The sequence below is a fragment of the Chenopodium quinoa genome, unplaced genomic scaffold, assembly GCF_001683475.1.
Source record: "Chenopodium quinoa cultivar QQ74 unplaced genomic scaffold, ASM168347v1, whole genome shotgun sequence".
NCBI classification, from domain to species: Eukaryota; Viridiplantae; Streptophyta; class Magnoliopsida; order Caryophyllales; family Amaranthaceae; genus Chenopodium; species Chenopodium quinoa.
The window spans coordinates 1,940,052-2,012,140 of NW_018742441.1; the positions used below are offsets into that span (position 1 = coordinate 1,940,052).

The 72,089-nt window shown below is 32.5% G+C and overlaps 2 long non-coding RNA genes across 2 annotated transcripts; one reads left to right on the plus strand and one right to left on the minus strand.

Moving 5' to 3' along the window:
* Positions 1–22,211: 22,211 nt before the first annotated feature.
* On the minus strand, positions 22,212–26,359 carry LOC110716676. Its single transcript, XR_002510555.1, has 2 exons — positions 25,877–26,359; positions 22,212–22,614 (listed from the first exon to the last, which is right to left on the minus strand). It is a non-coding gene; the product is annotated as an uncharacterized LOC110716676 (long non-coding RNA).
* A 29,625-nt stretch (positions 26,360–55,984) lies between these two features.
* Positions 55,985–59,791, plus strand: LOC110716682. Its single transcript, XR_002510556.1, has 2 exons — positions 55,985–56,423; positions 56,770–59,791. It is a non-coding gene; the product is annotated as an uncharacterized LOC110716682 (long non-coding RNA).
* Positions 59,792–72,089: the final 12,298 nt, after the last annotated feature.

Genomic DNA, 72,089 nt, shown 5'->3' on the forward strand with positions numbered 1-72,089 from the left:
GTCACTGTTAATGAAAGAAAAAGAGTCGATGCAAGAATATTTGTCTAGAGTATCAAATATTGTTAACAAAATGAGATCATTTGGTGAAAATATTAGTGACCAAACTGTTGTGTTTAAGGTGTTAAGGAGTTAAAACCCTTTTTTCAATCGTGTTGTTGCGGCAATTGAAGAGTCTAAAGACATGTCCAATTATAGTTTTGATGAATTGATAGGCTCCCTTTTAGCTAATGAAGATAGAATTTCTAAGTCTCGTGAGAATGAAGGATATGAAAAAGCCTTTGCAGTCGAAGGAAAAATGTCAAATGGAGGGTATTATGAGAGTAGTCGTGGTTGTGGTAGTCATGGTCGTGGTGGTAGTTTTCGTGGTCGTGGGTGGTTATGGTTATGGTCGTGGTCGTGAAGAAAATGGTAGGGGTGATCAATTTGAAGGTCAAAGTTCATACATGAGTAGTGTCCAATGTTACTATAGCAAGAGGTATATATGCTCACAAGGAAGATAGGTGTTGGGATAAGCAAAGGGATGAGAAAAAGAAAGAGCATACTAATTGTTGACCCTTATTTGCCTTGATGATGACTCAAGCAAACTTACACATTTTAACAAGTGTCTTTAAGTATTGTAAGTCTTAGATTTCGAGGAGGAAACTGAACTATGTGATGATGTACCTGAGGAGGAACGAGCATACTGGAAGACAAAGAAGACTAAAGACTAAGCGAGAAGATAATAAAATCAAGAAAGCAAGACATTAGTTCCCCGAGGGAACTAAAGTGTGGAAACTTTTGAGTCGAAGAATCCTCAGAGAAAGCAAGGAGTTTAAAAGTTAATAGGTTATCTTTTTAGCTTCTTGTACATATAAATTATATTGACATTAGTAGGAGTCAAGTGGAATAGTTATCTTATTTTAATTAATTATAGTTTCCTATATTTCTATTAGATATTATTTACTTAAATAATTATCTTTAAGAAAATATTAAATATCTTTCTAAAATATCTTTTAACTGATTTGGTTTTTAATTTTTGAGAAAAAGATTTTTTTTGGAAAAAATTTTAACGTGGGTTTTAATCAGTCAAATTGGTTGAGAAAATTAAGGAAGCAGTTTTAGAGTTTGAAAAAATCGTGGGTTAGTTGCGTTCACTTGCAGCACAAGTATTTCACTTCTACGTGCTCCTCAAGTTGAGGCACGTGGAGTTAGTGGAACTAACTAACTGCTTAGTGGATGCATTTCTAACTCTATAAATAACGCTTTCCTCAGTTTGTAGAAACATACTTGAGCATTCTAGCATGTTTATTCTTACTTATTCCACTTGAGTCTAAAAGTGTCATTGTGATTTATATTAGAGTTTAATTCATTGAGTTGTAATTTGGGGTAAGAGTTTGAGTGAACTCTAGAGTGTTTATTGCTTTGAGTGAAGCAAGGAGATAGAGAGAGTTTTGAGCGTTCAACTGATTGAGGGATCGGTTGAAGGGGAACTCAAGTTTGTTGAGGAACTTGAGTTAGAGTCTTAGATTGTAATAGTTTGTTTGCCCTATTATAATTAAGAGTTCACTTTTAAAATCCCTTGTGGTCATGGTTTTTCTTCTTGATTAGGGCCAAGAAGTTTTCCACGTAAAATCTCTCTGTGCACTTTAAGTTTTCGCTTAGTTTCTTTACAAATTCCGCAAAAATTACCCTAGTTTCCCCACAATACAATTCACCCCCCCTCTTGTATTGTTCGTTCAAGTCAACAATTGGTATCAGAGCCGGTTCCTCGAAGAAATCAGGAAACCCTAACGAGTTAAGTTCTTGGAACCAAGATGAACAATCACGAGAAGCTGGAAGAAGGTTACTCTACATATTGGAAGAACAGGATGGAGATTTTTATCAAAGCTGAGAACTACCAGGTTTGGAGGGTTATTGAGGTTGGTGATTTCGAAGTCACCAAAACTAATGCAGAAAATGAGGTAGTTCCTAAACCCATGTCTGAATTTGATAAGGAGGACTTTGATAAAATGGAAATTAATGCACTTGCTATTAAACTGCTTCACTATGGTCTTGGACCCCATGAACACAATCGTGTTATGGGTTGCAAGAACGCTAAAGAAATTTGGGATTTCCTTCAAATTACTCATGAAGGAATTAATGAAGTTAAGCGTTCCAAAATCGATTTGCTTATGTCTAAATATGAACGCTTTGAGATGCAGTCAAGAGAAACTATCTAGGAAATGTTAACTAGATTTACTAACATTATTAACGAGTTAGTTTCTCTTGGAAAGAAGATCCCTATTGATGAGCAGGTTAGGAAAGTTGTGAGAAGCCTTCCTCAAGATGAGAGATGGAGAGCTAAGGTGACGGCCTTACAGGAAACTAAAGACTTCACAAAGTTCAACATTGAGCAACTTGTTGGTTCCCTCATGACTCATGAGTTACACTTGGGAACTAGCAACAGTGAAGGGAACAGAGGAAAAGGTTTGGCTCTCAAAGCAGGAGAACAAGAGGATTCAGAGGTAGATGAAGAAGAAGCTGCCATGTTGGTGAGAAGGTTCAAGAAGATGTTCAACCGAAACAATCGAACAAGGAACTTCACCAAAAAGACCTCTACTTCTAAAGCTGACTCTGGATGTCACAAATGTGGATCTCAAGATCACTTTATTTGAGAGTGTCCACTTTGGGATATTGATAAAGGAAGAGGAAAGGCCAAGGAACAAAGCAAGGGCAACAAGACTCCATTCAACAAAACCGACATCAGGAAAGCAATGATAACTGCTTGGGGAGACTCTGAGAGTGAAGATGAAGAGGAACAACCAGAAGATGAAATTGCAAACTTATGTTTGATGGCAAAAACTGATGACAAAGCCAAAAATGATAAGCTTGCAACAGAGGTATTCCTTGATCCCACTTATTTAAAGTCTCTCTCTAAAGCTGTTCTTATAGATATATGCTTAGAAACTGAGAATGAATGGAAATATGCATGTACTCGCTTAGGTGAATGTGAAAGGGCTCTAAAAATTTGCAAAGAACACAGTACATGGATTGAAAATCAACGTACTGATGTTCAAGGAAGATTTTTCGATCTCTTTGACAAAAATCTTCTGTTGAAAGACATTATTGAAAAATTAAAATATGAAAATATTATGTTGAATGTTGAATTAACAGAATTTAAGCTGATTAATGAAAATCTCAAATCTGCTGGTTCCTCCTCCAATCCAACGCCAAAATTTAATAAAGATTTTGAAAAACTCAAGAGAGATCTTGAGGAATTAAGATTTGAAAAGGCTAAGTTGGAGAAGGAACTAAGAATCCGTAAGGAAAGAGATACAAATCAACTTGGAATACCTAAGTGGATTGAGAATGCTAAAGGAAAAAGAATTGAAGGTTTAGGTTTCTCTCACATCAAACATAAAGATAAGAAAAAGAAGTACGTTGATCTGCCTAGTAGTAAGGTTTGCTCCTTCTGTGGTAAAACAAGACATTTAGACATAAATTGCAAAAAGAAGGAAGAAGTTGTTAAAAAGAATGTGAGGTAAATATGGGTGAAAAAATCTGATATTTCATCACCAAAGGAACCTAAGGAAACCTGGGTTCTTAAAACTAACCAATAGTTCTTTTACAGGTCTCGGTGAGGGGGAACAACACATGTTACCTCGACAGTGGTTGTTCTAAGCATATGACAGGAGACAAATCAAAGTTTCTCTCACTAGAGGCCTATCCAGGAGGAATTGTGACCTTTGGAGACAACAAGAAAGGTGAAGTAATTGCTAAAGAAAAAGTAGGAAGGTCTAGTTCTCATTCAATAGAAAATGTACTTTTGGTCGAGGGTTTGATGCACAATCTGCTGAGCATATCACAATTTTGTGATAAAGGAAACTCTGTAAGTTTTACTTCTGATTCATGCAACATCATTAATGACAGAACAGGAAGGATTATTCTTGAAGGAACTAGAAAAGGGAACACATATATTGTGGATCTCAATTCTGTTCCAAGGAACAACCTTACATGCCTGAGTGCCATTAATGATGATCCTTTATTATGACATAAACGTTTTGGACATGCAAGATTCTCACTTATGGATAAACTTAGGGCGAGGAACTTGGTTATAGGGCTTCCCTCATTCAAGTTCCTCATACAACATATCTGTGATGCATGTGTGAGAGGCAAGCAAGTCAGGTCTTCTTTTAAAAGCGAAAACATGGTCAGCAACACAAAGCCATTGGAACTTATTCACATGGATTTGTGTGGCCCCATGCGTGTTCAAAGTAAAAGTGGAAATAAATATGTTCTAGTTATTATTGATGATTTTTCTAGATTTACCTGGGTGATTTTTCTGTCTAGCAAAGATGAAACCTTTGATGAATTTGTGTCCTTTGTCAAGAGAGTACAGAAGACAAGTGGAAATCAAATTATCCACATTCGATCAGATCATGGAACTGAGTTCAAAAATACAAGATTTGACGACTTCTGCAAAGAAAATGGCATGGATCATAACTTTTCAGCCCCAAGAACTCCTCAACAAAATGGGGTTGTTGAAAGGAAGAACAGGACTCTAGAAGATATGGCAAGAACTATGTTGATTGCAAGTGCTATTCCAAGGAACTTCTAAGCTGAAGCTATCAATACTGCATGCTATATTATTAATTGAGTTATGATGATACCAATCATCAATAAAACTCCTTATGAACTGTTTAAGGGCAGAAAACCCAATATTTCTCACTTTCGAGCTTTTGGATGCAGGTGCTTTGTCCATAATAATGGAAAAAGGAACATTGGTAAATTTGATGAAAGAAGTGATGAAGCTGTGTTCCTTGGTTATGCATCAAATAGCAAGGCTGATAGAGTTTACAATAAAAATACTATGTGTGTCGAAAAAAACATTCATGTGATATTTGATGAATCTAACATGTTTATGAATGTGCAGAATAGTGAAGATTATGATTTTGAAATAGGTCTCATAAGGAACCAAGATACGGATGAAGAGGAACTGAGACAAGGCAAAGAAACTGCAACAAACATTATACAGGAGCATAGAGAAGTTATTGTACCTGACAATGAGAACGAGGAGGTTAATGAGGAACTAGATAGTGAAAATGAAGAAACTATAGAAGCAAATGAGGCTTCTGAAACAACAAATCCTCATATAGGAATTCCAGCAAGAGAATTTCAACCGAAGCCATTCAAATATCAAGGGTCTCATCCCACAGATCTCATAATAAGTGATATTGGCAGAGGTACTCAAACAAGATCGCAAATGAGGAACTTCTGTGCCTTCCAAGCCTTCCTATCCATAATTGAGCCAAGGCTTTGAAGGATGTTGATTGGATTACTGCCATGCAAGATGAACTTAATGAATTCGAAAGAAACAAGGTATGGCACCTTGAGCCGAAGCCAAACAAGAAAGTAATCGGACTCAAGTGGGTATTTAGGAACAAGCTGGATGAATATGGAACAGTTGTAAGAAACAAGGCCAGGCTAGTTGTCAAGGGGTACAATTAACAAGAAGGAATCGATTACGAGGAAACTTTCGCTCCAGTTGCAAGGTTAGAAGCCATACGAACTTTAATTGCTTTTGCCTCTTTTATGGGTTTCAAACTTTATGGAATGGATGTTAAATGTGCTTTTTTAAATGGTTTCTTAGAGGAGGAAGTTTATGTAGAGCAACCTCTCGGTTTTGAAAACCCCCTATTTCCAAATCATGTTTTAAAGCTTGATAAGGCTCTGTATGGGCTAAAACAAAGCTCCAAGAGCCTGGTATGAAAGGCTCTCTAAGGTCCTTCTTAAAAATGATTTTCAACGAGGAAAAATTGACAAAACTTTATTTTTAATAGTTGTTCAAATATATGTGGATGATATAATTTTTGGAGCAACTAACGAAAGTCTATGCAAGTACTTCGCTAATCTCATGAGTGGAGAGTTCGAAATGAGCATGATGGGGGAACTTAACTTCTTTCTCGGATTGCAAATAAAACAATGTGAGAAAGGAATCATGATTCACCAACAGAAATACATCAAGGAATTACTGAAGAAGTATAATCTTGATCAGGTAAAAACGAACCACACTCCTATGGGAACAGGTACTAGACTGGATGAAGATTCACAAGGAACTAGTGTGGATCAAACTAGATATAGAGATGCTGACTATGCACGGGATTTGGTGAACAAAAAAAGTACTTCAGGAATGGTCCAGTTTCTTGGACCATGTCTAGTTTCTTGGGGCTCTAAGAAACAAAATACAGTAGACAAGCAGTGCTACTGCATGTTGTTCTCAAGTACTTTGGATCAAACAAAAATTGAGAGACTATGGTATGAAGTATAATTGCATTCCTATTTATTGTGATAATACAAGTGCCATTTGTATTTCAAAGGATCCAGTTCATCACTCTAGAGTTAAGCATATTCATATTAGACATCATTTTTTAAAAGACAATGTTGAAAAAGGCATGATTAAATTGGATTTTTGTGAAACCGAAAATCAAATTGCTGATATTATGACTAAGCCTTTGAGTAGGGAAAAGCACGAAAAATTGCGGATGGAGCTCGGAATGATACAACTCAGTTGAACGCTCAAAATTTGACTCCCAAGGTAATAAGTCATATATGCTTGTATAGTACTATGTTTCGTGCACAAATATTGTATGTGTTAAACATATGTCCACGTAAAAAAAAAAAAAAAACCGGCTATATTCTGTTTGAGCATGAAATATACGTGCATATATTTTTAGCATGAAGTACATTATTTGGATTCAGATACAAGCTATGTTTCTTTGTTCCGTGTTCCTCCAAAAATTGTCAAAAGGATAATTATCTTGATCTTTATCAATAGATATAAATTAACTCTAATCAGTTAATTGATATATTTTTTTATTTTATCCTTACGGAGGATTTATATCCTACACTCAAAATTAGCTACTAGTAACAACTCTTAATATGATCTTCAAAATTCTATCATACTATTATGTTGTTAAATACCCTTTGACCTTTCAATTAATAAATTAAAGTAGTATTGAAAGGAAAGCAAAAGTTAAGCTTCTAAACTCCAAAATTTTCTACTGCCAAAAGTATTAACCCCCCCCCCCCCCCACCCACCGACACTTATACCAATGGAACAAAACAAAATCAATATCTCACCAACTCCAACCTTATTCACAAATATTGAAGCTTTTTCTAATACCCAAATTTCACCCATGGAAATATCTCCTACAATTCACCAATGGAGATAGAGCCACCTCAATTAACCACCTCAAAACAGCCTGCAGAACACCGAAAGGAGGCAGCGGCGAAAAGGGGTTCGAAGAAAAGAAAAATCGAAGAGGCGGAATCAGCGGTAGTGGAGGAGGCGAAGTGGTCGGAGCTAGGAGATATATGTACGGGGATGGCGTTAATGGCTAGAAACGCAATTTTGCTCAAATCGACTCGTTTCATACCCGGGTTTTGTGTAATGTTGAGTGGTGTAATGCATGTAAGTATTCTGAAATTTTAGAAATTTTAGAAGCACAAAAGTGGGTTAAATTATTTGGTGAATGCTATGATAATATCTTAGTTCATGGTGCATTGAAAGAATTTTGTGATAATTGGTCATTTAACAAAGGAGTTGCAAGTAGTAAAGTGAAGAATATTGAAATTTCTTTTGTTGCAGAGTATTTGAGTTCTATATTTGGTACTCCAAATAAGGGGTATGACTACTACTTTACAGGAACCCAATATGATGGAAACTTTGAAGGAGTTTCTGTCAAAGACATGGTAAAATCAATTGGTGGAAATCCCCTTAAATGTCGAACAAACCACAAAACTTTTACCCCTGTTCAAAAAATCCTATTTGTGTTTGTATGGCAAGCTATCATCCCTTGTACCCAACATCGATATCTTGCAAACCATCGAGATGTCGTACTCTTATACCTCCTAGAAAACCGAATACCCATTAATTTCCCATCTCTTATGCTTAAACATCTAAACCATACTATATCACAAAACCTTAAAGTGGGATATGCCAATCTCCTTACTACCCTATTTGAAAGTTTCGGCATCACATTTGAAGGATATGAAACTCTCAAATATAAGCCTAAACACTACCTTCAACCCTCAACCCTTAAAGCTATGAACATCTGTATTGTTGGTGGAAAATCAAGGTTTATGACAGAAAATCAAAAGAAGAAAGTAGGAGTGGATAGTGAGATGGAAGATAGTAAGGTAGAAGCAAAATCTGAGGGGGAACAAAAGAGTAAAGAAAATGAAAAAATTGCAGGAGAGTTAAAAATAGAAGAGGAAAAACATATTAATAAGAGAAAGAGTGTAAGAATTGCTATGAAAAGTATGAAAAAGGTGATTACATCTCCTGTATTTCTTGACTTAACTGAGGAAGCAGGAACTAAGGGGGAAATAAAGGAGAACAATGAATCAGTCCCCAGTTCAGTTTCTCCTAAGGGCTTTGCTTCTTTCAGTTCCTCATGTACCACCAATGATTTAAAGGAACTGAAGGAAGCTGTAAAGTCCTTAAGTATAAGTCAGCTTATGATTATGCAACGATTAGAAATGGTGGAAGCTCAATTAGAAAATCTCACTAATTTCTCTACAAATTTGGTTAGTGAATTGAAGAAAAATCATCTCGAAGTTACTGACAAACAGAAGGAACTGATGGACCGCCTTGAGGATCTAGTGGTGGAAGATATCCCCGAAGAAGACACCTCTAAACAACACCTTTCTCCTTCACAAAATGCCTAGTTTACCTTTCTTTTTAATGGAGTTTGACTTTTGTTTTGCTTTTAAACTATTTTAATTTTCTTGTTTAAACACTTAGCCTTTCTTGTTGGTCTATAAACATTAAAACAGGGTATTTTAATTTTTTTCTTTGACAATTGGGGAACACATTGCTTGTGTCTGGATGATATTTAGTGTATGATTGTGTTTGGTATTTTGCATTATATATGATTGCTTGGATGGAGATAGTTGGTAAAATCTAAACAGGACTTCAAACCATTATCCAATGGTGCTGTGTACCGAAACATAGTTTCTATATTTTGTCATATTTTTGATGAAAGCCAAAAGGGGGAAAAGGAAGAGCAACTCACTGAGGTGTAGAAGTCGAGGTCCAAGCATTGGTATGGTATGCTATTATTATCTTGTATTATCATCTTGTCTTTTGTTTTGTCAGTTTAGTAAATTATTGTGAGTAGCATGATAATTTTGTTAGTATGAATAAATTATTATTAACAGCATGATAATAGTTTTTTAGGGATCCTTTCTATATTTTACTTCTCTAATATTATGTGAGTTTGCTTGGTTTGTCATTCATCAAAAAGGGGGAATATTGTTGACCCTTATGTGCTTTGATGATGACTCAGGCAAACTTACACGTTTTAACAAGTGTCTTTAAGTATTGTAAGTCTTAGGTTTCGAGGAGGAAACTGAAGTATGTGATGATGTACCTGAGGAGGAACGAGCATACTGGAAGACAAAGAAGACTAAAAACTAAGCGAGAAGATAAAATCAAGAAAGCAAGACATTAGTTCCCCAAGGGAACTAAAACGTGGAAACTTTTGAGTCGAAGAATCCTTAGAGAAAGCAAGGAGTTTAAAAGTTAATAGGTTATCTTTTTAGCTTCTTGTACGTATAAATTATATTGACATTAGTAGGAGTCAAGTGGAATAGTTATCTTATTTTAATTAATTATATTTTTCTATATTTCTGTTAGATATTATTTACTTAAATAATTATCTTTTAGAAAATATTAAATATCTTTCTAAAATATCTTTTAACTAATTTTGTTTTTATTTTTGAGAAAAAGATTTGTTTTGGAAAAATTTTTAACGTGGGTTTTAATCAGTCAAATTGGTTGACAAAATTAAGGAAGCAGTTTTAGAGTTTGAAAAACTCGTGGGTTAGTTGCGTTCACTTGCAGCACAAGTATTTCACTTCTACGTGCTCCTCAAGTTGAGGAATGTGGAGTTAGTGGAACTAACTAACTATTTAGTGGATGCATTTCTAACTCTATAAATAACGCTTTCCTCAGTTGGTAAAAACACACTTGAGCATTCTAGCATATTTATTCTTACTTATTCCACTTGAGTCTAAAAGTGTCATTGTGATTTATATTAGAGTTTAATTCATTGAGTTGTAATTTGGGGTAAGAGTTTGAGTGAAGCAAGGAGATAGAGAGAGTTTTGAGCATTCAACTGATTGAGGGATCGGTTGAAGGGGAACTCAAGTTTGTTGAGGAACTTGAGTTAGAGTCTTAGATTGTAATAGGTTGTTTGCCCTATTATAATTAAGAGTTGAGTTTTAAAATCCCTTATGGTCGTGGTTTTTCTTCTTGATTAGGGTCAAGAAGTTTTCCACGTAAAATCTCTTTGTGCACTTTATGTTTTCGCTTAGTTTCTTTACAAATTCCGCAAAAATTACCTTAGTTTCCCCACAATACAATTCACCCCCTCTTGTACTGTTCGTTCAAGTCAACACTAATTTTGCTCAAAATGTTCCAAACAGTAGCCTCTAATGTTCCAAACAATAGCTCTATCCATATCCCAAGCTAGGAGAATGACCTCCCCCTTGAGCATTGATCTCAAGAGGTACTATTCCCACCACAACATGGGAAACATCTCCCCCCCCCCCCCCCCCAAGAACTCGAAAAGAATTTTGCAAAACTACTCCATCACCCCCAGCAGAGGCTCTAGTAATAGGGCTTCTTCTTCTCCCATTCTCAGTTGGAGTATGCACATGATCAGAATTATCCAGAGTACTCTCTCCAAGACCAAATCCATAGCAGTCTCCTTAGGAACAGGATTATCACTTAAATCAACTCCAATAACCTCAGCAACCTTACCAGCATTCTGTATCTCCTTCTTCCTCCAGACTTTCTTAACTCTCTTATTAGGACACAAGTCAGTCCTATATCCCACTCCACCACAATCATTACAAAAGATTGGTTTCCATTCCCAGATGATATCTTGATGAAATAAGTCACCTCTTTCATCATAGAACTCAATATGGTCAGGAAATTGTTGCTTAATATCCACCTCAATCAAATACCTCACATAAGAAACTCTTTCCCTAGTCTGCGTGGCATTATCAGAAAGAATAGGTTTCCCAATTAGACCCACAATCTTCTCAAGGCACCCTTTCCCCCAATACTTCAATGGCAACCCTTGAAGTTGCACCCACACCGAGAATTTAGTAAGATCACTTACATTCAATTCCATGCCATCCTCCCATTGTTTTAGGCATACAGGTTTCTTATCCATTAACAAGGTCAAATTAGCTAAGGCTTTATCCCTAGTTTCAATGTTCAGGAATCTAATAAAAAATACCCCCCTCTTTAAAGGGATCACCTTATCAATGTTCGATTTCCCCCAAATTCTCCACAAAATCCTTCAAACACCTTAATATGAGGACTAACGTTAAGGTAAAAGCCACTACCCCCAATTTTTAATAATCCAATTCATCCACAATATCATCCATAGACAATTTTAACAAAGGTTTATCAAATTGATCATGCATGGATTTCTTAACAATATCATCAATCAAATTTTAATTGTTATCAACTGGAATAAAAGCGTCAACAGGAACTGAATTAGGAGGAACCTGAACTCCCGAAGCTTTGTTTTTCGACCCCTTAGACTCAGATTCAATATACTTCAAATTTGACATCCATTCCAAAAGTTTGGACTTCTCTCGCGATTTATTTATCAATTCTTCCATAGATTGTTCAGGAGAAAGAATACATCGATCCAATTCATCTTCCATATCAAAAAACCAGAGGAATTTGACCTACATCACCTCGAGCCTTCGTCTTCTGAGTTCCAACTTACAATCCCAGTGAATCTGTAGCCCTAAAATTCATTCTAACAATGACATCCTCCTTCTAAGCGCTCTTTTTACCCTTCTTCTTCCTTGCCATGACAGAGAAAGTCGAGAGGGAGAAAGAGTTCTAGAGAGAGAAATTCAGGTTTTCAATCTTGCGGTGTGTGATTATTTGTTAACCTTATATTAATTAAGGTTATATTTATTTGTGGGGTGTGTTCAACAAGGTTCTTGAGGTTCTTTTTGTGCGGTTTTTCTAAGCAATGATCGAAATACGTTAAGGTGACTAGATACCTTAGAAAGTAATTGGTTTGAATAACATGTTTTATATGATTTTTATTGGTGATTGAATTAAATTGATTTGAATTATGATTTATGAAATAAAGTATGATTTTAATGTGTGTGTTAATAAATTTATCTTGATATTATGATTGTTATGGAGTTGGGGTTTGTGAAATAAAAAAAGTATGTTTACAAGATTGGTTTTAATAAATTAATTAAGATTGATTTTATATCATGTCTTGGTTAATTAAATTATTAATCATGTTTTAAAGCACTAGGTGAAAAAACGAAATTGGCACTGGTCCAAGACCCCTCAATGCCACCGGTTTTGAAACGGTGCCAATGTGGGGGTGCCAATTACTTCGATGAAAAGCCACCGGTTCAAATCGGTGGCAAAAATGGTTATTGGCTGCCAAAAATGACCCTAAAATTTTTTTTCAATGCTTTTGAATATTAAATTTTTTTTTTTGATATTTTTTCACTTATTGGTATTTGGTATTACATAAAATTATTTGGGTATCTGGTATTAAAGTATGTTAATCTGGTAATTTTATTGTAGAGATTAATATACATTGAACACAAAATGTAAATCGAATATCAATCAATATTGATCAATTACAACATATAAATAAAAAAATAAATTACAATATAAAAAAATAAATTTACAACGTCACAATAAAAAATAACCCCATACAACATCTAAATAAATATATACTTGCATCAATAAACCTGCACCAATTACAATAAAAAAAATCGATTAAAAGAAATCACAGTAAACACCCAGAAAAAAAAAACTGTTAAACACCAAGAAAATAAAAAAATCGAATAAAAATTGTTTTAAAAAAATAAAATAGACCACGCTCCGCATTAAAATAGCCCAGAAAATAAAAAAAAAAAGCGAATTAAAATCCAGAAAATAAAAAAAAAATCGTGTAAATAAAGAAAAAACCCAGAAAATAAAAAAAAAACGAATAAAAATTGATTAAAATAAAAAAAATCGAATAAAACAAAAACCCAGAAAATAAAAAACAAAAACGAAATAAAATCGATTAAATAAAAAAAAAATTCGATTAAAATAAAAAAAAAAACTCAGAAAATATATAAAAAAACGAATTAAAATCAATTAAAAAAATCGATTGAAACAAAAACCCAGAAAAATAAAAAACAAAAACGAAATAAAATCGATTAACATAAAAAAACATCGATTAAAATTAAAAAACTCTGAAATTAAAAAAACGAATTAAATTGGATTAACATAAAAAAAATCGATTAAGAAACCGATTAAAACAAAAACCCAGAAAAAAAAAAAACCGGTTAAAATCGATTAAACCTTGAATTTGTGGTGGTCTTCGATTAAAATGGTGTTGCATGTGGTGGTCTTCGATTAAAATGGTCTTCGTGGTGGTCTTCAAATGAAAGAAAGGAGGAGGACACGAGGGAGAAGGAGGTGAGGGAAAAGGAGATCGAGAAAGAGAAAGAGAAGGAGGAGATTCAGAAAGAGAAGGAGGAGAGCGGGGAGCAGGAGAAGGAAGGAGGAGGAGAGGAGAGAGAATCGGCTAGAAGAAGAAATAGGGAGAGAAAAAGGGCCGCTTTTTTTTAATAATTAAAAGGGTCGTTTCACAAAGGCACCGGTTCAAACTGGTGGCCTCTATGTTTTTGCTACCAGTTTGAAGTGAACCGGTGCCATATATCCTGGTTCAGCTTCCCACCAATTTTTTGGCCATTTTTGCCACCAGTTTGGACTGAACCAGTGGCAATTGGGGGGGTGCCTTTTTGATATTTTGTACTAGTGATGGCTTGATTTTGAAAGCATGTGGAATTAAATAAAGAAGAGTTTTGATTATATTGGATTTATTTATTTAAAAAGGATTTGTTGATTTATTGAATAATTATTATTAAAGCTCTTTAAGCATGTTAGTAATCCCATTATGCAGATTTGGTTGATAAGACTTTGGACTTTGTATGACCGATTCTTTCCTTAAAAATAGCCTTGTAATGTATGAAGACTAGCTTGGGGGTGTGCACACTTGGGTTAGGAATTGTATTATAAAAGGAAATTGGTTCTATTATTATATTATTGGAATGGTTTGAAACATTAGAATTGGTTTTGAATCATGGGTTAGAATTATTGGTTTTATAATTGGGGTTGATTACGAAAGCATGTTTGCTAATAAATTGAGTTTACATTATCTTGAACTTATTGTACTTAGCATATTTTGCTAATTCATATTTTCTATTTGTTTTGGTTCACCTTGTTTACTGTAATGGTAAGTTGTATTGACTAATTTCATGTGAAGTCAATATGTGAATGAGAATTTGGAGTCCCGGGAATGTCTTCATCTAGATTAGGAAATTTCAGTTCTTGTTTTAATTATGAGTACTCGTGACAATGGTTACTATTTATGGTTAATAAAAGAGTATTGAAGATTCCGCTGTAAAGTATTGGTTTTATTTAGTAAGTTTGGTAGCCTTGCGTAATCACGCGACGATAATACACCTAAGCCTATCTCTGCGGTATAATTATACTTATCTTTCAGGTATTTCCGTAGAGGGAGATTTGGGGGTGTTACATACACACACCACTCCCATAAAAAGGTAATTTTGGGTGGGAGGTTTGAGACTAGTAAACTTATGCCTAAAGAGATATGTTTAGCTTAATGTGTTTGATGATTATGTTTTTTTAATTTTTCAATCATGAAAATATATAATGAAATATGAAGCACAAGAGGATGAATTTAGACATCAAAGGATAATTAAATCACAATAAACATCCAATTCAATGGGGGTTATAAGAGAATCCAAGAGATGAAGGAAGATCCAAAAGTTGAATGTATGTAGACATAAAAAGTCTACTCCACAACCCACTTGTGGGTAACTGTTGTTAGCCACAACCTACTTGTAGAGTAGGGTGATTTTTCCTTATAAAAAAGACATAAAATTCTACTCCAAAACCCACTTGCGGGCAAACATTGTAGGCCACAACTAGCAAACTAATTAACCTCCAAAAAACTTGATTTTTACTCACTTTAATCGAACAATCCCCCACTAAAGGGAGGAAAAACAAAGCCAAAAGAATAAGAAGAAACATATGGGCATAAGAGGAGATATAGTACATAACACTGAGATATTACATTAGTAATTTGAATTATAGTGCTTAGTGAAATGAGGCAATGAGCTACAAGCATAAGGGTGGAAAAGCCTTCAAACCCTTGATCAAAGAGTGGACTAACCTTGAAACTCTAAGATTTACTTTAAAACCTCCACAAAACATACATCACTCCATAATTTACATAATCTTTTCGAAAGGATGTACTATTTATAGTCAAGTACATTCACCTTAGGTCTAGTGGAGGCTCTAGAAAACCGTTCAAGGTTTAATTTTCATAGAAGATGTCTAGTCTTCACAACCACATAGGTGAGTCCAAAAACTGCATCTCAATAGCATAAGGACTCATTAAGAGTTAATACTCAACCTCACAAACATACAACAGTGGATACTACACGTCCATTAAGAATTAAACATCTCAACATCATACTTGCATTACAAATTAAACTCTATCACCATAGGAACTTGGACAAGTGTAATGCTTCATATGGCCTTAATTCCAATTCCCCTCGATGATTCTTCAACTTGTTTTCTTGCTAACCCTTTCGTCAAAGGATCCGCCAAGTTCATTTCGGACCTCACAAAGTCCAATGCAATCACTCCATTCTTGAGTAATTGTCTCACTACTTTGTGTCTCATACAAATATGTCTCTTCTTGCATTGTAGTTGCTATTGTTGGTAAATCTGATTGCAGCTTGAGAATCACAATGTAAAGACACTAGAGATGAAGTCTTCCCCCAGAATGGTATGTCGGCTAGGAGGTTCCTAAGCCACTTCGCTTCATGACCTGCCAACTCAAGAGCAATAATCAATTCAGATTTCATGTAGAGCGAGCTAGACATGGTGGTTTTGAGGACTTCCATGAAATAGCACCTCCACCTAAAATAACATACCCACTAGTAGAAGAAACTTCATCATTTTCGGTTACCCAATTAGCATCATAGTAGCCTTCTAAAACAATAGGAAAGCGATTAAAATGCTAACATACCTCCATGGTACCCTTAAGATACCTAAGTAACCGACGAAGAGCAATCCAATAACTTTGACTTGGATTGTGAGTATATCTACTAAGTCTACTCACTGATAGGCAATATCGGGTCGTGTACAATCCATCAAAAACAACACATTACCAAATACCTTTGCATAAAAATCTTGAGATACACTAGGATCCTTATTCTTCTTTAGCTTCATGTTGGGATCATACGGAGTCTTTCTAGGCACAACATCAAAAGAGCCAAATTTCTTTAGAATCTTTTCCACAAAGTGATATTGACTCATGAAGAATCCGTTCTTGGTTTTCCTTAAACGAATTCTAAGAATAACATCGGCTTCTCCCAAGTCTTTCACCTCAAAATTAGTAGAAAGTAATGCCTAGCATCATTCACAACATCAAGATTAGTACCAACAATAAGCATGTAATTATCATATAAACAAATTATGACACAAGATGAACCAATCTCATTAGAGTACAAACAAAGAATCCAAATAATTAGTCACATAGCCACAACTCTTAAGAGTACTATCAAACTTTTCAAACCATTGCTTAGGAGCTTGCTTAATACCATAAAGAGACTTTCTAAATTTACACACTTTGTGTTCTTGTTCCTTCACCACAAAACCTTCTGGTTGAGTCATAATTCTTAAATTAAAATTCTTTATGTATGTTAAGTAGGTGGTTGATGATTACCAGGTGAAAAAATCATCATCCACTTCATCCGTCACCCGCTTTTTATCCATTTATTTCGGATTTTTGTCCATTTATTTAAATTGAATGGATCGGGTAGTTGATATCCATCTAATATTACCATCCTCAGCCAGCACTAGCTAAGGTCGCCGCCAAAATTTAACATTTAGTGTAATAAAAATGAGCATTTTCTTGAACATGTTTTACAATAATCAAATGTTCATTTTCATGCAGTATAATGTTCATTCTTGTAAAATAAATGTTCATTTTCATGCCGTATGATGTTTATTTTTATAAAAATGAAATTTTATTTTATTTTTTAATTAATACAAAATTTTTGTGTTTGTTCAGCTGTATAAAATGTTCGTTTTTGTAATAAAGGATGTTCAATGAACATTGGCAATAATAATGTTAGACATTAGCATTTTGTTCATTATTATAAAAACATATTGTAGATTTATTTAATTGGTATTAAATCATATAGCTCAACTGCATGATATCCATTAGATAATTGAACAAATCAAGGCATTTTACTTGAAGCTTACAAAAATTAGGTTCATTTTTATTTACAACTGAAATGTTCAGTTATAAAATATTAAATGTACAATTTTTTTTCTAGTTCTGTATTTTACACTTATATTATAAATGTTCATTTGTATATAATGTAATGTTTAGACGTAAATGTTCATTTTTATTCCAGTAGATATTCATTTGGCAGGCGCGACATCAGCCAACGTTGGCTGAATGACCGCAACCTCAACCAAAAATTTGCGCTACCCTCCCTACTATTATCTAAAAAAATAACAAGATTAAGGTTGAATATTTTTTGAAATGTGTCCTTGGCCCCTTAGCTAGGCCCACGCCTAGGGCGTGGCATTAGCCGTTGCCCAGGCACAAGAATAAATGACCCAATATTATTATGTTTAGATTAGGGATGTTAGTGGGGCGGGTCAAGTCGGAGACCCGCCAAATCCCCGCCCTAGTGGGGCGGGGATGGGCCTCGGTTTGGAGGGTGGTGGGTCGGGGATTGGGATAAAAACCATACCCGCCATGGTGATGGGGCAGGGGTGGATTTTAAGTTGTACCCGCCCCGCTCGCCCCACTCACCTGTCCCATCCCCACCTCATACCTACTTCTATATATATTTTAAAGCAAAATTATATTATTTTACACTATTTTATAAAATAATTACGTGAAATAAAATATTAATTTAATTATAATACTTTGTATTACACTTATATTATAAACAAAAATGTATGTAATATTAAGATTTTTTTTTTTATTATTATAGGCCGTATTAATTATGTAGGATTGTGTATTTGAAAGGAGATTAAATTAGGTGGGTCTTGGGTGGGGATTAGGTTGGTTTTTGGTGGGGGTTAGGTGGATATGGATGTCCAAGTGGGGGTGAAGTGGAGATGGTTTTTGAGTTGTACCCGTCGGGGATGAATATTGGACCTGCCGTGGGGATGGGGATGGGAATGGGGATGGGGATGAAAATGTTAGGTGGGGATGGGGACGGGAAGATCAATATCCACTCTGCCCCATTGACATCCCTAGTTTAGATGTTTGCATTTGATGTGTTGGCTTTCTTTTGTTTGGTGCAGACTTTTGTTGACAATTTTTATTAGGTAGTGTGTGACCCAACGTTGCTCCGGGTATTATTTATTTTTTTTCTCTTCAATAACTTGAAAGACTTCTTGACTTCTTATTTGTTAAAAAAAAAAGTATATAGTATCGTAAGAACAATAAATTAATTTCGGAGTATATATTTATGTTGATATATAGATAGAACATGAATAATTTTTAATTAAGATTGGAATAATTTTTGTCTATATTTAAGGAGGTTTAAGGTTCAAATCTCTTTGCATGCGCCATGCATTTTGGTTAATCAATACTATTTACAAGGGTTCGTTTGACATCACTGTGTTTTTTTTTTCAAAATCATATGATATATATATATATATATATATATATATATATATATGTCATATAATGAATAAAAAATTAGTCAAACTTATTAAGATCATGATAGTTTTGAAAACTGACAACATAAAAGTGGAAAGACCTTTTTCTTGTTTTTTACTTTTGGTTTTTTGTTTTCAAAAAACTAAAAACTACAAAACAAAAAATGATGCCAAACAAGCTCCAAAGTAATCACCAGCATCATCCCAGAAGTACACGTGTCGCGTCCACAATAGAAAATTTCTCGCAAAAATCTTTTTATTTTATTTTTATTTTTTCCTTACAAAAATAATAAGAGAATTGTAAACAAAAAAAAATATAGCCTAAATAATAGAACAATAACAACGCTAAAATAAATAAATAAATAATTCGAGGGAAAATAAAATATTAAATGTATACATAATCTATAAACAAATACAAACTTATTGTAATATATAAATATTTTTTTTTCATGTGAACATCCGAGCATTGCTCGAGCAAAAAACTAGTTATTATGACATAAAACAATGATTGTGAATGATGATGTGATGTGATTCTAGTGCGAGAATGGGTACACGCAACGTGATACATTAACATTTTTAGGAAAGCTTTTTAATACTTCCTTCGTTTTTATAATATTGCACCACTTACCTTTTATGGAAATATCACAAATATTGCACCAGTTCTATTTTATGAAAAGAAATATTTGTGTTCACATTACAAATACCAAATATACCCTTACTTTTTCATACTTGATTTTTTTAGTTTATGTAAATCATCACATGAGCAATCTTGTATTTTTACCTTTCTCTCTCATCCTTTTTTCCACTACCAAAAATCATGTGCTAAACTCCTACGGTGCAATAAAAAAAACCGAGGAAGTATACAAAATCATAGATTCACTAGTAGGAAATTAAAAATTATATTTGTAATTAACAAAAATGGATTATTTGTAACCAACAACGAGGGTTATGACTGCTAAGGTTGCAAATACTCCAATAGTTCAATCATTTGTAACGGGCATTGTCTATAACGAACATTTTAATTTTCTTTTACAAATAGGTATGCATTTGTCACTAACAATTAACTTGCGTGTTACAAATAAGCCACGAACATTATCACTTGTTAGTTACAAATACTAATTTTTGATATTAAAAAAAAAAAGAAAAAAAAAGAAACACTAGCAAATGCTAGGTTTAGATGTCTCATTGTAACTTGATGATACTCTTATTATTAAAACTATAATTAGATCAATCTCGGGTTTTGGTCGAGTTCAGTTCAGGTGAATAACTAATGGGTTATGTTCGGGTGGAGTTAGCTCAGGTTGGGCCATGTTTGGGTTCTGGTTTGGGTCATGAATTCTAAGGGTCTCGAGTTGGTTTTAGGTCAGGTCATATCCGATTCAGATCACCAAATTCTCAGGTTCAAATGGGTCAAGTCATAATTGAATTCGGGTAAAATTTTCTAGTCGGGTCAGCTTTTGATAGCTCTACTATTAGGTATTCTCTCCGTGTTTTAATAAGTGTTACACTTAGGCCCTGTTCAATTCACCTTAAAAAAATAATATTAAGTAAAAATAATTTCAAGTCAGTAAAAATAAATTCAGTTCTGTAAAATTTATTTCAGTTCAGTAAAAATAATTTCAATTCAGTAAAAATAAGTTCAGTTCAGTAAAATTCAGTTTTCTTAAAGAAGAATTATAATACAAAATCAGTAAAAATAATTTCATTTCAGAAAAAATAATTTCAGTTCATTAAAATTAATTTAAGTTCAGTAAATATAATTTAACTACAACAAATATAATTTTTGTTTAAGTAAAAATAATTTCAGTTCAGCAAAAATAATTTCAGTTTAGCAAAAATAATTTCAGTTCAGTAAATTAAGTTAAGTTTAGTAAAAATCATTTAAGTTCAGGTAATATATTTTGTTTCAATAAAAATAATTTCAGTTCAGCAAAAATAAGGTGAAGTGAACGGGGCCTTACTAAATGCAACTGTGTTTTAATAAGTGTCACTCTTCTTTTTTTGAAAATAAACTACATTTTTAAATTATATCTCTCTTTACTCTTGTTCTCCACCCATACCCGTTAATACTTTTTATTATTATTATTATTATTATTATTATTATTATTATTATTATTATTATTATTTATTCCCTCTTACATTCATTAATTAATTTTCAAAAAAGTATTAGCTCACTATCTTTCTTTTACAATGTTTTAATACTCAAATTGCCCTACTTATCTTTTCTTTGAGGAAAAATTGTTAAAAATAATCTCAACTTTCGTCGATTCGCTCAAAATAATCCCAACTTTGGATTATTTTTAAATAATCCAAATTTTGGGGGTTATTCGCTCAAAATAGACTCATGTGACCGGTAATCTGTTAAAGAGATTTTTTTTTTTTTTGGTTTAAGGTACACATGCCATCTCATGATTAGCCAACACAAAAATAAAAAAAAATTAATAAAAACTTTCAAAAAAAAAAAAAAAAACCAAAAACCAAAAATTAGTAAACAACCCCATCCACCACCAACCAACTTTCCGGCAGCCACCTCCTCCCACCACCCAGGTACTTCGATCCCTCGCCCCTAACCGCTGCCTCGACCATAACCCCCCGTTTCGACTCTGGTGCTACCACTCCCCCAACCCATAAACCACCGGGACCCCACTCCACTGCACAAACCCTCTAATCGGCCCTCTCTGACCCTCAGATGCCTAATTGTTAGGGTTTCGAGGGTAGGTGATGGCCGTTTGGAAGGTTTTGTGATGGGATTGGGCGTTTTTAAGGGTTCGGGTTGTGATAAGGGTAGTTTTGGGGGTCGAATTTGGGCGATTTAGGGGGTACAGGAGGGCAGATCCGACGCCAGCATAGTGGAGGAAGGGGTTGGCCGCCGGGGCGGGGGGTTTTTGGGCGGCGACGGAGGAGGGGAATTCCGGGAAGGTCATGGCTGGTGGTGGGGATGGTGGTTTTGGGTGGGGCTAGATTTTTGTTAAATTATTTAAGTTTTTTTTGAAGTTTTTTTATTTTATTTTTCAACCATTCATGTGGTGACACGTGTCACCGTAACTTGTTATAACAGGTTAGTGACTGGTAGGGCCCATTTTAAGCGAATGACCCCCAAAGTTTGGATTATTTAAAAATAATCCAAAGTTGAGATTATTTTGAACGAACCGTTGAAAGTTGGGATTATTTTTATCAATTTTTCCTTTATTTTATTTAAGTCATTAAATTTTCTACAATTATGTACCGATCAAAGTGTAACACTTATTAAAATACAGAGGAATTAGTAAATGGTTTAAATAGGCAAACTTCAAGTCTTCAGTTTTGTTCTATGCTTGTTTTACTTTGAGCTACCTAGCATCCTAGATACTGAGGATTAAAGTACTACTATTGTGTTTTCATTTGCATAATTTTTTTTTAATGTTTCAAGTTTTTTTTTTTTTCATTTTCTCCCTTAGCTTTAGTTTTCAGTATTCTAGTGCCTGAAATTAGTTTCCAGAGTTCTTTATTACCTATGGCTCCATTCATCCACTCTCACACTTGCAATTCCGTCACCGAAGAGTGGTCTCATGAGTCATGATGTAGACATAGACATGGATGACCAAACGAAGAGTTCCTCCGATACATTGCAAATTAAAGAACATTGATCCTCGGCTCAAAGCATTGATGGTTCAATCCAATCTGTCTTTGAACCCTTTGAGGATGTTCTTTACAGTGTATCTGAGGAACTCGTCATTTGGTCATCCTCGACCACTATTGAGTCCTCTGGGGATCGGCTGAACTTGTACATATCGTCTCCTATCATTAAAGCCGCGCCAACTGCAGCTGCTGCTCTACAATCAAATGACAATCCAGTAGTCAGCACATTAAACTAACTTTACCAACCTTATCAAATGATAATTAGTACCATTTATAGAAGTAACGTAATACCTTAGATAATCATATTGCTGCTGCTGAGCAAATAAGATTAATCCTATGCTCATTGAGTAAGGAATTTAATCTAAAATATGAACTCAGTAATGGCTGTCAAAAGTTTAACTAATTTTAAAAGCTAAAAATATAAAAAGGATGGAGTCCCTCTCTCCCTTTTTTATTTTTATTTATTTATTTATTTATTTTTTTAACAAGAGAGTCACTCTGTTTTTTAAAGTGTTACTGACATATAGGCCCTGTTTGGTAAGGTTTTCATGGAAAATGAATTTTCCATTTTTTCCTATTTTCCTTTGTTTGTTTGTTAAGGGTGGAAAACAATTTTTCGAATGGGTAGAAAATTCCATCCTTAGGCCCCGTTTGGTTTAATGTAAAACATTTTCAGTGGAAAATTAGTTTTCATGGAAAACATATTTTCAAGGAAAAACACAATTGCAAATTATTTTTCCTTTGTTTGATTGCATACAAGAAAAGTCCAAGAAAAATATAAAAAAAATAAGAGTGGAAATGTAAGGATGAATGAGAGGGAAGTAAAAAAAGAGGTAAGGAGGAGAGAGGAAAATGTGGCTTCCCTTGTTTTTGGAAGGAAAATGTTTTTTATCATTAAGGATGAAATTTTCCACCCTTGAAAAATTGTTTTCCACTCCTTAACAAACCAAACAAAGGAAAATGGGAAAAAAAATGGAAAATTCATTTTCCATGAAAACATTTTACATCAAACCAAACAGGGCCTTAATGATGGAAAACATTTTCCTTCTCAAAACAAGGAAAGCCACATTTTCCTCTCTCCTCCTTACCTCCTTTTTTTACTTCCCTCTCATTCATCTTAAATTTCCACTCTTATTTTTTAATTTTTCTTGGACTTTTCTTGTATGCAACCAAACAAAGGAAAATTAATTAGCAATTATGTTTTTCCTTGAAAATATGTTTTTCATGAAAACTAATTTTCCATTGAAAATGTTTTGCATTAAACCAAACGGGGCCATAGTTCTAAATAAATAAATTAATTCTTGTCAAAAAAAAAAATTTAATATAAAATGATGTAAGTGGGATAATTGAAGCATTAAAATATTACTTCTTTTATTTTTATTTACTTGCAATACACTACTTTAACACATTTTAAGGAAGATATTAATTAGGTAATTGAACAAATTAAATACGAAGTAAAAATTTTACCAGGAATAATTGCCTAATTGGAGTCTTGTATCAAACACCACATAGACTTCCATTAGTTTTTGCCAAACTTTATATACTTTCTCGGTCTTTTAATATTGCACCATTTGTCTTTTAAGTAAGTTTCACAAATATTGCACAAATTCTATTTTAGGACAAAAAATATATTTGTTCACATTGAAAAAAATACTCATCATATCCCTTACTTTTTCACACTTATTATTTAGTTTATGTTTATATTAAATGGATACTTTTGTCATTTAACCTTTGTCTCTCTTCCTTTTTCACACCACTAAAATTATTGTGCCCAACTTATATGGTGCGATAATAAGAAAATGGAGAAAGTATATTGTTGAGAAAGTAGGTTACCCAATCAAAATTTGAGGAATTAGAATGGGATTGGTTGGGATCGGATCCTAAAAATTAACATAAAGATGGGATTGTTAAACGATTCCTAAAATTTTGCAATTACATTTGAACTGTTGGGTATCGATTGGTTCTGGCTACCCACTTATATATACAATTAATGAAAGTTATACAAAATATAATATTATTTCGGCGTGTTATCGTTTTTTAGCTTTTTAATGAAACATTTTCCTTTTTCGATTGTGTTTAAATAAATGAAACTCCTTTTTTTTTTTTTAATTTTTCTATTTATTTTTTTTGAATAATAATCTACTAACTAGTGGTCCCTGGCCACAAAACCCCTTACTCTCTTCTCTCTACTCAAACTTATACTCCACTACCTATTATTTTAATAAAGTCAACTAACCTTCCTGTAAATGAGGATGCCCCATTTTCTCATGGTGAAAAACAAATTTTGTTTCTCACATGGTATTTTTCGTAAATAACTCGTCAACTTTATTCAATTGTGGAGCCCATAATAATGAAAAAGTTGTTGATTTATTCACGAAAATGCCATTATAAGAAACAAATTTGTTTCTCAACAAATAGGGAATTTCCCCCTGTAAATTAAAGTCAAAACGTGTTATTTATTTAAACACAAAAAGAGTAAAAAAAACTTTATACGGATTAAGCTATTTTTATTTTTGTTAGATTTTTATAATATTTTTTTATTAACAACATATATTTAAGAGTTTTTGTTTTTAATTTTTATAAATTCATTTATTATAATATATGTCGAGTAATCCATATCCAATCGGTTCTAGTTTTAAAAACTAGAGAATGGTATTGGAATTGGTTGCAACTACCGGTTCCTTAATTTATTATCCAGAATTGGAACAGCCGTTTCCAATTCTAGCACATGGATTTTTTACTCACAGCAAATATTAAGCACTATTTGAAATTAACTTTAGCTTTTCTTTGTCAACAAGTTTTGATAAACAAATACTTCGTATGTACTTACAATCAATATACAATCAAAATGCCTCTTGTTAAATTAAAATTGAAAATTTGAAAAAATTAATCCTACCTTTTACGTGACATGTTTCAAATGAATAAACATTTACATAATCTGGGTCTCTGCGACAAGCCAACATTTCGCCCCTATTTGTTCAAACCTTCCATATCATAGGTATCGCATATCAGTCTATTTGTTCTCATACGAGATCTAGGCACCCAACTTTGTAAAACTATAGCAAATCTAAGAGTAGACATAATATGATTATGCAATTTCGAACCCAATCGAAAGCTAATCAAATTTGATAATAATTTCCGCGGATAGTAAAAATGTATATAATATAGGAAAATTTGTGAAGAACAATACAACCTTTTTTATTAGAAACTTTGTACCTTTTATTTTTTTTATTTTATATTTTATATTTTTTTTTTGTGGCTAAAACACACTTGATTTTACTCAGTTTGGGTATAGGGAGTTCTTGAGGTTGGTGGGTGAGGTGGTTTTAAGTAAGATATATTCTGGCCTGGGTTTATGAGCACACACTGCAAACACTACTACAACTATTTTCTAATCCACCTCCAAAATAATTAAAAGGAACAAGAAATAAAGAATTAAACAGGCTAAAATATTACCTGGACTACGTGAGTATTTCACAACGCCCACATCGAAACAAAGAATTAGATGATTGCTATTGCTTGGAATGTTGTCTTAACTTGCAGGTGATAAAAGGGGCTCTCCTTTCTTTGAACACATTAACGTTATAAAGTAAAATATAGTAAGATGAGCTTGTAAAATGAGTACATCATGGGGTGGATGCATTAACCTTACAGGTAAAATGAGTAATGGATTTGGGTTTAGTATGGTAAAGATATTTGGTGTGATGGTGTATGAAACAATGTCATTGCTTGTTGATGTACCTGTGCATCCATATGTAGTTTGCATTTCGGAATGAATTGAATATGGTTGTTATATTATTATATATCTTGTCCTTTCACATAAAAGCCTTTTGGGCTTGAAATTAAAGGTGAATGAGATTTAAACCCATAGTAGTATAGTACATTTACTATCTTTATTTTTAATTCGTTGGATAATTTTTTTTAATCTAGCTTAAACTAATGATTATACTTATTTTAATTAATGTGTTATGCATTGTGTACATATAATAATAATAATAATAATAATAATAATAATAATAATAATAATAATAATAATAATAATAATACATTCAGTCCAAATTACTCGTAACTTTGGAATATTTTATATATCACAAATATTACCCCAAAATTACGATTAATTTGAACCGGAGGTAATAATAATAATAATAATAATAATAATAATAATAATAATAGGAAAAAATTATTTAAAATTCTGTGTTGCTTTGAAAATTGTTCTTGGAGAATTGTTTTTCCAAGAATTATTTTTGTTTGTAACGAAAGGAGCCAAATTTTCCGTCCTTTGGACTGTTGCGAATTCGTGAAACACATTTCTTAATGGCGCCAAACATGATTGACTGATATATTCTCAAATGCTGCCAAATGTGATTGCTGGATGATTGACATAATTTTAAATGCTTTCCTAATGTACAATTTAACCCCTTGATAGTCCGTGATATACATGCCCTTAATAATGGACCGCCAAATATGATTTAGATTTTAACTGGTCCTAATTAGAGGTGTCAATTCGGATAATCGGATGGAGTTTGGATCGGGTCTATTTGGGTCGGGTCTGTTCGGGTCGGATATGTTCGGATCAAAATTATCCTTTTAACTCGGATCGGGTCGGATCGGGTTAAATTCGGGTCGGGTCAAATTCGGGTCATGGTCTATCGAGTCCGGGTCGGATACGGGTCGGGTCAACTTCAGATCAATTCACTTTCGGTTTGGATATATTTGGATCGGGTTTAAAACAGGTTTAGCCGGGTAACTTCGGGTCGGATGAATTTGGGCCGGGTTGATTTCGGTTCGGATGTTTTCGGTTCAGTCAAGTTCGGTTCGGTCAATTCCGGTTCAATTCCTTTTTGTGTTTGGCTGAATTTTTTTTGGAAGTGCAAGGCTTTTGTTATTTTTGAGGAAGCCGTACCCATAACATATTATTGGAGTCGAAACATTGCAATGATATTATATGCAGCGTATTTTGTATATGAAAATGAAACTACTGAAAAATACCTAAGTTTGAATCATTGGATTATGTATATGTAATATATTTAATTATTATAATGAAAATGTAAGCGCTTGATATATCCTTTAAAACTTTATTTATTTTGCTTTCATAATTGTTTCTTATAGGTTGCATCAGACTAGTAGTAATGTGATTTATATTGATATAATTGGTTGTAGGTGTTAGAGAAAAGAATTATTAGTTCATAAAATATAACAGAATGGGAGGAAATTCATTAAAAATGACAATAGGCTTTAGGCAGCATTTAACTAGAGCTTTATAAGCAAATCAATTAACTCCCGCTTAATGTTTAGGTTTATTAGATCTTGTGGCATTTATTAAAGCTTAGAAAGTAAATTAATATAATTGATATGTACATGAAGTAAACTTAAGACTCCAGATTATTTCTTAGTAGTGAAAAAGTTAACTTATTAATAATAAGTAAATATATAGTATAAGAACTTGAATAAAAAAGTAATAATTAATTATGATCGGGTTAAATTTGGATCGGGTAAAAATCAAATCGAGTTAAAATCGGATCGGGTTAATATCAGGTCGGGTCAAAACAGATCAGATTAGATCGGTTATTTTTCGGGTCAATTTCGGATCGGGTTGAGCTCGGATCGGGTCAAATCAGTTCGGTTTGAGTTCAGGTCGGGTCAAATCGGATTCGGGTTGAGTTCAGGTCGGATCAAATCGGTGCCGGATTAAGTTTAGATCGGGTCAAGTTCGGATTCGGGTTGAGTTCAGTTCGGTTACAGATCGGGTTTGGGTCTTGAATTTCTCGGATCAAATCGGATCGGTTACAGTTCGAAACGGATAATTTTTTTCGGGTCGGTTCGCTTTTGACACCTCTAGTCCTAATGTGATTGCTGGATGATTGACATAATTTTAAATGCTTTCATATAATGTATAATTTAACCCCTTGATAGTCCATGATATACATGCCCTTAATAATGGACCGCCAAATGTGATTTAGATTTTAACTGGTCCTGCCTTTCTGAAACACATGCCGTGAAAAATCAAATAAAAATATCATTTATTAATGCTAGCTAAACGAAAATGGGTTAGTCTAGCTGTAATTTTCAAATAACTAATGTAAGTTATGCTTCCTCCTCCATTTTTTTTGATGTATCTATTTATTTTAATTAATAAAGTAGTTATTAACCTGGACAATATTCCGATCACTATAAATTTGTAAGTTTAATCAAAATTAAAGTTAGAAGATTAGTATTTGACAATATTTATAAGTGAAAAAAATATAATAATAAGTTTAAGATTAAGTTCTTATTTATTTTAGGAAAAATTGTCCAAAATAATCTCACCCTTTGGAGCGTCTGATAAAAATAATTCCAAATATCATCTATAGGCTAGATTATTAGATGATATCCAAATATCAATAAGTTAGATCAAATGATATCCTCTATAGCTGGATGTGATATCATGTATATCAGCAAATAAAAAAAATAAAAAACAAAAAAAAAATTACAAATTCAGCCAACGAAATGAACATGTCAGCAAACTGATGTCTAATATCAACCAACATTAGGAACATATCATACATTAATAAAAATATATTAGCCAATCAACAAAAGATACATATCGACCATCCGAAGGAACATATCAACCATTAATAAAAATATCATCCAATTAATGTATGATAGTATCCAACAAAAGAAACATATCATACATTAAAAAAGCATATCAGCCCGCAAAAGGAACATATCAGCTAACAAAAGAAACAAATCAGCTAACACAAGAGAAACTATACAATAATCACTCTAAATTCAAATTAACTTTTCTTAGCGAGAGATGACAGAGAGTGAGGTAGAGAGAGAAAGTGAGATAGAAAAACAAAGGGTGTTAGTCCCGCCTGACCGGCCGCCTGACAACCAGCAGAAGGAATCGTCCGCCAGACAAACCCCTCCCCCCGCCTCCAAATACTACCTTCAATTTGTCACCCAACCTAACCCTATTACCATTTGTAGGGAATATTTCAAGCATCCCACACTTGAGCCCCACTGTGATCATACACTTAAGCATGGTTTCGTCCAAAGGGAAGGAAGCTAGAGTAAAAGAGTCGCCAATAAGTTTTAGAAACTTGTAAACCATTCATAGGGTGAAGGTTACACCCCTTAACGATCCATAAGATCGTTAATTCCAATAGGTCTGGAACCATGACTAGAAGTTCAGGGATGAAGGTACAAATCCAACGTAAAAGAGATTGAAATTGCCCTAATAATAGGCCTCTACTTTATTCTTCTCGTATTCATGTGCGCTTTCTACTAACATACAATCAATAAATTAACCCTAAACATGTTTAGTCTATGTTGGTTGAATATTAATGCACAAGCAAACCTATTATTGGTGATCACTTGAATTATAATCATATTAGCATAAACAAGATCATTAATGATCTTATTAAGCATGATTACAAGTACAAATTCCCTTTAAACATGCACAAAAGGTGTGATCAAGCAATAACAATGGCAATATATATTAAGCAACATAATAACAATATTCATCATCATATTTTCAATAAAGCATAATAATATTAGCAAGATCATAGGCATGATACTAATAAGATTAATAGAAAACCCTAGCATGTCACTAAACAATAAAAATCAGAGCTTTATTCCTAACATGATACTAACATGACATTAGAAAAGAAATAGGAAGCATCATAAACATACATAATATTAGAAATATTAGTTAGCCCTAAACATGATACTAGGAAGCAACAAAACATACTAACATGATACTAGGAACCAACAAAATAATCTAAGCATGATTTCTATAATAAAGCAATTAAATTACTTACTTTGATGCCTCATATCTCTTTCTAATAACAATATACACGTATTAGTAACTTCAAGAAAAATAATTTATCAAATAATTAATTTAAATAATTGAAATAAAGATTTGGGACCAAACCCTTTGAAATTAAACCTTTCATGTCTAGGGCGAAGGAAACTTCGAACTTGGCTAGGTGTGTCTAGAACTAATGAATGTGGAATTTTGTAAGAGGGAAGGTTTAGAAAAAGAATAGAAAGAAAGAAAGCTTCTAGCTTTTAGAGAGAGAGAATTTGATGGTTGTGAATGAATAAAAAAACGGGAAGATACGACCCCTATTTATTGAAAAAATAGCCCGGAATCAACTCAAGTCATATTCAGAATAAAATACCTCCTGTCATTGAACGCCAGACGACACGAGCAGCGCCAGGCAACAGCCTTGTCGTCTCCCGCTAAGTCAAAGTTATAACGTGCTTTGTACGCGGAATCATCTTCTTAATACGATTAAGCAGCTAATTCCGCGTTTATTAGATTAAAATCATGTTTGTGACAAATCACATATTTTATTCAAAATAAAACTCTTTAAAATATAATTATTAATCCTAATCTCATTAGAATTTAAAAGAAACCTCTAGATTATTCTAGAAGATTAAAATCAATCCTAATAATTAACTTTAGGAATAATAATTAATAGGTCCTCCTCTAGATCATTGGGCCACATATAAAATCATTTTAGGCCAAATTTAATTTAATCCATAACTTCCTCATTATTCATCGGAATTGGGCTTATTATATATCATTGGAAAACTCTTTTTGATCCTAATCCAACTACACAATTATTGGACTGTAATCATAGACCAAACTAAATTGGACTGGCTATTTTTATAAATAGAGTGTAAGAAGAAATATTTTCAAAAACAGAAAGAGATATATTTTAATAAAAACATCCACATCACTAGACTTTTCACACTTTCACTTCGTTCAATAATCAAATGACATAAAAGCTATTCATCACTGGGTTTGGTTTTGGGGAGACGCATTTGGGTGTCTACACCATCCCAGCCCATATCCTCTCCCAATTCCCTGTCTCCCCCCCTTCAGATGCTGATCTGTCAACCCAGCTGGTCCTTCCTTTATAGGGGATTGACCTAAACCCAATCCTATTACTACAAGAAAAATGTTTTTTCGTAGCGATTGTACATTCGCTACAATATGCAAGTATGTTTGTGTAATAATTAAGGAAGTCGTATCATTTTACAATCGCCATGGTTTTTCCATATAAAATCGATATGGAAAATATAATAATACATATCCACACTATTTTTTACACATTTATATAATTTTGAGAAATTGTATCATTTACAATCGCCACTAAATCCGAACACTAGTAGAAAATAAGTGATGGGAAGCCCTAAATGGCAAGCGGTTTTAAAAATCCGCTTGCCATTAACCTTTTTTTTAAAAAAAATCCTGTAATTTTAAATGACAAGCGGTTTTGGCGCGAACCGCTTGCCAATATATATAATGACAAGCGGTTTGGGGTTGAACCGCTTGGCATTAGATATATTGGCAAGCGGTTCAACCCCAAACCGCTTTCCATTAAAAAAAAAACCCTAAATCCGCGTAACCTTCCCCTTCTTTTATTTCTCTTTCTCCTCTTTCTTTACTCAGCTCTCTCTCTCTCCTCTTTCATTTCCGTCGTTTTCCATCTCTCTCCTTTTTCATTTTTACTCCCGTTTTCCCTCTCTCTCCTCTTCTCTTCCCTAATTCGCTCCTTTCTTCTCTTTCACTTTCTCTTTTTATTTTTTCTTTCTCATCACCTTAAATTCGAACCAAAACCGGGTAATTTCGAGCAAAATCGAACAAAACCCCAAGTAAAATTTCGAGCAAATTTCGAACAATTTCGAGCAAATTTGTGCATGTGTGGGTGTTCAAGTTTTTTAGGTCAAATTCGACCATGAAAACCCTAGATCTAGAGTTCTTATGGTCGAATTTGACCTTTAAAATCATAATTTCAAGCCCAAATCGGCTTTTTCTAGTCGTTGCGGTAAAAATTTTAGTATGGTCACTCTCAAAATGACCATCACTATACTTAATTCTCATTGGTTGTTTTTTGATTTATTTTTTGGGCTTGGTCAAACCTTATTTTAGGTATTTTCCTTTTTTAATTCATTTTTTTATTTTCCAAAATTCAATTAATGAATTTATGAAATTCTTATTTTAATTATCCAAATTCTTTTATTTAAATCTAATTATAATAATATCCAAAAATAAAATTAAACAAAAAAAAAACTTGAAAATTTGTTCTTCGTCGTTCATCGTATTCATCAATGTTCATCGATGTTCATCGATGTTCTTCCCAGTTTTTGAATTTTTTCATCAAATAATGAAATCAACCACGATTCTAACATCCAGTAGACCTTAAATTTCAATCGCGCATCAATGGAGACCGAAAAATTAGGCAACAATATATTCAACCATTGCGCAATTTTATGGTATACATAATCGGTTTCTTGGGTTTTTAATCCTTGAATAATAGAATTACATGGATGCGAAAACGACAGTTTTTTATAATCGGATTAAAAAATTATGAGTTTTTGTTGTTATGGGTTCTTCATTCAAATCTAACAAGAAACCGTATCATTTTTTAGATATTTTTTCCGTAACCCCATTTGATCCAAAAAATCGCATATAAAACACAAGAATAGGTCATTAATTACCTTTCGCACAACAAGTTTGTAATATATACGTACGACCATACATTTATTTGGACATTACCAAACATATTATAATTCATTAACAACTTGCTATCTTATTAATTGATAATGAGTATGACTGTGGTTTTCACTAGACAAATCGCACTTAATATTACACATGTTTGATATCCAAATCGTGATACTCTACAAAATTACATCGACAGCTAATGTAATAGACCTTATTAACATTTATTTAAGGGGGTATAACATTACGTGTATCATGTTATTCACTTTACCACATATACCTCATAATAATGTTTATGGGTAACATGTTATTCAATCAGAATTATATCTTGTTTATGGCCCTAAAATGGTTTGGTACAAGGAAGTTATTGAAATGAACTTTATGTATTGGTTTTTACTTTTTAAAATGAACCTTAGCTATTAGTTTTTACTTTTCAAATTTCAGAGTAAAAGACTTCAACTATTAATAGGTAATGATATAAGTATGATCAGGGTAAAACCTAACATATGTATATGTAAAATCTTTGTCAATTAGTCGGTTTATGTTTCATTTAATATTGCATTGAATTTTTCAAACTAAATTCAAAATTTGTAATTGACTGACCTTATTTTTCGCTTGTCAGATCCAAAAAAATCGCATATGAATTTTAATTTTTGGTTGTGTATGCGGCATTTACAAAAACAAGCATAAGACATTACCTTTCTCACAACAAGTTTGTAATATATATACGTATGACCATACAACTATTTGGACATTACCAAACTTATTATAATTTATTAACATCTTGTTATCTTTTTAATTGATAATGAGTATGACTGTGGTCTTCACTAGACATACCGCACTTAATATTACCCAGGTTAGATATCAATAGTATAAAAATCTATATTCATATACTTCCATATTGGTGTAAATATCTACGGAAATTACATCGAAAACTAATGTAATAGACCTTATTAACATTTATTTAAGGTGGTATAACATTACGTGTAACATGTTATTCACTTTGCTACATATGCCTATTAATAATATTTATATGTAACATGTTATTCAATCAGAATTGTATCTTATTTATGGCCCCATAAATGGTTTGGTACAAGATTGTTATTGCAATAAACTTTAGGTTTAGTTTTTACTTTTTAAGATAAACCTTAGCTTTTTTTTTTTTTTTTTTTTTTTTTTACTTTTTAAATTTCAGAGTAAAAGAGTTCAACTACAAATAGGTAATGACATAAATATAAACAGGATAAAACATTATATAAGTATATGTAAAAAGCTTAGTCAATTAATCGGTTTATGTTTCTTTTAATAGTGCATTTAATTTTTCAAATAAATTCAAAATTATAACTGACCGCCCTTAATTTTCGCTTGTCAGTTACTAAACTTCATTTTATATTTTTGACCAACTCTCACCCATTTCTATCTTAAAAATTACGAAAAATAAAATGGGGGATTCACTAAATTTCGGAGGTTCATCTTCTATTTTTGGGGGATTCATGGTGAAATGTGGATATGGTGTTCCCTCTAAAATACGAACTATGAACAAGCGTAACCACAACAGGGGTAGAAAATTTCGTGGTTGTGGTAAATATCCGGTAATTTTCTAAATCCTTGTTCTTAATTTGTAACTACAATAGGGAACATAGATTTCATATGTTTATAATATCAAAAATAAAAAATGGTGATGCTCACTTTTTAATTGCTCTAATCTCAATAAATTAACGGCATTAAATTTTATTAGGGTTCCAATTAGGGTTTTTAAATACTTGCAAATTGCACGAGGCTGACTGTGGTTTTTTCAACTGGTTGTATGATGATGTCAGTGGTTGCGTCGAGTGTGAGATGTGTAGGCGTCGTTTGAAGTGCGCCTACGTTAAAAACATGTTGTGAATATGCTTGGAACTCTTAGGAAGTGGGAATTGACGTATACGATTAGGGACAAGGAAAGTAGGGAGCCGCCAACAAGTTTTTAAGGAAGGAACTTGTAAACCGTTCACGGATCATTTAAGGCAACCACGATTAAGGGACAACGAAGGCAACAACGATTGACCCGTGAAGGTTACACCCCATTCATAATCCATGAGATTACTAACTCCGTATGGTTCGGAACCACGAAAGGAGGATCGGGGATGATGGTACGAAGTGAGTCATGGAGTCACATTCGCCCGTATTGGCCTCTACTCGATTCTTATAGTGAAAAGAGATTCCTGCGATCTCAAAGGCATACAAACAAAGATACAATTTGCTCCAACCTATTATTAAGCTAAATTGGTTTAATATTAATGCAACACATAATTCTAAAATATTTGTGATCACTTGAATTAATAACAAGATTAAAAAGAACCTAAACCGGTTGTCCAAATTATCTTATTAGGCGTGATTTCCAATTACATATTCCCTTTAAACATGAAAAATGGTGATCAATAAATAATATAATAAACATTAATATTGGAAGCAATTTAACCATAAATTGTAAGTCAAATTAAATAATAATAATAACCCTAATCATGATACTAGCAACAAGAATAAAAATACGAGTAATTAAGTGATTAATTACTCACTTTCTGCGTACCCTTGAATTGCTACATCATGAATAAACTGTTAGTAACTTCAATAAAAATATAAATCAAATGAAAATTAAATTAAATAAATATAGATTTGATTTGGTCCAAACCCTCAGTTAATTCTACCTTTTCACACCTTGGTTTTAAGTATAAAACTTTGGTTATTGTATGAATTCCTAGGAGTGCTTAATTAGGGGAAGTATTTTTGAAGAATAGGGAGGCTAGTATTTAGGATAAAGAGGGAGAAGAGAATGATTTTATGATCAAGCTTGTTGATGATTGAAAAGGGGAGATATGACCTCTATTTATAAGGAAAACAAGAGGGTCGAAGAATCAAGAAAAGATAAGAATTCGAATCGGATAAAACTCTTGCGATAGACAACAGTTTTTGCAGTTTTTGTTTTTATCATATCTTTTGATCCAGAAATTGGAATAAGATGAATAAGATATCGTTGGAAAGATCTTGAATTCTACTTTCTAACCCAATTAGAATCAGATTAAAATATTTTGTAGAAGTAAATATATGGACGAAATAGTGAGACGGTGTCAGTTTTGGATATCCAACCATATAAAATTTGGATAAAAAACATGAGGCACGAAAATAATATGTGTCTATCTTTAAACGTCTTTCAATTCGGATAGAATTAGGACTTTAAAAAAAAGAGTTTTATTCAATTTCAAACTCTTTAATCTTATCTTTTCAAAAAGGATAATTAGGATCTTTTAGAAACTTATAGAAGCTTCTAATTAATCCTAATTCGTTTAGGAATGGGATTAAATAATTTGGACCCTCCACATGATCATTGGGTCGTAGGTAAGGTGGGCTTAGGTTCGGTTTGGGCTCAGTTTAATATTTTAGCCATAACTTATTCGTTATAACTCGGATTTGGGCTTATAATATATCGTTGGAAATCTCTTTTCAAGCCCCATCCAACTATTTCATCATTGGACCCAGATTATGGACCAAAATAAACAGAAATAAACATTTTTATAAAAAGGACACGAAATGAATGATTTTAAAGGACTCGAAATGAATTATTTTGGGTTTTAAGGCACGAAAAGAGGAAAATAAGTTATGGTTTGGGGAAATGGTCTATGAATTGGGTTTGTTTATGAAATGGAAATATGGACTCAAGCACTCCAAAAATTAAATACTCAACCCGACCAATAACGGCGGTGAAAGGTTGTTCATCATCGGGTTTGGTTTTGGGGAGACATTTTTAGGTGTCTACAGAAGCCCCCACTTTGACTGAGTTTGTAGAAACGTTAGTTTCGAAAACGATAGTCAAAGTAGTCAATAGGGACGGAGAATGATTTAAGAAGTTCTGCGATCCTAAATCATTCTGTATACGCCGATACCTGCAGAAAAATGTTAGTTCTACAGATAAAAGAGTAAAGGGATAGAATGCGTATCTGACACCAGTGTACCGGTGACAAATGAGTTTGGTAGCTTCCTATGCTTGAAGGAATCCATCGGATGACGTATGTTGAAATGCTTTCCATGCTTGAGGAAAGCCGAGAGATGAGTTTGGTAGCTTTCTAAGCCTGAAGAAACCTACCGGATGACACTTTCCATGCTTGAGGAAAGTCGACGTATGAATTTGGTGTCATTCTATGCTTGAAGAATTCCACCGATAATGCCTTCCATGCTTGAGGATAGCCGACTACTTGGCGGTTTTCTATACTTGAAGAAAATTCCACCGATAACGCTTTCCATGCTTGAGGAAAGCCGATTTGGCGGTTTTCTATACTTGAAGAAAAATCCACCGATAACGCTTTCCATGCTTGAGGAAAGCCGACTTGGCGGTTTTCTATGCTTGAAGAAATCCATCAAATAATACTTTCCATTCTTGAGGAAAGTCGATAGATGATGAGATTGCAAATCTCTGTGTATGGAGAACCTTGCGCCGTGAAATGATGGTGGTTTGATTGTCCCCGAACGTGGGCTGTAGTTGGTTCGCTTGTCCCCGAACGTGGGCTGTAGATGGTTCTCTTGTCCCCGAACGTGGGCTGTAGATGGTCCGCTTGTCCCCGGACGTGGGCTGGTTGTAAATAGTCCGCTTGTCCCCGGACGTGGGCTGTAAATGGTCCGCTTGTCCCCGGACGTGGGCTGTAGATGGTCCGCTTGTCCCCGGACGTGAGCTGTAGATGGTCCGCTTGTCCCCGGACGTGGGTTGTAGATGGTCCGCTTGTCCCCGGACGTGGGCTGTAGATGGTCCGCTTGTCCCCGGACGTGGGCTATAATTGAGACCTGCAAAATGAAATTTGCCAATGGACTCGTATATATTGTGATTGACTTGACCACTGACTTGACCAAGTTTGACTTGATGTGACATGACATGTGTATGACTTGTGAGTGTGTGTGTGTGTGTGTGTATATGTGTGTGTGCAGACACAAGCAAACGAAGATGATAAAGCAAAAATTTTCCGCCAATTTTTGTCATGAGTGGAGGATACCGAATTTCTCCCGAAAAAGAAAGATGTGAAAACTGAACTTTTATTTTCGAACTTCCCTCGATGTGAAAATTTTGAAAAGTCACAATTTGATGTGCAGATTGGTAAACAAATTGAAGGTTAAAAATTCACAATTTGAGGTGCAGATTGGTGACTTGAAAGCTAATTATTTCAATCAACTATGGAGAAGAACAAACACATTGCTTACACAACACTGATTTTGCCAACGTTAGTTATGTCATGGGTTGGGTTTTTTGTGTTCAATTTCATTTGAATTTTTTAGTTGATGCTAAACATAATTGATTAAGATACACTGTAGAATTGAATCACTTATTAATAAAATAGTTATTGCTAATTATTATTTGTTTGTGTCATTGTTTTTATATGATTATTTTATGTTAAAGAAATTAATACATTAAATATAGTAATCGACTTAACAATTGAATATATATATTACGCAGTAGTAAAAACCTTTAAATGGTCTTGACTAATCCAAGTTAACTTTTCATTATTTAATTTAACTAGAAAGTTAATGTTTTGCCTTAAAGGACTTAATAGGTGACATGCCACCATAAAAGTTTTGCCGCAAAGGGCCAAATATTAAACCTAGAAATCTAGAATACAAAGTACAACAAAAGTTCATTATAACCACTATCGTCTTCGTAAACAAAAACAAGAAAACCCATCACTTTCGTGAAAGCGTACAGTAATCAAAGTCTTTAACACAAGAAGCAGGATCCCTAATCGTCTGTAAAGTCTTCTTTTCCAGAATCATCATTAGACGGATCTTCGCCACCACCACTGTTTTTGTCCGTAGAGTTTGCATCCAAATCATCATCACTACCATCTTTATATTCACAATAGATAACAAATATAACACCAGTTAGTTTTTCTGAAGAAATTATACAAAACAAAAATAGGTAATAACCAAAAACATGATAGTTGAATACCATTTATAAAACAGATAACATATATATTACCATTAAGTTTTTCTCAAATAATAATAAATAAAAAAATAGGTAATAACCACTAAAAATAATTGATGAATACTAATTAGTTTAACAGTAGTTAGTTTAACAGAATTAATAAAAAAATCTATAATAGGTAATAACCAAAAGCATAACAGTTGAATACCAATTATAAAATAGATAAATAATAAAACACCTGCTAGTTTTACAGAATTAATAAAAATATAATAGGTAATAACCAAAAATATAATAACTGAATACCAATTAAAAAAAAAAAGATAACAAGAACAACACCTAGTTTAACTGAATTAACAAAAAAAACTTTAATAGGTAATAACCAAAAACATCAAAGGAGAATACCAATTATAAAACAGATAACAAATACAACACCTGTTAGTTTTACTGAACTGATAAAATAACTACAATAAGTAATAACCAAAAACAACATAAGTGATCACAGATTATAAAACAGATCACAAATATTACAAATAGAGACAGTTATGAGTTAAAGGTAAAGAAAGTATTTAAAATTACCTGAATCAACATCTTCATTGTCCATCCTAGACTTTGCTGTCTCTCGGACCTCAACCATAACGTCATCAGTAAAGATGTCCGGCTTTAGGCGCTTAAGCGTTTCTTGTACAACAATGCTCTCAAACATGACAGCTTTAAGGTTTCTATGCCCACTTTCCTCACCGATATCATCCTCATTTTCTTCATTAATTTGCTGTCGAAATCTTGCACGCTTAACCTCTTTATTTACCCACTGTTTTGCCTTGACATCATACCTGTAACCCAATGCATTACCAACTGTCTTTTCGTTGAATGGTGTTTTTGGTCCAGGTTGCACTACTTCATCAGAAAAATCCACACCAAAATGCTTAAAAACTTTAGTTAACCACATTCCATAAGGAAGGAATAAACCTCTCTTTGTTCCCTTTTGAGTTGCAACCATGTAGTCAATCATCATCCTTGGCATGTTCATCTTCACACCAGCAAGTATAAAGTACATGACCAACATGTCTAGATAGGTTAAGGAAGACAGTCAACCATTGCGGCAATTGAACGTATAGAAAAGAATCAAATACAGCAGACGAGTTGGAAGGGGCAGATCATTAATTTCTGGTTTCTTTTGTCTCCCAACGTCCTCTTCCATTAGCACAAGATCTAGACATTTCTGTCGATCAAATGCCTCAAGAGTACTCCAACTCTTACCAGGCAGTACGGCGTGCACCCTAGATCGCGGGATTTTCAAGATTCTGGCCAATACAGTTTCATCCAACTTTATCTTCTTTCCCTTGACCCAAGTGTATATTACTCCCTTCGTTATGTTAGCATGATCAAAGTGAGTGTAGAATTGGCGAACAAGGTCAGGGTATACGGGATGTTTTTCTGTTAGCAACTTCTCCCATCCTTGGAGTTTAAACCACTGATGTATAAAACCAGCATGGGCTTTGCCGAGGGATTCAAAGTCTACATGCCGCCCCTCGCAAATTGACTGATTACTGAAGTTCTTGTGGAACAACTCTCGGTACAGGTTGGACCGGAACCGTTCATCAGCTTCTGGTGCGTGGTCAGTGCTACCACCTGCTGCAGCATGAGGTGTTGTAGGAGTGGATGTAGTTTGCCTTGTGTTTCTTTTTCTAGGAGGGGAAGCTTCTTCCAACCCAACGATGTTTGCCCCTTTTCTTGGTCTCTTTTCCTGTCGCCTTGCTTGTTGCTTTACTTTAACCATTTTGAAAAAATGAATAAATCTTATAAGAAATTATCATTACCGAAGGAAAACATGACAAGGCATTTACTTTATTCAAAGGACACCAGATATAGATTAAAAGGAAAAAGGGTCATTACCTAAAAATAGAACAAGGCATTTACTTCCAAATTACAACAGACATAGATTAAAATAACAAAGATTCATTACTTAAGAAAACAGAACAAGGTATTCAGATGAACACTGGTAAAGACCAAACTATTAAATGGTCATAACCTAAATGAGAAGCAATAAGCATCCACTATTTAAGGCAAACATGTGCTGACCAAAATAGTGACAGATGATTGCCAATAAAAAAAGGTTTAGTTAATGCTTTTAAAAGGGTCAATCCAAATCAAAGAAAAAAAATAAAAAAAAGGAAAAAAACATAAAAGAATAGAAACAAAACAGAACTATGTATACTTGCTACAATACAGTCAATTAGCATAGAAACCAACACTTGTTTGTAATAATTTAGATTAAGTAAAAGCAAAATTCACATTATATTAAGTAATTTCATTAGATAAAGGAACATTATATCCTTTGGTCAATTTGCAAAACATAGGGTCACCAACAAACCAAAATTAAAAAATAACATGCATTGTTCTTAAAACAATAAAGTTGTTCATCAAAATGTCACTTTATAATCGATAAACTAACAGATGTTGAAAAACTTGTGGAATTTAGGACTGATTTACAAATATTATATGCAATTAGGACTAAAACTTCTGGAAAAAGCACAATTATGAGAAAACATTCCCAAAAATGAAGAAAAATCGGAACAATTCGAAAAAATAAAAAGACAATTAGCACAACATTACATTCGTAAGTTTATAATAATTAAACCAAAAAATTGAAAAGAAAACCTATTAATTATAAAGTACATACCTTGTTTTCGAGTTTGAAGTCGATGGAGGTTTTTTTCAAGAGAGAAGGATCCAATTTTTGAGAGGTTTTTTTAAAAAAAATGGGGGAGGGTTGTGAAAGGGAAAGGCGGTTTTGATTGGGTTATTTATATTGACGGTTTTTTCAATATTTTTTCTTTATTATTTTTTTTTTCTCAAAAAAACAATTTTGACGGTTTATGGAAATTTTTTTTTTCTTTTTTTTAAACGGTATATTGTTTTTGTTTATTGAATAGTTAATGTAAATTTTGTTAAAATAATTTGATTTCAAAAAGGGGTTTCATTTACCAAGGTGAATAAGTGGATGGGAGAGATGGAGTGTAGAGGTTGATTTGATATGTGATAATGATGACATTTATTTATCATTCATTTATTAAATTTTTAAATCTTAGTATTTAAAATAAGTAGTTGAGCAATATCCAATATGTGTTACAAGATAATGTAAGAAGATGTTGTTAACAAAATAACTAGTGGCAAACCAAATAAATTTTCATTTAATAAATATTTTTATACATTTGTAATCACTAACATCTATTTGGATCATAAACTCGTCTTATGAGAGTCCATTCAAACTCAAGAAGCCCCATATTTTAATTTTTTTGGTTATAAATTATTATTTTATAGATTAATCGATGTAGACACCCATTTGTGTCTCCCCAAAACCAAACCCAGTGATGAGTGCCTTTCACGTCGAATCATAATCGAATGAAACGAAAGTGTGGAAAGGTCTAGTGTTGCGGAAAGTTTTAATTCTTTTCTCTTCTCTCTGTTTTTTAAAAACTTTATTTTAAGAAAACAGCCAATCCAGTTTGGTTGGTCCATGATATGGGTCCAATAGTGGTGTAGTTGGATGGGGCTTGCAAAGACCTTTCCAACGATATATTATAAGCCCAATTCCGATGAATATTGAGGAATTCATGGCCAATTTACTAAACTGAGCCCGGTTTGAGCTTTAAGTACGTCCCAATGATCTAGGGGAGGGCCTAATATAATTTATCATTCCTAATGCAATTAGGAATGGTTTTAGTCTTCTATAATATTCTAGAAGGTTCTTTTCATTCCTAATTCAATTAGGACTCTTCAGAGTTTTAATCAAGATCAAATAGCATTTTCGACTGAAATTATTTTATCTTCCAGTACGGGAAATTTATCGGATTTTCGAAAACGCGTTGAAATCCAATTTGGCGTCCAACCCCAGGCCTTGGCGCCTGGAATCAGGATTGGCGCCAGACGCCAGCCATTGGCGCCTGGCGCTAGCCACTGGTCCTGGCGCCAATGAGCCAGGGCTGGCGCCAAGGTGGTTTTGTGGTCTTCAGACTCTGTTTTGATAAATTATCTTTTTTGGATGATTTTCTCTATAAATATCGTATCAAAAACTCCGTTTTCAGGATCAATTACCATTCATTAATTCTCTTCATTCATCATCTACATCATTCATTCATCAATTTTCAATAACATTAATTCTTTAGCATTCTTTCTTCTTTGCATTTTAATACAAAATTCCGCATTCACAAGGTCTAGATACACCTAGCCATATTCGAAGTTGCCTTCGCCCTAGACGTGAAAGGTTTTAATTTCTGAGGATTTGGTCCCATATCTCTATTTCAATTATTTAATTTAATTGTTTTGTTTATTATTTTCCTTGAAGTTACTAACGCGTGTATTTTGTAATTAGAAAGAGGTACGAGGCATCCAAGTAAGTGCTTTAATTGATTAATTGATATTATGATGTAGAAATCATGTTTACATTGTTATTATGATATTCCTAGTATCATGTCTAGGTTAATTTTAATGTTAAATATGATTGTTGTGATGCTTCCTATGCTCTTCCTAATATTTATGATTGCTAGTATCATGTTAGGGTTAAAGATTTGATTTCTATCGCTTAGTGACATGCTAGGGTTTGTTATTAATCTTGTTAGTATCATGCCTAGGATCTTGCTATGCTTTAACATGATTATGATTATGATTGATATTATTATTATTAATGATGTTGATTATTTATTATGTTGCTTGATACATGATTTATTCTTTATTGCTTGATCACCTTTTTATCCTTGTTTTAAAGGGAATTTGTACTTGTAATCACGCTTAATAAGATAATTAATAATCTTGTTAGGTTAATTGTGATTATAATTCAAGTGATCGCCAATAATAGTTTATTTGTGCATTAAATTCAACCAACATAGATTAAACAGGTTTAGGGTTAATCTATTGATTGCATGTTAGTCAGAAAGCGCACATGAATACGATCAGAATAAAGTAGAGGCCTATTATTAGGGCAGGTTCGATCTCTTTTAGGTTGGATTTGTACCTTATGGAGTTGACGATTTCTTGGATCGTTAAGGGGTGTAACCTTCACCTCGTGAACGGTTTACAAGTTCCTTAAAAACTTGTTGGCGACTCTTTTGCTCTATCTTCTTCCCTTTTGGACGCCACCGTACTTTAGTGTATGATCACAGTGGGGTTCAAGTTAGTGGGATTTTTAAAGGCTTGAAACTATTCCCTACAATCGAGACTGATTATTTTATAGTTCATAGTACAATTATCACTTAATAAATTGACACCTTTAGCTAAGTTTTATAATTCACTCTACAATTAACATTAAAATCACTTGCTTAAGAGATCAAACCTTTTTCAAGTATGCGTGTCTTTTTGAACGATCGTAATATTCAAAATGGTCTTAGTGTGTCAAAAAGATTAAATTACATACATGTGATATCAAATATATTATTGAATATTTAATTTCTACAAGGTCATTTTTATTGTATTTTGGGCAAGTTGGTGTCATTTAACAAGTGACACAAGTTCATGTCTATATTAGTTATATATTCTTAAGTTGGTATGATTGTGTTTAAATTTTTCATTATTTTAATTAATTTTGTTGGTAAATCTAAATAAATATATAGGTTAATACCTATTTTGTTGTTACAAAAAGATATTTTTTTTAATTTTTTAATTTTTTCATAAACCAATGCTATCAGTTAGGAATAAATCTACTAAACAATATGTTAGATTTATTAATGGAATATTCCAAAAAAAACACTGCAGATGAACCTTAAAATTGGTAATTATATACGGAGGTTTTTTTTGTGGTTATTTTAGTCAACCAATTTATACACACTACCGTTTTGATATACTTTACATATCTTAAATGATATGTTGTAAACTAGTAATATATTATCCCCTATTATTTAAGTCAAGAATTGACTGACTCCAAATTAAGTGCTTATTTCTGGGCTAAAATAATGGAAACAAACAACAATAATTATGTAGCTAAGTTCAATTTATATATCCTTATAATGTAAGGTTTAGATAAATACATAAAAATCAAAATCAAAATATCACATATCGCTAAAAATTAAATGATACAGTGGCCTGGAATACTTTATTTACAATAAAATCAATAAATATCATTAGTGTATAAATCTTTACGAAAACTTATTTTACTAAAATTCATTATTGCCTTTGTTAATTTTTATTTTTATTTTTTGGCTAATATTTTAGACAATCAAATAACATTTATTTTCGAACTGTATGATGCATTTTAATAAGTAATAACATATACTGATATAGGTCATCCCCAATAACTCAAGAAAACATTTTATTATTCTCTTCTAATACTACATTAAATTTAATATCTAAGGAGAGGAAAATCATAAAATTTTGAAATTTAACTAATTGCATACATATATTCTAATCCTCCAATGTAAGATCAACAAAATCCAAAAATTTAGTAATTTTTGGCACTTTTTCGGGTCGGTTGGTGAAGGATGTTGGCGTCCATGTTTCTTCACTAGTAATTATATCATCTAGCATTCCGCAACCTCAAGAGCACGCGCTTTCCATTTTCATTCAACGGCATCATTTCGAACATATAATTCTCTCTGTAGTAAGAGTTAAGCTCAAGAAGGAAAATTTGTTTAAGAAACTCTGGTTGACCTACTATCAAAGTCTTTGCTTGTGTTATACCACAGCCGATTATTAGTCTTTTCATAAATATCCGAAATTGGATGAAATCTCTTGCTTGAGAGACATCATCCCCAAGTATTCCGGGAGGAGGCCCACTATCCATTTTGTTATCGTAGGCCAACCCATTATCCATACGATACACCGTAACTTCATCATCATAGATCATTTTAATCGTAGGTAATTGCCCACAAGAACGAAAGATGTCAATAACCTTTTTTCCCCAATCGTGTAAAGCAAATGCGACATAAATAAACTAAAATGGATAATGTCAAACAAATGATCAAAGACAGCATCCGGATTAGGTGCCGTTTCTGAATAAAATGAAATGATAGATAGAAAAATAAATCGTGGAAGCTTTAAAAGAGAAAGATATTGCAATGAATAACTGATGTGCTTTGAAGTGGTAAAATAACTATTTATATATAGCATAAATGTGGCGCCAAAATGCTAGTAATTTCCCCCCAAAATATGGCGCCAAATTGTGTAACTTAATTTTTATTTTATTTTTATAATTAAAAAATGTGTAACGTTTTTGATTCAATATTATACTTCTTAAAAATGGAATAAATCCTACATTCCAAAATATATAAAATGAAAAATTATTTTGTAAACTAAATATGTAAAAAGATAATAGTACGAATTTATAAATATATGGCTTATCACCCAAGAAGCACTTAAAAACTATGACAGATCACCGAAGAAAGAAACTATTAAGGATATTTTATAGGTAAAACCCTATCAGTAATTGGTCATTACATATAAGGTTAAAAAAATTATAATTCCATTTATTTAATATATAAATGTAATTACATACATATAGGTAAAATAATCGGTCAATCACTTTATACACATCTTACACCCTACTAATTTCTGTTAACGGATTATATCTTTTATACATATTTATCAACAAAATCACTTCCACCATTTACTATGTTTCTAATTTCCCAATTTGATGCGGTTTTAATATAATTTTACGATGATATATATTATCTTATATTAATCAAATTTACCTTATCTATTTTTATTGAGTAAAATAAATTAAAAATATAATTTGATTGAAAAAAGGATAATATACGTAATTCATTAAATAAAGCATTGCTACATGTTCACACGATCTAAATAAAGAATTTTCAAATTATTTTATTGAATTTTTAAAAATAGTTAGATAAATTATGCAGTTACCAAAGATAACTATCGAAAGTAAAAAAATAAAATCTTCACCCATGTTCATTATATTTCAAAACTGTTACCCTATACATATAAAAGTGATATTATTGGATAAAGTTTAACATAATTATAGCCCCTTATTTAGGAGAATTAACCATAATTAATACATATACTGATAAATCATATAAATTGGTGCCAATAACAATAAAATAAAAATCTAATATTTATTTTAATTTAAAAAAGTAATAACAGTACAGGTGCAAAAAAAATAAACAATTTATATATCAATATTAGTAATAACCAAACTTTAAATTAATCATTACATATAAATTATGTAGCACAAGTACATGTAATAATTTTTGTTTGCAACATAAACAGTAGTAATACCTTTTTTTTTTTAAACCAAATACTAGTAATACTTAATAATTACATAATAGATTATTTATTTTAACGTAGACGGCGTAAAGACATATATTTAAAGTAATCCGGCTTTGGCCTCTTAATTTTGTTTTCTTCAGGGTTGTCATTAAACCAAGTCCACCTCCGACGAACTCTAGAATCATTCACAAAGAACGGTATAGCCATACCCCACTCACGATAGACAACCATTGCTTGTGCAACCCTTTTTCGCTCATTTTTGACCAAATTAACTCCATCACCATCTTGATTCCGCCTACACAAGGACTTTTAGAATCAACATGTATCACATCATGAAATATGCACAATTGAAAGTATAATGCTTTTGGCAACGGTGGAACAGACCACTTAGGGTCCCTCATTTTATCTTCCGCAATATTCTGTAAACAGTTGCAAACCCTATTGTCTGATGGTCCGCTTTGCTCATCGATTATCTTTTGTCTTTTTAATTGCCATTCATCATAGTTCGAAACATCATTTCCTTTTTGTTTTTTTGCTAGATGATGCAGTGCATCCATCACCGTCCAATGGACTTTTGCATACAGTACGAACATCCTGTGCAAGGCATTTGAAAATTAAATGCAATAACATAACATTATAAGACGTCAATATATAATCTATTTTACCATATGCTTTAGGAAATGCATAAAGCATAATAAAAGCAAGTAATGAATTATATACGATATTTATGTTTGTGTTATAATAGTAAAATGAAATACATACTAATTAAATAATATAAGATCTAACACATACACTGTCTTGTTCCTCCTCTACGTTGTTTGAATAAATCTCTTTGATCTCCATTCTGCCTTAACCAACGCTTTTTTTTTTCTTTTTTTTGTTATAAAATATTAACCAGAAGAATGAAGTGATTTAGATTTATATTAAAAAAATTGTAACCATTTTTTTTTATTATCCTAATAATGTAACCGTTTTTTGTAGATAAAAATTAAATTATAGTTTTACCATAGTATATTTTTTGTTTTTTTTGTTTGATGAGGGAACTTGTAGTTGTTTGACTGATGATGGAACATTGGAATGTTAAAAATGCATAAATCAATTCAAAAAAATATTTTGGCAGATTATTATGCATAAGGCGGTCTTTACTTTATTATAATAATTTCTATTGAAAAACATACACACCAATTATTTAATGTAAATTTAATTTTAATATATCAACTACGCAATACTGAAAGTTGTATTATACATACTTTTTCATAACAAATTTAGATGATCTATTTATAAACAAGGCTTAAGATTAAATTATGAAAATTTATACTGTAACTGTTTAAATAAAATATGATATGAATTGGCATTTCATAGTGTATAAAATTTTCAAAATATAAATAAAATTATCATACCAATAAAAATTGTATGGTAACAAATACTTTTAATTTGTCCTTCCCTTAAATAAAATATATGAAATTGCTCCTAAAGTTAAGCAATGAACACCTACAATAAAGCAATCATATTTATCTAGTTGCTTTAATTATACTATACCTAATTATGAAATCTTACTATGAATTTTAAAATCAACGAAAGTAAAATAATGAAAGTTACCATATGTATGATTTTCTTTTCCTTACATATTAAAGCTTGTAAATTAAGTTTTTTTTTTTACTATTTTATTTTTTTCAAAAAAAAAGACTATGTACTATAATTGTGTGTAAGGCTATTATTAATACTAATTTGTTAAATATGAAATTTTTAAATGAAACATATACAGCGTAAATAAAGTTTTACTCTGAAATTTTTAATATGCTTTATCATGTTCAGTTTTATGTCATTACATATTTAATAAATAATATTAAAACTATTTTATTTGGTGTGATTCACATAAATTTAAAAAGTATACACTAATAACTAATGTTCATTTCAAAAATAATATTTTATTGATTTTTTTTTTTACAAAATTAATAATAATATTTAATTGATACTATAATAATTTCCAGTTCAGATGCAAAAAATAATAGACGGGTCAGTTACTAATTTTTCACAAAAATATGTAATGTCCAACTACAATATATGACATGATTTCATAATTTTTTTCAAGTGTTTCGTGGGTTATATGGAACATTTTATTATTTTTTTTTACAAGACCGTATACGTATTTTTTAGTCTTATGAATTTATATTATAGTCGGAAATATGATTTATAATTTTTTGTAAAGGTATTTTATGATTAGATTGACTTCACAAAAATAGATTGACTTTACTTAGCATTAGGTTATTTCATGTATTCGGTAGGATTTATTCCAACTTAACAAAAAAAAAAGTAAATATTGAATTGCTTAATATCTTTAGGGTAATCTGTATGCAGTTTTTGTGCCACAATATGGTGGGAAAATATATCATTTTGGCGCCAATTTAATGGTTTATATATGTATCTAAATCACCAATTGTAAAGCATCACAGTTACTTCGACGCAATCATTTTCTCCATTGGTGAATACCCTAAATTCTCTTCTTACTTTCAATTTCTTCAGAATTGCCTCCTAATCCAGAAGCTGTCTTTGACCATTAGTTTGATATTTTTGAAATTAGATTATTTATATCTCATTTACTTTATTGTATTGGTGAAAAAAAGGTAAGTGACATATTGCATGCATGTGGGGAATTACCCACAATTGAATTGATTTTTGCCGATGAAGTTACGGTATATCGTTGGGATAACGGATTGCCCTTCGATGACAACCCGGATGATGGGCCTCTTCCCGGAATGTTGGGTGATGATGTAAGTCATGCAAAAGATTTAATCGAATTACGCATATTTATGAAAAGACTAATCATTGTTTGTGGTGAAACAAAAGCCAAGTCTTTGATTGATGATGTAACAGTTGGAGAGTTTCTTAAAAATATCTTTTGGCTCGAGCTTAACTCTTACTACAAAGAGCAATATATGTTTAACAAATTGTCGTTGAATGAGAATGGAAAGCGTGTTCTTCAGGTTGCGGAAACACTTTATGATATTGTTTTGAATGAAGAAACATGGACTCCAGATTGGTTCACTAAACGTCCTGAAGAAATATATTGATTTTATTGATCTTACGTTGGAGGATTAGAAGTTTTCAATTACTTAGTTTGATGAAATTGCAGGTTTATATGGAATAAAACCATCTGTTTTTTTTAATTTTTATTTATATTTTATTTATATTTTATTTTTGGTTGATGTAATCATTATATTCAATAATACGTATATTCCTTATTTTAGTGGTGTTGATATATTTATGCATAGTTAATTACTTAATTTATACAGAATTATATATGCGGTTTTTTTAAGATACAACATTATAATTCGTATTTTCTTTATTTTAATGGTTTTCATATACTTACTCATGGTTGTATGCTGGAAAGTTTTTCACAACTTTTGGAAATAAAATTTATTTTCGCTCAAATTATTTTTGGGTAGAAAAAGATAATACTCGAAAATCAATAAATCAAATATTGACATATCTTCACACGATTTAAAAAAAAAAGGAAAGGATAACCACTAACGTATGCAAAATAATAATGAATATATTTGCACCGTAATTATAGGCACGTAATAGGGATTAGTTGGTCATGGTAAAATTTTTATTTATATTTTTCGGTTGAATTATATATTCTTTTTCAAATATTGACATTCATGAAACAGTTTATTTGATATTTAACCAATTATTTCCAAAACGATTTATACAAATAGAAATATGAAGAAATAAATTATTTCCACATTCATGTTTAATTGAGTTTTAATCCTTCATGAAACAGTATCAAATCAAATTTTAGTGGTCCTTCCATGGACAACAATTTGTTACATTAGACATTATGTTTAATAATGTAATTATATAAACAAATACTAAGGTGATTTAAATACCATTCCACGCACAAATGTATTAACCAAATATAAAATTTGTCAATACCTAGTCACCTAGCGTGAGTTTCTCATCATAATAAAATTAAAGGAAACAAAAAAAACCGGTATATTCAATTAAGTTATACAAATAATATTAAATGGAAAAAAATAAACATCACATCCACATTTGTGAACACATGTGTGCATTAATAGGGATGTAATATATGTTTAAAGATAATTACCAAAAATATAAAAAATCTTAAATTATTCTTCCAAATATTAGTAAAATAAAAGATTAATTTAAAATATTTGTAATTATTTGTTAACAAAAAAAAGGATGATTAGTTATTATCCTTTTTTCATGGTTATCATGTATTTATATTAAAAATTTGGTTTTTTTTTTCCAGTAAACGTATACAACCTTTTTCAAACTTTGAAATTCAAAGTCAACACGGGTATCTATTAGAGAAGAAGACTCACATATGGATGTTGGTAGAGAAGAAGACTCACATATGGATGTTGGTATAGACTCACATATGCAAGCTAATGATACCAACCAAGCTGATGATCGTGAAGTTGAGGTAGGTGGCATAAACTTGTTTTATTATGGTTTGTTTTATTTTAAATAATTCATATTTTATTAACGATAAATGGTGTGTGACAAATTTAATGGCTACATCGACAATTTGAAAATCAGGATCCAATAGAGGATGCTATGCAAAATCCAGAGGTAATATATATCATTTCACATACAGTGTAAAAAAAAATTATTTTCAACAAACTAAAAAAATCCTAAATATGACATTTGTCCCATAATTAATACAGGTTAGTGACGATGAAGATGAGATTATTAATGTGTCAGACACCGACGATGATGAAATTCTTGATTCGTTTGCTGACATATGGGAAAAAATTGGCAAGAAGATAGAAGACTTCACTTTCCAAGATATGCAACAACTGTCTTTTAAAACCCATCATACCTGAATTAAATTTTATAACATGTACGCCAAGGTAAAAGGTTTTGGAATCCGTCTAAAGCATGCAACAACAAGCAAAGTTGATGGTCATCCGACTTCACAAAAGATTTGGTGTAACAGAGAAGGGTTTCGTGAAACAAAACACTTGGGAAGACCTGATAGAAAGCGTAAAGAGAGGCCGATAACACGATGTGGTTGCAAAGCATTCATAAATTTCAAGTGGGATCACCGGTATGATTCATGGTACGTGAAATAATTTGTGGCTGAGCACAATGGCCATGATTTAGTTCCCATGAACCAAGTCTATTTTGAAAGGTTGGTTTTCACTTTATGTCACATACATCATAACTAATTAAATATTTAAGTTTCTACATTCGTTAAATAATATTAATTTTTTTGAATATATTACTGGAGCCACATAAAAGTCACCGAAGCAAATTCAAATTAAGTCCTTAATTCAGTCTGGAGTGAAACCATCCATCACTATGAGAAATTTAGCACAAACTGCAGGGGGGATATGTGAAGTTGGGTTCTTAACAAAAGACTTGTACAATACATGTGAGAAGTTCAAAAAACAGGAGATAAAGGATGGAGACACATAATCTATGTTAGCGTACTTACTTGGAAAAACATCCTCTGACCCTTCTTTTTTTTTTTAAGGTACACATGTGATGAGTACGATTGTATAGAAAAAATGTTTTGGTGTGATAGGATATGTCAAGGGAATTACAAGACTTTTGGATCAGTAATTGCATTCGACATGACTTATAAAGTAAACGCCTACAACAAACCTTTTGTGGTGATTGTAGGAGTAAACCACCATAGGAAGACAGTGCCGTTAGGTGTCGCTTTGGTCACAAATGAAAAAACAGTCACTTACATATGGGTGCTTCGACAATTACTTGAGGCTGGAGGCAACGTTGCTCCTTACACTGTTGTCACGGATGGGGACAAGTCTATGAAACTTTCCATTGAAGAAGTTTTCCCATATGCTCACGATAGACTATGTCTATGGCATCTTATGCGCAACATCAAGGGCCATACAAACAGACGCTTTTGCAGTGGAATAATGAAATGTGTTGACGGGGCTCGGACACCGTCTGAGTTTGAACAAGCATGGGAAGACTTAATGAAGGCATATGATGAAGTGAGAGATAAAAAGTGGGCTAAAGATTTGTACAATGATAAACATAAATGGGCTGAGGCTTTTATGGTTAGACAATTTTATGCTGGTAAGAAATTTGCTTTCTATACGTAATGAGCAATAATAACAATGATCATTACCTGTACTGTTTTGGGGGTTATCTATATAAATTAGCCTACTTTTTTATTCCTAGTGTAATGAAACATGATTATATAGATGGTTACCAATTATTTTTAAAAATAGTCCCTTTTTTGCAAATTGTGTTATATATAATATGTTGAAACATGTGGTAAATGTATGTGCAATGGTAAACATATATATAGGTCTTTACCAATTAATAGATATGTAATATTATACACACATATACATCATTACACATTATTGTACCTTAATATATGATTAGGTAAGAGTTTTTTGTAGAATAATATGAATTCAGTGATAATTATATCACTCATTACTTATGTTATGAGCAGGTATGAGAAGAACTCAAAGATGTGAGTCTATGAATAGCACACTTAAAACGGTTATAACAAAAGAAATAATGTTGTATCGTTTTGTGGAGCTGTATGACCAAGTACTTGAACATATCCGATTTGAAGAAGACAAAGATGATTACATCTTCACACACACATTTCCCGTTATAACAAGTGTATTGACTGAAATAAAAACACAAGCAGCTCGAACCTACACAAGGAATTTGTACAATCTATTTTGTAAAGAACTTGAGTTTGAATCAAGGCACATTGTGACAAAGGTGAAAGAAGAAAAAGGGCATGTTGATGGGTCGTCAACAACCTACTGGTTAAACAATTATGTGTTGAAAGATTGTAATTACAGTGTGTGCTACAATGACAAGCTAAAACAACTAGTTTGTTGTTGTATGAAATACAATGCAATTGGTTTGCCTTGTCGTCATATGTTTGCGGTCATGAAATATAGAGGAATGGTTGAACTACCAGAAAGTTGCATTCTTCGTAGGTGGACAATAAAAGCAAAGAGCAATATATCAAATTCATTGAAGCAGCAAGATCTTCAAAAGAGGAATGATCAGGCATCGGCAAATGGGCGTTTTTCTTTCCTCAATGGTCTAAGTACACAACTTAGTAGAATGGTGTCTACATCGTATGATCGATCTATTTGGCTCAGAGACAAATTAGCTAAAATGATCCTGGAAATAGAGAAGGAGAAAATAAATCCTAAGGAGAAGGATATTATCAAAGAACAAAAGAAAAGAAAAGGCAAGGGTAAACTCAAAAGGAGGTTAAGACCACTAGGAATGAAAATGTCAACACATGGGTTCCTGATATTGGCAAGTCTGTTCATGATATTACTAATCAGGGTACGCATTGCCAAGCCGAATCTCAAGGAGCTGCGCCACAAGTCATAAAACGTGGTGGTTTTGTTGATCTATTGCGCAAATTCATGCCAAGGACATACAATATTGGTGATGTTGCAAACGCTACAGATTCTTATGAAATCAGTAAATTCGAGAAATTGCCAACCATATTTGATTGGGATCCAAACACTGATTTTTAGTTTTAATTTGAATATGCATTCTTAGACTGTAATAAGTGCTTACAATTTTTGCACATGAATTGCATTTTTTTTAATTACATCGAAGGTGAATTTGGATTTTACCTATTACCAATTTGGTGTTTACCTAAAGTTATAAATTAATTAAATAACTGAGAGACATCCTTGTTTTTTCTTTCTAATATTCTTTTCATGTTTTGAATATTTATTATGTTATTAACTCTTCAAATACTCATTGAATCTTTGATGTATATCGAATTATAGTTACAACAATTAAGTGTTTTGGTATTGCATTTTTTTTAATTACATTGAAGGTGAATTTGGATTTTACCTATTACCGGTTTGGTTTTTACCTAAAGTTATAAATTAATTAAATAACTGAGAGACATCCTTGTTTTTTTTTCTAATATTCTTTTCATGTTTTGAATATTTATTCTGTCATTAACTCTTCAAATACTCATTGAATCTTTGATGTATATCGAATTATAGTTACAACAATTAAGTGTTTTGGTATTGCATTTTTTTTAAATTACATCAAAGGTGAATATGGACTTTACCTATTACCAGTTTGGTTTTTACCTAAAGTTATAAATTAATTAAATAACTTAGAGACATCCTTGTTTTTTTCTTTCTAATATTCTAATATAATTTTCATGTTTTGAATATTTAAAAAAAAAGACATATAAACTGTACACAGCCTACTTCAAATCTATAATTATCATTTTGTCATTAATCAAGTTAAAGTTATCCTTAAAACAAACTGTACACAGGTTACTTTAAATCTATAATTATCATTTTGTCATTAATCAAGTTAAGTTATCCTTAAAACAAACTATGAAGATTTATATTGAGAAAAAATATATATTGAGTCTATTTTTGGGTTTTTAATTTTCCTTAAAAAATAAAATTGTTTCTTTTATTTTTAAAAAATTACCGAATTGTACGGATTTTGTTTACGTGTTTTAAGGAGTTGTGTTTTGGTAACTATCCATTTTTTATAAAATAAAATAAAATAATAATGCATAAAATCAAATAATCTCAACCGCTGATTTTTACCATTTCAATGCCGGTTACTTTTACTTTCACGTCAATCGAAAAAATAAATTAAGTATTCACACACTCTCTCTCTACTCTTCTAGATTTCTCTCTCTAACTTCATTCTTCTCTTCATCTTCTAGTCTACATTTATCTAGACCAAATCACTCTCAAAACGGTGCAAAAAGAAGGTGACGGAGGCGGCGCTATCAAATTTTTGGAAGTTAAACAATCTAGAACCTACATTGTAAGTGTACTTTGTCTTTAATTTCGATTTTCACTAGTACAAAGTTAGGCTTAAGTAACATTCATTGGTAACACTTTAAAAATTTCATGATTGGTTGATTTTTCAGTAACACTTTTGTAACATTCTAATATTAGATAACATTTTTTATAACACTCTAATATTAGGTAACACTTCATAGTAACACTTTATAATTAGGTTATTTAGGTATCATTTAATTGTAACACTTTAATGTTAGATAGAACTTGATTGTAAAACTTAATTTGATAAAATAATAGTAAAAAAAAAAACCCTCAGAGCCTCACAACTCTCTTTCTCCTTATTTCTCGGTTTCTCCATCAAGCATTCAAGTTTTCGCTTTCTCTTGAAACTACACCTCCTTTCCACCGCTACCCCCTTCTCAATCTCGGTGCTCCACTGTAGTCCACCGCAGCCTACCTCCATCGCAGCACGTGCTCCTAGTTGAAGAGACAACGATGTTTGCCCCCTCAAAAGACATCGATTGTCACCTCCTGGCTTCCATCTTCGGCGACTTCCACCTTAAAGTTTGGGTTAGTGTTAGTTTCATTTCTTCTCCCTTCCATTATCAACAAGAGTTTGACTTAGCTAAAGTGAGGGTTTTAATTCCCTCTCTCTAATCTTGTTGATGATTTCTTAATTTGATGTTTAATTTCACTATTGCCTCAAAAAAAAAAAAAAAAAAAAATTAATTTCACTATCTACATACTGAATTTTGTGTGCATCAAAATTGGTCGATGTATTTTGATGAGTTTGGGGTTTTTGCTTTTTCTTCTTTTCGATAATTGCCGTTTTGATTTACATTGTAATTTGATCTTTTTTGACTAATCTGTCCAATTTAATTTAATTATTTTCTATTCTGAATTAATTCCTCATAAGCTTGTCGAGAACCCAAGTAATTATGGGCAAAAGAGATGAAGAAATCCAGGACAATACCAGTTATAATTGGAGGAATGGTGTTTGATTACTTTGATATTCAATAAGCTATTGCTGCTATTCCTGCTACTGCCAAAACCACTACTACTAGCAAGGTTTTTTGTTTATTTTTATTTTTTTAAAGCTCTAATTATGGAATTGGATTTTTATCTTTCATTATCTCGATACTTTTTCTTATTAGTTGTTAATTTTGTAAGAAAGTGTGATAATTGCGTCATTTGCCACATTTTCCAAGCTTTAATTTTGTGGGGGTTTAGATGATTAAATGGCTAATTTCTGCAATTTACTCTTTTTTTTCTTCTAGATATTGCTTAATTTTTTTATTTGGATTTAGGTGTCTAATGAGTTTAGCTTCTACTTCAGTAAAAAAAAAACTCAGTTTTAATACTATGTTTATCTCTTTCCCATGGCTACATTATCAGTTACGTCTATAGTCAAGCTCTCGATTATACAAGGACTAGGAAATTACCATGATTATCTTACTTTAGTGTATTAGTAACACTAAGAGGTGTTATATTCTTTTAAGGTCAATTAACATATATACTTAAGTATTAGTTAGTATTAATCCCCAAATTTAATTACCAATTTATTAAAAAAGTTTAGGATTAGCGCCAAAGCAATTAAATTGAAATAAAAGAGAAGCAGTCAGTAAGCTTCTATATATAGGCAGACAAATAATACTTGCTACTTCAAGAGTAGTTTGGGATGTCATTGTATTAATGCAAACTCTAGTTATATTAAGGGTTGGTCCCCTAAGAGCTAGAACTGAACATCATTTGTAGAACTTAAAATGTTAGGTTGAACAAAAAGCATCTATTAGCAGCTCATAAATGCTTATTAAACCACAAGAAAATAGAAAGCGGATAAGACTTTAAAAAAAAAAATTAGAATCTTGATTGTTAATCTAGCCGAGGTTCAAGACTTATCATATGTCACAAGTCATTATGATCCAATTGCTGGATTTTCGCTTTGTTTCCTCAGTATCATAAACAACAGCCGTTTTACTGATAAGAGTTTACACAGAGATAAGCCATCATGATTACCTCAATCATAAAGTTGGGGTGATGAGAATTGAACCTCTAACCTCTTAGTTGAGAGATTGCGATCTCTAATTTTCTACCATCAAGTTTCTACTTGATTCTCATACCTTATTGCTGCATTCACATACTTCGTATTAAGCGTGCAACAATGTTATGCAGTTCACTAGAAAAAGCATATTTTATTGTTCCTTGAGTAAGGTTAATGTACTTAATAGTACAATGAGCTACATATACTTTAGTAATCCCTCACCAAACTGTCCTTCATGTTAGGTGTTTAACAAAGATGTTGCCTTCAGAATAAGGGTATAGAAAGAATGAATTTCGTTGAAACTATGAGCTCTCTGCAATTCTTCGAGGTTGTGTGCAATTAATCTTGCTAATAGTCTGAATTCTTATGGTGGTTGGCCTGTATGTCCTAGTTCTTATGTGAAGTCTGGTGCTCAGTTGCTCTTTCTATGCTCAATTGCTCTTTCTGTGCTCAGTTGCTCAGGTGCTCGAATCTGTAGTCAGCTGCCTAACAAAGGTAATAAGCTCTTAAACCTGTATCCTAATCAGTGAAAGTGACCAGTTTCGGTCCTATGACATGCATGCATAATTCTGCAGAACAAAATTCAATGCATGGATTTGTGACTTAATTCCTGCATCTGATCCATGTAGGGAGAAAACCTTTAGTTTGAACTTTATGCATGCAATATCAGTTAGCTAGTCATATATGAACTTTCCCTAGTAGGTATGTTTCTAGTAGCGTTAAAACATGTTTAGCATGGTGTATCAATTAAACAAGTGTCAAATCTAGTTATTAATAATTCAATCCATGAATAATAAAATGATTACTCTCACTTGATCATTTCCGTTTTTTCATTTTTACACAGGAATCGAACAGCCCTTCATGGATGTAATGCAAGTTTGTATTCCTTGTTCCTCAATGGTGAATGAAAAACTATAGTTTTGTTCTAGCCTGTTCACTTTATAGTCTGCCAACAATGAAAATTGGACATAGTTTTGTTCTGGCCACTCTCTTCTGAGGTAAATCAAGGTGGAATTAGCTATGTAAACTCTGAACATCAGGCTAATAATCTGCTAGGGGTCTGATACTCTGAAAATCTGAAATTTTGTTTGTCATCAATAATGTTTGTCAACTTGTTGTCTTGTGTGTTCTTTGTAGGAAGCAAGATCTAGATGGCAGAATATGAAAAACGTAGACAAGCAAGGATAGAACAAAATAGAAGCAAAATAAAGGATTTGGGGGTAACATCCATGGCTTATGAAATGAAAGAGTCGATGAAGGGCTCGAAACAAACGAAAAAGCACTAACTCTTAATATTGCGCTATTTCATTTTTGTTCTAGATGTTTGATATATGATGCTTTCACAAATAGGATCAAAGGGATCAAGATGAAGAATTGGGATAATAAGTGAAGATGCTACAAGAAGCACTTACTGTTACTGCTGTTTGGATGCTTTTACTGCTATTTTTTTTGTTGCCGGTGCTGTTTTTTGCTGCTGCTGCCGCCGCTGCTGTTTTTTGCTGTTACTGTTGTCTGTTGCTGCCCCCTGCTGTTGCTTGCTGCCCCTGCTGCTACTTGCCGCCACTGCTGCTGCTGTTTGCCGCCAATGCTGCTGCTATCTGCCGCCACTACTGTCTGCTACTTTTGTTTGCTGCTACGTAATGCTGTTTGCTGGTTTGTTACAGCTGCCGCCGTTCTGCTAGCTAGCTGCTGCTGCTATTTGCTGTTATTAATGTTGTTTACTGCTATCGCTGACTGTTTTTTGAAATTTGGAAGTTTTCTTATTTCCTCACTTTTTGTCAGCCAGAGATCGTAGTTGCTTTTCATTTTGTTTGGATTATTACGAAGTATATTGTTTGGCCAAACATTAAAATTGGTGTTTATGAATTTTTTTATAAGACTTATGAAATTATTTCAATCCAAATTGTTGTCTATCATATATGTTAATTTCTTATTCATAGTTGTTATGCATATTAATATTAATTTTATATTAAAAAAAAACATTAATAATAATAATAATAATAATAATAATAATAATAATAATAATAATCTATTAATTAATTAGGTGCTACATTAGTTTGTAAAAAGTGATACATAATGTCGAAAAAAGTGCTATTATATGTCCAAAGATAATTGAAAAATGTTACCTAATAATCAATAAAGTGTTACATTAGTTCAAAAAAGTGATAAATAATATCGGATAAAGTGATACTATATGATTGAAAAATGGTACTAAAGATAAGTAAGTGTCCCATAAGAAATAAAAGGTATCACTTTAAAAATGATACTAATAATATAAAAAAATGTTACATAAGAGGGTTTATAGTAACACTTTTAATGGTGTTACCATCGATTATCCAAAGTGTTACATAAGACCTTAGGTAACACGGGCGGATGTATCACCCACTAAAGTGTTACATATTGTCTATAATAACACTTTTACCACTTTGTGTAACACTTTTTAGGTGTTACTTAAGGTTAGTTTTGTACTAGTGTTTGAATCGTTGATGTTGCAAATTTCACTTAATAATGGTTCAATTGTGTTTCAAATTTCACTTAATTGTGGTTCAATTGAGTTTGTATCGTCGATGTTGCAAATTTCACTTAATTTCACTTAATTGTGGTTCAATTGGGTTGATGCTTGACTATTTTAGAACTAAAATTGTAGATTTTTGTAAAGTGAAAACTTTAATTTTCAATTAGGAATTTACAAATAAATAAATAAATAAATAAATAAATAAAAATAAATAAAATAAAATAAAATAAAAAGAGCAATGACATGAGAATTGAAGTTGCATGACTATTTAGAGAATGTTTTGATGATTGTGGGTTATGTTATAATGTTTGTGGATGACAATTTCTTCGCTTAAGATTGTCAAAATTAAAATGTTAATATTTATTATATATATATATATATATATATATATATATATATATATATATATAGTGAAGCATGACTACACGTAAAAGGAAAACAGGGTCCACTACTGCACCTTCAGGAAAAAAAACCGAAACTGCAACCATTTCCTTCTAGAAGTTCAACCACCACCGTGGTAAATTGAATTTTTGTACTTGTTACTCATATTGATATTACACATGCACTTCAAATGATTTATTAATTACAAATATTTGCAATTTATTTAATTTGTGTAGGGATCTTGGAACCCTTTCTGTAAACTTGAAGAATTTGTTGCACTAATTAAGGGTTTTCCAAGAGAGAAAAAGGATAAGCTAGAGGAAATGGGATTTGGTTTTTTGTTACATTACAACACTAAAACCACTAGGAAAACAATGTGCAAGTGGGTCATTGATCATTTTGATCCGGCCACTAGAACACTAGGGGTGTATGGGGACAAAATTGAGATTACAACTAGGGATGTTGAATACATTTTGGGGTTTAGTGACCATGGATTTGAGATTGACAGTTCAGAGTTAGATAATGATGATGCGTTAGATAAAAAATTGTGGAATTTTACGATACTTAAAGTTCAAGGAATGGTAGCTGAACTAAAGAGGACATCACATGATAATCCTCTTTTTATACGCATGTTTACAATATTTGTTATGACTGCCCTAATCTGTCCAAACATAATTGAAAAGCTTGAAAAGGCATGTCTACATCTTGTCATTGAAGATGATTGTGTAAGACATTGGAATTTTGCAAAATTTGTATTGGATAGTTCAGTTAAGGCCATTAGAGAATTCAAGTCCGAAGAAGATCCTAAAAATTTGGGAGGAAGTACTCTGCTTCTTATAGTGAGCTTTTTTAAAATTGTTTTAATTATTTAGGCAATTACAAGTAATTAAGAAAGTAATTACCATTGAACAATATTTGTTCTGTTTTCTGTATTATGTTACTTTATGTATTAACAAAACCCAATATTGGTGATTACTTATATTTACTATTTATTATGATGAGTGTCCTGTTTATGTGTGTTTTGACATATTTGTATATAGGTAATTACCTGTTTATGGCAGAATATCTCTTGGTTAAGTACTTGTCTTGTTATATATGGCCCTCCTTGTATACTTTCAATTTATGTAAGTAATGACATATGTTTTAATTATCTAGGCAATTACAAGTAATTAAGAAAGTAATTACAAATGAACAATATTTGTTATGTTTTCTATATTATGTTACTTTATGTATTAACAAAACCAAATATTGGTGATTACTTATATGTACTATTTATTATAATGAGTGTCCTGTGTATGTGTGTTTTAACATATGTGTATATAGGTAATTACCTGTTTATGGCAGAATATCTCTTGGCTAAGTACTTGTCTTGTTATGGCCCTCCTTGTATACTTTCAATTTATGTAGGTATTGACATATGTTTTAATTATCTAGGCAATTACAAATAATTAAGAAAGTAATTACAAATGAACAATATTTGTTCTGTTTTCTGTATTATGTTACTTTATGTATTAACAAAACCAAATATTGGTGATTACTTATTTGTAATATTTATTATGATGAGTGTCCTGTTTATGTGTGTTTTGACATTTTTATATATAGGTAATTACCTGTGTCTGGCAGAATATCTCTTAGCCAAGTACTTGTCTTGTTATGACTCTCCTTGTATACTTTCAATTTATGTAGGTAATGACATATGTTTTAATTATCTAGGCAATTACAAGTAATTACAAATGAACAATATTTGTTATGTTTTCTGTATTATGTTACTTTATGTATTAACAAAACCAAATATTGGTGATTAATTATATGTACTATTTATTATAATGAGTGTCCTGTGTATGTGTGTTTTAACATATGTGTATATGGGTAATTACCTGTTTATGGCAGAATATCTTTTGGCTAAGTACTTGTCTTGTTATAGCCCTCCTTGTATACTTTCGATTTATGTAGGTATTGACATATGTGTATGTTAATCATTACCAAATGATAAAAGTCAATTTGTGTCTGCCCTCAATCGTATAAAATATTAACTAAAATTGTTGTTGGGGATTACTAATATGTAATATTTTTTATGCTGAGTGTCTTGTTTATGTGTGTTTTGACATATTTGTATATAGGTAATTACCTGTTTATGGCAGAATATATTTTATTGTATGGTTTGCATATAATGATGTTAATAAGAAATAGTTTTTGGGTCTATATGCAGGGAATATTTTGTGAGTATTCCCCTAAGGATGGACTATACAATATTTGGAAGTATGATCAGCCAAGGATTAGGGACTGGAATGATGTGAAATTGAAGAGTTTGCATGACATGATCTGTAATTTAAAAGATGGCTACAAAACAAGCAAGGTAAGTGCAAATATGTTTGTGCTTTTTTAGTCATATTTTCTCTCACTTGTATGAACGGATATTTGTTATTTTTTTAGATGATGGCTGTAATTGACAAGGAGAAAACGCAACTTGTAGGAAAGGCGCCACCAGCACATGTTGAGATGGTTGAGATAGCCTTTGATCGCATAAACAACAAGATTGACAGGTAAGGTGCGGCCGTAAATCAGATGTGGAAGCTGATATCAAATTTTTTGGCAGACTTTGCTACAGGAACTAGCGAAGACAATGTTGATAAACCAAGGAGGAAAAAGGGGAAAGCAAAATCTGAAGAAGAAGAGGATGAGGACACTGATTATGATGATGAGGATGACACTGGTGCTGGTGATTATGCAGACAATGAGGAAAATGAAGAAGAAGAAGATGAGAACCAAAAGAAAGGGACGGTAAAGAAGAAGATCATTTTTGAAGAAGGTGAAAAGGAAAAAGACCGAAATAAAAAAGAGAAGGGATTGAAAGAGAAGGAAGTTAAAGTTGTGTCAAAGGAAAAAAAAGAAGGCAAATGACAAGGAAGTTGAAACAGAAGTTTCAACTAAAAAAATCAAAGCAAGAAGAAGAAAAAAACGAAAGGAAAGAGTGAAAAAGAGGGCAGTGGCGTGGTAAGTGAAGACAGTGATAGTGAGGACATGGAGGTCGTGGATGAAAATTTCAAATTGGTTATTGAGCGCCTTGAAGTTCAAAAGGAGGATGTGCCGATGTTGGTGCTGGTGCCACTCTCAAAGATGCATCTGGTGCAACTTTCGAAGATGCTCCAGTTGAAGAAGAAACTCCTGATATTCCTGCTGATGGCGTGGATGAAAAACAAAGTCTTGAAGTCCCGGCTGTTGATTTGAAAAGTGGTTCGATTGCAGATGACAAGATAACCACTGCAAAAGAGGTTTTGCCTGAAGACCCTACTGCAAATGCGGGCAACATAACTGAGCATCCACCTGAAGGTGTTTCCTCACCCACAGAAAACAAGGACCATGCCACTGATATCTGATGGCATTAACAAATTCTACTTTTGAACATTACCTATTTAGTATATCTGATTTGTCATTTCGGTTATATTTTGGACAAGTTTAATATTTCGTATGGTGACATGAACAAAGTAGTAGTACTTGGTTTATGATTTTAATATCATATAGTATTTGTATTAGATTTAAATTAGATGGTGTTATATATATTTGTTTTAAACTTTTATTTGATGGTAGTTAACGAATAAATGAGCTTAAAAAAAAAATAGTGAATTAATGTTTTGGCCAGATTAAAAGTTGGCCATTACACATGTATGTGAATGATTTAGAATACTAATTACTCTTAATAGGTACATTAGGCTATTTAGTTTTTTTTACTTTTGCATTATCATGATTCACATTAGGTAAAAACCTATATTTTAACTAAGAATTTCTATTGAGATCTAAAATTGTTTACTCAAACGCTATGGAACTATTTTATAAGTTCAGTGATCATTGATAAAAATAAAATGAAATAAAATAAAATAAAATAAAAATAAATCAATAAAAAATAAATAAATGATTACAATTATTTCAAAGTTGTTGAAATTGAAAAAGGTTTGTGTTTTGGCAATAATACAGTTTGGTCATTACATATGTGAAATGTCTATACTATGCATGAAAGTACCTTTACATGGAGAAGTTTGATGCCATTTGGGTATTTGGGTAATCTGTATAAATATCACATGATATAACCCATTATTAAAGGAAAGGTCAAAATAGTGTACACAAGCGCCTCTCTTTTAAATTTTCCACACGTTAAAGTGGATGCCATTTGGGTATTTGGGTAATGTGTATAGTTATTATATGACATAACCTATTACTAAAGGAAAGATGGAAGTAGTTTACCCAACTTGAATATGAATAAAGACAAATAAACAAATTTTTTTTAAAAAAAACTTGTAAACACTAATGAAATTTAACTTTTATTTATTTATGTTGTCCATAGTTAATATAGATAAATACTTGTAAAACAATTCCAAGATAAAAAGATACATTGGAATGAAATTCAGCTTGATTTAGCACCAATCAACCTCTCGATGTTACTTTCTTCATTGTTCTTGCTAAGAAGAAGTCTTGGAAGGTACTTTAATCGTTCAACACGCATGTCAGTTGTCTGGTCAATGAAACAAATGAAAAGGGACTTATTAATTGTACTGTGCAGTAATAACAAATGATATATAAGTTTCACAAATAATAAAAAATGATTCGTACGCTGTAATTAATGCCCTTCATGGCGTTGATATCACCACACTCGATGTATTTCAAAACAAACATTCCACCATCATGACTGCATAACAAAGATTACTTATATTATGATTATTCAAATTAAAACTATGAAAAAGTTATAGTAAAAGGAATGTTGTTGGATATACCTGTTTGACTGTGTTAAAAAGATAAAACTTCAATTTGAATACTTTTAACATCTTTAAAAAATTGACCCAAGGGATTTCTCCGCATTGCATTGCAGGCACACGTAATCTAATCACAATTTTATAAATAATGTTAATCACACAATCAGTAACAAAAAAAGTATTACCACAGAGTCCAGTAACTACCATATCCGTAGCAAGAATGTATCGGTTGTCTGTGACCAATAACGAATCAACTACCCATATCTTTTTTTATTTTGACATTAAAAACCAACAGGAACCAATGGTTTTCTTCTATTTCAATAACGGGTATGAATATCTAATGAAAAACCAACATTTTGTGACTCACTTATCATCAAAGAGTAACTGAGAATAGATGGAGTCATGTAATGCGAGCACCTTTTATCAGACTTCAGTACTAATGTCTACACGCAGCATGTATCATCCGAATTTATGAGTTTAGCAAATAGAACTTTAATTCCCATTATATGTAAAACCCAATGTAAATACCTGGAATGCTGGTGGCAATATCAGCTTAGTTTGGTCATGTAACCCCATTTGTATATCATACAAATAGACATTCGTAAGCTGCAATTAAAATAGTTAAAATAAAAGTATCTTGTCATGTTCCACAAAACAAATAATTTCCTAGAAAACAAATTCGATGTGAAATTACTGATAATAGTATACCTGATTAGTAATCATATTATCCGGATCCAAACACCAAGATTCACCCACAGTTAACCTGATAATTGATTTATTTTTTGCACAATAAAATTCTTCACTGTTCACATCTTTGCAAACATTCACACATCTTTGTTTCTCCAAAGAGTCCAGTTGTGATACATATTCAAGAAATAAAAATTGTTTTGAATGGTCTTGATTAAAACGAAACACAACCTCATCACTAGGTGATGTATGTACTTCAATCGTACTGCTTGGTCCCTGCGGTTTAAGCATAAAAGTTTAAGAAAGACATATAGAAATATATTTATAGGCAATGCGCTATATATTTATATGTCTTTGCCTAATAATAAAATAAATATAACTACATATCACCTCTTCAGTTATTGCATTAGAAGTGCATTCCTTCCGCCTTTTTGATTTTGATAATTGGCCCTATGGCATTAATAAAAGTCGAATATGTAATTACAATTAATAATATTACTGAATACCATTTAAATTACGATTACTATTACTATATGCATTAGGTTTGTAGTCGGTACACAAAAAAAAGTTGCGCATAAATATTGATGAAATTACTTGTGGATCTTGGGCCTTTGAATTGCTTTTATTCCCCTTTTTTGTCTTTGTTAATGATGATTCCTGTGTCTGTAAATGGGGAGGAATAGTCGATAGGTCAGTCGTTAAAATAATACAATGTAATGACCTATGTCTACTTTAGTGATTACATATTTACCTTTTTCATATTCACATTGTTGTCATCAATTGACTCAATTGCCTTTGGCTTGGCCTCCTAAGAGGCCTCTTCTCCGAATTTGTTTGTGGTTCACCTTTATCAATGGTTGTTATTGCTTTTGATTTTGGAGTATTCACTTTGATATCAGGGCTTCTAACTTTATCTTTTGTTTTTTTGTCCTTTGCTTTTTCTTCATCCTCTTTAAGGTCTTGGAGTGTTTCCAAACCCGGTGGAAATTGAGGCTCAGTAAAACGGATATTTCTAATGTCGAATGAGTCAACATCGAAGCCAACAAAGTGTGTTTCCTCTACTTCTTCGCCTTGGTCGCCAGTGTCATTAACTTCTAGCTTCCGCTTAGTTGTTGACACACGTGAGCTAATTATCATCTCGCCATTAGGGCTTAGGAAAGGAGAATACGAACGATTTCCATGTGTTGTTTTACCAACAGTGTCTCCTTCTCCGTCACCCCTACACTCAGTTGATTCTAGAACCTTGGTTGAACTCTGAGATATACTAGCAGCAACATCAACAACTAGTTTAGCCAATGTAAACTCTATGTTTAACAGTTTGCAATGAATATATGTTATTTGTTTCTCCATTGCCTTACTTTTCTACAAGGATAAATCAATACCAGAGATCATGAGTGATTTTAAAATAATTAAACCATTCTCAAAGAAATTAAATTTGTTTATATCATAAACCCTATATAGACGAAATTAATTAATGTTCATAAATAATTTTTTAAAAAAAATTAAAAAGTTGTTCATAATTGAACCAATTACGTTAATAAAAATACAATTGAATTTAATTTTAAAGATTGGTAAAAATAAATAGCAAAAATCCAAATCAATTTCGAGTATACTTGCATCGGGTTTTGCTTTTCTAACCATGAGTTGAATTCCAAAAGTAATTGTGCAAACTGTGAAACAAATTCAATTGAAAAGTGTATGCGAGGATGATAAGGATGTGAAGCGCAAAATCCTATCGCTGATGTTTGTAAAGATTTTATTTTAAAATTTAAAAGATAACAATCATTTAACTTGTACAGATAATAAATTAGGAAAATATCCTACTTAGAATAACTGATTTCCAATATTTACTCTATTCAAAATTTAAAAGATAGTAAATTAGGAAAAGATCCTAATTAGAATATGTGATTTCCAATATTTAAATTCAATTTCTAAAGTTAAAAGATATCGATTTCATAATTTTTGTGTTTTAAATAATTATAAGATTAATTCGAATCATTGTCCATGTTCATCGTAATATGAATTGACATCGAAGTAAATTCTACTATAATAATTGGAAATGTCCAATATTATTTATGGACATTACCATTTCTTAATTAATAAATTTTATTTAAGGTTATGTCATATTTAAATTTAGGTCAATACCTGAATCACAAGCAAGTTTTATAATTCGATCTTCGATTTTTTGGATCAAACAAGGTTTTGAAAACAATGTGTTACGGTTTCTTCTCAGAATTTCAAGACGAACATATATTACCGAAAAACTTAAAATTTTTGATTTCTTATACGTACAAATCGCTATTTGACTTAACTTTGTACAATTAAAATCTATTATTCAAAGATTAAAAACCCACCCACAGATGAAATAAACCGATTATGTGTACCATAAAAATGCGCAATGGCTGAATATATTTTTGCCTAATTATTCGGTCTCCATTGATGTGCAATTGAAATTAAGGTCTAATGGATGATGGAATCGTGGTTGATTTCATTATTTGATGAAAAATTTCAAAAACTGGGAAGAACATCGATGAACATCGATGAACATTGATGAACACGATGAACGAAGAAGAACAAATTTTCAAGTTTTTTTTTGTTTTATTTTAATTTTGGATATTATTATAATTAGATTTAAATAAAATAATTTGGATTATTAAAATAAGAATTTCACAAATTCATTAATTGAACTTTGGAAAATAAAAAAATGAATTAAAGAAGGAAAATACCTAAAATAAGGTTTGACCAAGCCCAAAAAATAAATCAAAAAACAACCAATGAAAATTAAGAATAGTGATGGTCATAATAAGGATGACCATGGTAGAATCATCCTCGTTGTGGGTTAGATGGTATGTTTTTTAAGGTGGGTCGAATTTTTTTTTTGTCCAAATCGTCGTTTTTTGGTCGTTGTTTGGGTGGGGATCTGGTCGTGGTGGGTGGGGGTTGTGGTTTGGGTTAGGGTCGTGGGTGGGAGTCGTGGTTTCGGTGAGGGTTTTGGTGGGTGGGGACTGGTTTTGGTGGGTTTCGCTGAGGGTTTTGGTGGGTAGGGGTCAGTTGGTGGTTCTGGTGGGTGAGAGGTCTGGTCGTGGTGGGTGGGGGTTGTGGGTTTCGGTGAGGGTTTGGTGGGTGGGGGTCAGTAGGGGGTTGTAGTTTCGGTGAGAGTGGGTGGGGGTGGTAGTTTCAGTCTGGTAGGGTCAGTTGGGGTCGTGGTTTGGGTGGGGGTCGTGGTGGGTGAGTGGCTAGGGGGTCTTGGTGCTGGTGGTGTGGGGTGGTGGCTGGTGGTTGGTGGTTTTTTTTTGGTGGTGGCTGTTGTTGTGGGTGGTGGCTGGTGGTGTTTGGAAATAACAAATTGTAATTTTTTTTTGACAAAAGAGCTATCAGAAATTGTAATTATTTCAATTTTTTTGTTAATTTTTTTTTGTAATTGAAAATAAGAAATTGTAATATTATAACAATTAATTAATAAAAATATTAATTTTTTTACATTTGGTTTGATTATGTATCAATTTAATTTAAAAAACCCTAAAAAACTTTATTTTTATTTTTAATACCCCTGATGGGCAGCGGTTTGGCGCCAAAACCGCTGCCCTTTCACTACAATTGGCAAGCGGTTCTGAACAGCTTGCCATTTTAAAGACCAATTGGCAAGCCCCCTAAGGGCATGCGGTTCAGAATCGCTTCCCATTAGGGGGTTTGAACCGCTTGCCATTATGTATTTTCTACTAGTGGAAAAATCGATACGAAAAGCCTTTTCAAAACTAGATATATAAATATTGTTTAACAAAGAATACATAAAATATATATGTCATAGCTTATTGGTGAAACATTTAATATAAAAGTTTGAGGTTGCATGTTCGAATCTTGTAAAGATTATACGCATGATTTGTTTTTTTGAAGAAAATGAATTAAACATTTATAGCGATTGTAATCTCTACAATAATCACCACGATTGGATATAGTTTTTTGTATCAATTATTGAGGCCAACCCCAGCGATATTGAAAACCACTACTAAAGGCTAAGGCAACGGGAGATATTGTATCAAATGACCATCCGTTGGGAAAGCTTTTTGTTGCAATTACAATCGATACTAAAGGTTAAAATAATCGCTACGAAAATGTTATTTTCTTGAAGTGTATCTCCTTGGATTAATTAAATCATTTTCAAAACCATGGGGAAGTCCTTTTCCTTCAAGTTTATGTTTTAATCCCTGTCCAAAGCATGGAATCTGAAATCCGATGCCCAATTATATACCCTTGGCAAAGGCTATTAAAACTTCAAAATTCGCTCCAAAGAGGAACAGTTAGCCATAAGCGGGGGAGGACCCTGGTTTGTAGGTAAACACCTCGTCCATGTCCAACCTTGGACGCCAGGGTTTTGAGCTTCGGAACTGAAATTCTAATTTCTCCCTATTTAGATTTCCTTAACAGAACTACCAGTGGAATTCTAGAACCTCTCTGTTTTGGAAAAAATTGGAAATACATTTGGCATTTTAGCCAAGATTGATATGTCGCAATTTAGTTCGAATAGATTGCAGGAAATGAAAATTCTTGTTATTATGGATCCAGATGTAGGAAAGAAATCCTCAATTTGGATTGGAATCCACTACCAAAAGATAGTCTATCTGGATGAGCTCCCCATATGCTCCTACTGCAGTGCGTTCGATCACAAGAAAGTGGCTTGCCCGAAACTGATCGCAAAATCACCTTCAATCGCCCCAGACCAAGGCCGCCGTCCGTCGGAAGCTATGGAGGCTAAAATTGAATAGGACGGGAATGGATTCCTTTATTAAGTAAAAAGGCAAAGAAGCACGAAATTTCCAATTCTGGAAAAAACTCCTCTGGCCAGAATTCAAATCTAGCACCAAAAGAGAGAGTGGCCCAGCTACCTAATCGGCCCACTCCAAAACCCTTGTAAAACCTTGATCTTTTAGGTCATGTTGTGGTCCAAACCTCTCAAAGCTCCCCATCCGTTAGATCAAACAATCAAGATTCTCTTACTATACCCAAGTTGTTGATCCTACTCCTCAAACCTCAACCGTTGATCCTTCTCCTTAAACCCCAACCGTTGGATCTTCCCAGGTTCTTGACGTTGATCCTTCTCCTCAAACCCTAACCATTGGATGTTTCCAAAGTAAGATGTCTGGAGATAATTTTTTAAAAATCACATCTCCTCTCAACCCTAACTCACAAAGTCAACCAGACTAATTTAATATTGCCACCACCTCCATCCCTTCCAAATTCCAAAATCCTTTCTCCATTACAAAAACCAAGCCAAAAGTGCTCCAAAAACGTGGTATCATCAAACGCGTTTGACGAATTTTTTGAAGGGGTATGTCTGGTCCAGTTCGGGAGCAAATCAAAATCGGAAGAGGTGGCGATGCCATTGAGACTTATTCAGTACCTACTCAGGTTCAACCGACAAAATCCAAGATACTCCCTGCCATTCCGACCTCTGCCGCTGCCACTCCCTGTTCTGACAGAGGTAGCAAAAGCCACTCCAAACCAGAACGTTTGTCTCGACCCGCCAATTCCCTAGTATCTGGAATGAAGGGTCATTGAAATGGAATTTCTTCTCAAAACCCCATCAAAATGGCTCAAGCTCACGAATTCTCAGATCAGACACTTCATCCTTAACCCACATTTTGTGGACGCACCTCACCAAGAGCTTATGATGGCTCACAGACTAGAAGGAAGAATTCATCCTACTCACCTCCCAGATCTTCAAGTCCTCAAGGCAATCTGTCCCTTCTTGGAAGTCTTTATGCGATGGTAGATGATTTTAGCACAAAGGGAGAACCTCCCTTGGGTTATACATCCTCAATTGGCCTTCTTAGTAGATCCCACGCCAACCCTCCCTTAGTTGCAAACTA